Source organism: Selaginella moellendorffii, unplaced genomic scaffold (assembly GCF_000143415.4).
Source record: "Selaginella moellendorffii unplaced genomic scaffold, v1.0 SELMOscaffold_28, whole genome shotgun sequence".
Taxonomy (NCBI): Eukaryota; Viridiplantae; Streptophyta; class Lycopodiopsida; order Selaginellales; family Selaginellaceae; genus Selaginella; species Selaginella moellendorffii.
In genome coordinates, this window is record NW_003314289.1 from 1,556,240 (window position 1) to 1,618,711 (window position 62,472).

A 62,472-nucleotide genomic window follows, 5' to 3' on the forward strand; every position below is an offset into this window, starting at 1 on the left:
GTCCAATATAGCCTTTAGCTTCTCTCTCTATATCCCTGCGGGCAGAGGCGTATCACACTTTTGTAAGCTGGGTGACACCCAGAGCAGCAAGGGTGGCTGACTCCGTTGGTCATTCCCTTGTCGGTGACGGCCGAAAGGTGTCTGAGCTGGTAGCGCATTCGCGTTAGACAAAAAGGTTGCCTCCTAACTCATTTAAGTTGGTGCATTTCTCATATAGTGTGAGTACCGTGAACTTTTTTTGGAGTTGTTTCTTTGGCGGTATTCTAAACTCGCTCGAGTATGCATCGACAAGGAAGTCGATCTTCCCTAGGGGGGGAGAGTGTTGCGAATGTGACTTTGGGTATCAAAAGTTACCTGTCTACCAATCCTTACGGACACTTTTTTCTTACTGCCACGATAGTAGGAAATTAGTATTGCTGAACCCTTTATTAGCTGTTCTTGGTCAAGTGTTAATAAACTGGACTTTGCATCTGTACTTGGCCGGATGAGCATAAGGACGGAATTCCTAAGTGTTTATTTAGCCAAGCATACTTGGCCTGGCTTTTTAGCTCTCTTTTACTCTGTCTTGCACTAGTTTGACAAGAACTCTTGCGTATTGAGACTAGTCCCTCAATAATGCTGGATGATAGCTTACTGTGCCTGCCAAACACCCTCACTATCATGCCCTTTGTGTTAGTCTCATTTCAGTCCCAAATACTATTTATAGAAAGTGTCTAGAATTGCTCATTTGGCATATCTACAAAATGTAGAGATTGACCTGAATACAATGGTTTGGTGTCCGGCTTGAGTCTAAGCCCAAGTTCCATTCCATGCTAGCTAGTGGAGTACCTATGTCTTGGCATTAAGCCACCGGTATGCCGAAATAGAGCCAAACTTCGTTTGGCTCTATTTTGCGTGCTAGCCCTGGCATTGAGATGTTGGTTGCTCCAGGACTGTTGCAAGTCGCTCCAGGCTCCTGTCCCTTCGCTCCTTGGTTGTATGCTCGGGAGTTGCTCCGTGGTCCAGTTCCATCACTCGGCTCTATGTTTGGGAGTTTGGCATTGTTCCTTCGTTCAGTGGCCCAAGGCCCTGAACCTCGGGTTCCGCACCACTGTCCTATGGACACGTGGCATATGTCACGTGGCATAAAGAGGGTTTAGGTTCTGCTTCGTGGTGTTATCCTATGGTAAATCAACATAGGATAAAGGGTCAAAACCACATGCACTACACTTACATCTTGAGTTTTTATGTAATTATTACACATCTAGGTAATGTAGTTCATACAAGTTCTTCTTTTAGCCTTTCAAAATAAAGTAAAAATAAAAATAAAGTATATATACACTTACTTACTACTCAATAAGAAGTTATAACATAAGTTTTTTTATGTTTATATTCATATCTTAATAATATAAGATTTCTTTTGTTGATTACATTTCTCTCTCAATATATGGGACTTTTAAATTCCTTGTATTATTATTTTGTTTAGAGGAGTAAAGAAAAATTTAAATTTATATCTTATATAATATCACATGCTTGTTAATAAATTTATTCAAAAATATTTAATAAAAATTTTTAATTCTATACTGTATAAGCTTTATCTTTGATCATATATAAAATCTAGAAAACTATAAAATATTAATTATTGACTAGATTTGTTACTATATATTTGAAAAACTCTTAATCATAGAAAAATAACAAAAAATATTTTTATTATTTAACAAGAACTTTACCTTTAAATATCAAAATTAAAATAGAAAGAAAGGAGTAGATGAAATCATGTTAGATAAAACACTTTAATATTTAAATATATTGGGTGAGATCCAAGTGTACATCTATAATGCTATATACTAATATTAGTGGAAAGAGAATACAGAAAATGTGCATATCAATTAGCCCAAAAACCCTAAATTAGATATAGGAGCGAGTGGTCTAGATTGAAATCAATTTATACACTCACATTGGTGGAGGTGAGGGACAACTTTGATTGTCCCTAAAGAGTGCTGGGATTTGGGATTTTTTGTTTAAATCTAGCTTTTACATTATTTAAATTTCCCTTTTCTTTTAATTTTTCTCAACTTCTTCTCTTTTACTTGTTTCTTTTCATTCATCTTTAGGGCAGAGCAATAGCCTCCTCCTCCTCCTTTGACTTTGGAGCAATTGTTCACTGCTATGGGTTGCAGTTGAATAATTAAATGCAGTTGATGGTAAGATTTGGTATAGCTCCTCTTGCTTTTGCTACCAATCCTCGCGTTCGGCTAGAGTTCTTCCATGGGAATCCTGGTTGATCACTTCATAATGATTGCCACATATCATTCTTGGGATGATGCTTGATATTTGCATGAGTTTCCCATGTGTCTCTAAAAGACAATGTTATAATGGTACAATAGTTTGAGCACAGTCACTCATGAGGATTGGAGTATTCTTCGAAATGTCTTCAAACACACATTTGAACATGTTGACAATTGTGATGATGCCTTCCAATTATTATACCATCTTTATCAAGGCCATTTGAGTTAGTGATGCAATTTGGCATTTGTTTTCGAAGCCTCTTGCTTCATGCAAAGCCAAATATGTCAAAGTGGATCAAGCTGGGAATGTTATGGCCAGCACTGTGTTAAGATCTTGTAAAACTTGTGTATGCACTTGCTCTAACCACCCTTGACAATGCCCTTTGTTTGGCACAACATTATGAGACGTCATCTCTTCCACTTCTTGTTGTAGATCTTTTAGCTCCACTTCCTGTAGGAGATGGTTTTGTTCTAATGGAGGTTGATGCTGTTACTACCTAAGTTCAAGGACAAAGGCGAGGACATGGTTGTAACCATGATATCCACTATTAAGCATATGATGAATTTAGTCACCCTTATCGGTGTTATCAGCATTTTCCAAATTAGCGACTTTCATTTCCTAGGTGGAGACCTTGGCATCAATAACATCTTGTTGGTGTTGCTGCAGTGGAAGGTTTGGACACCAAGATTCATGAAGAGTTGTATGAGTAGTAAAGGAATTTTGCATAAATAAGTCAGTGACCCCTCCATTTTTCTTTTAGAAGTATCATCAAGGGGTTCATTTGGCACCAATTTATCCAGTGTTTACTTTCCAAGCTTGTTTTTATAATAAAACCTCTCCTATTATTTTCTCCTTATTGGTTGATACAAGTTTGAGTTTATCTTATATTACTTAACCTATTGCCACATATTGCTATCTACATTTGCATTGTGTGGCAAAGCCAGTTCTTTATGGCAATTGCCATACACATGCATGTGCATGGGATGAGGTGGATTAAGTTGTGCATATGGGCAATCTCAAGTTTGAGTTGTAATCATTGTAGGTGATGCTGAGTTGAAAATTTTACCTCATCCTTGGTATAAATTAATTGCAGCATAATCATGCCAAGTGTGACTTTAAAGTTTCTCCCCCTTGTCTCATACTTATATTTCTTTCATTCCTCTCACTTCTATACCTCTTTGGCCCTCTACTTCTCCCTCTACTTTCATCACTTTTGTTTTACTTCCTTTTACATTTCCGTCTTGTTCCTCTCTTTCCTTTTCCGATCCCTTTGACAATTTTTATATTATAGTAGTTGATTGGCTCATAAAGGAATATGCCAGTTTCTTTGAATTTGACTTATAGTCTATCACCAAAATTCCAAGAGTATTCCAACAAGGGATACTCATCCAATCAAGATTCTAATTCGTTATTGGTCACCCAAAAATATCAAAATTTTACATGAAAATGTCAAGGAGATGTTAAAAAAGGGTATTATTTGAAAGTTGTGAAGTCTTTAGGCATATGAACCTCATCTTGTGACAAAGCCTGATAAGAATATTTGTTTTAAATGATGATCAAACCCAAAGTGGTTGATAGTGAAGCTCGTTTATTTGCAAATAATAATATTGAAGTAACTTTGACTTGGTTCTTAATGGTGGTCTTTGGATATCCACATTGCAAACTAGATCTACCAAATGTCAATCAACATATAGTGTGATTCCCCTAAGTCAACCAATAGAGTCGGACTTGAGACCGCTCTGATACCAAATGTAAGTTTTTGAATTTGGACTTTCTAGGAAGTTATCCAACCCAATACTATTCAAACCCAAGGACGTTTAACCTCAACTATCCCAAAACCTTTAACCAATTGAAAAAGGGGGTGCACTCTTGTTCATGGGCCCTTTCCCTTTATATTTAAACCCTATAGATCGTCTTTCAAGTCATTCTCATTAGTTGCTTACAGGAAATTGGTTGAGTCTTGAAAGTTTATATTCCTAAACTAAGAGTTATTCTTTCTCTAAGATGAAAGTTTTTCCATAAACTTTCTTAAGCATTTCCAATAGTTGATCTATTAATCTTTTTCCAGAAAACCATTCTATTTTAGTAAGCTAGTACAAGCTAGTGAAAAGGTTAGAATCAACTTCGGTAGCTTAGACTTTAATAAATAGTTTATATGATGCAACTCGAAAAGGATATTGATTTATGGGACTAAAGCAATTGAGTTGGATAAAGTCTTGGAGATTGCATAGAAAAGTGACTATTGCACTTTTCTAGAAAGGTGACCCTTATACCTTTTTTCTATAGCATTATGCTTGGTGGCATGTTGTACCTTGCATTTTATTAAACTTTATGAGAGAAGTGAATTCTCACTGATCTTGACTTGATTTTAATAGCCTTGTAACTTGGTTGAGGATGGTGATGTTTAATAGTTGTTTGAGATTGAGGTGTTAATACCCATACTATAGCTTTGTCCATTAGAAAGTTCTGTACTAATATGAGTCCATCTCATAGTCTTTACTTTAGTTATGACTGAGTGTTGATCATGTATAACTAGCTTCTTCAAGGCATGCTTAGAGTTGTTGGATAGACATGTTGGTGAGTTTATTGCAATCCAATTAATTGGATTTGAGTGGTCATTTAGTCTGTGCTTCTCCATGTTCCTATATCTTGTACCTGGGGTATTACCTTCTTGTTAGATAAGTATATGACTCGATAATATGACTTTAATATTTGGGTCTTGTGAAGGCAAGTTGAAAAATGATTATTAGTTATTCTACAACTAATGATTTCTTGTAGACTTTATTAAGGACTATTGACACTTGCTTTACTTGATAATGATTTAGTAATGATGGGCTTGCTTTACTGGATGGTTTTGTAGAGGATTGTGTCATTAACTTACATACTTTTTCTATGTTGGCAAATTAATATTTTCCTCTATTGATATCATTTGGTTGTGTTTAGTCTATAGTGTTGGAGTACATTGAGTCTTGGATGTAGTGATTCACTCTTTGATGATGTGTTATTTGTAACTGAGTATTATTGAATGATCAGTCTCAAATATTGACTAACATATCTTCAATTTTGGTTAGCTTAGTTGCTAAAGAGCTTTGAGTGATGATTTATTCTTACTTTCTTTTAGCTTTGTTATGGTGTTAATGGCATTAAAATGATGCTTTGTCATTGACAATGTTGATGTTAAGATTTGAGTGAAATAAGATATCTCTCAATAGGATTAATATTGAGTTTCATTAGTCTCAATGCAGATAGTATTGATGATTTAGTTATAACTTTGTGTTCTTTGACATTCATGCATTTGCTAGTTAGCAATTATATTGGCATTTGAATAAGTTGAGTGGCATTGAATTAGTTATATTCTAGATAAGATTATTTAATAGAGGTTGAGCTTTGGCTTTTCTTTAAAAAGTGATTTAATCATAGACTATACTAGCTTTACAAGAGGAAGAATTAATGATCAATATTGAAAATATTTGTTTCTTATTGGATTTGAATTAAGGATATATTAATCATTCATGATTCTTCTTATGCTTGTTATAAAGTGAGTTAGGGGTGTTGAATGATTTTCTGTTCTTCAGTATTGTAGATTATTTCTTCGACGATGATTATGCATTTTTTATTGATGGGAAGATTGATGATCTTTCATGATAGTTAATTGTTCTCTTTGACGATTTATGGCTTTTCACATTACTACATGTTCTTGTGGTTTACTCTGGATTGGTCTCTTGGGTTTAAAATATTAGTAGGATGTTACTGACACTTGCTTGAGCAACTTAAATTCCTTCATATTATTAACTGAGATCTATTCAGATTGGTTAGTGCAATAGTTGGCATGAACAAGTATTTATTAGTCTTATAGTATTCATTTTGTTCTGTTAATTATTGTTACAATTGGTTCTGATAAATTAGATGTTATTTCATTTAGGTGATACATTTGCAAGCATTTTACTTACTAATCAATGATACTTTGTTTTCTTTGAGTTATCTTTCATAAATTATTTGGCATTCTATCTATAATATTTAATAGTTAAGTTTTATCATTGAGTGTTTTAGATGATACACTTGCTATTGCATATTGTTGGATGGTTAATCCTATAACTTTAATCTTTCCTAATCTTGGTGGTTCCTATACTCTAATACTACTTTATTAGATGATAATTTACTTGGAATAATTTTATGTTCCAATATAAGATTTATTCACTGATAATTTGGTCTATTAGATATCATTGTCTTTAACTTTGATATTATCCATCTATTAATCTGTGTCGCAAATATGATTTCGAGTATCAAAAGTTATTTATGGGTTAGTCCTTTTGGATATTCTTTCCTTACTGCCATGATGGCAGGAGGTCAGTATTGCTAAACCCTTTATCAATCCTTCTTGTGTTACTGGAGTTAACTGGGCATTTCGAGTGTACTTAGACTAGAAAAGCATAAGGGCGGAATTCCTACATGTTATTAGCTAAGCATACTTAGCCTGGTAAAGATTTCTTGTCTTGTTGTGTTTTGCATTGACCCCTAAACTCCCACGTATTGAGATTACTCCCTCAATATTGCTAAATGATAATTTACTGTGTCTACCAAACACCCTTGTTATCATGCCCTTTATATTAGTTCCATTCGGTCTTATTGAATATTTATGGAAAGTGTCTAGATTTGCTAATTTGGCATATCTATAGAATATAGAGATTGTCTTGAACACAATGGTGTTAGTTTCATATTTAAATTTACAATCTAACACCATTCTATATTTAGTAAGTTTTAAATTTGTCGTAGAGCCTAACTCCTGGTACTAAAGGTGACAAATGTATAATAGGGACAATGGGTAGGTCAAGCATGGCTGACCAATCTAAAGCATAGTCTAACTTCTACTTGCGTGTCTATCCTTATTTTGCATCTGGCTTGAGTTTAAGCCCAAGTTCCATACCATGCTAGCTGGTGGAGTACTTATATCCTTGTATTATACCACTAGTATGCTGAAATAGTGCTAAACGTCATTTGGCTCAATTTTGTGTGCTAGTCCTTGCATTGGGATACTAGATGCTTTAGGACTATTCTTACATTGCTTCATGCTTTTGTCCCTTTACTCTTTGGGCTAAACACTCAGAAGTTGCTTCATGCTCCAGTTCCTTCGCTCATTAGTTGCAAATTTCAAAATTTGGCTTTGTATCTTCTTCATAAAAGGGCCCTAAAATTTAGGTTTTGCTCTACTGTCCTTGGACATGTGGCATATAACACATGGCATGTGATACATGGCACATAGAAGGTTTAGGTTCTGCTTCATGGGTATCCTATGGTAAATCATCATAGGATAAAGGATGAAAACCATATCAACTACATTTTGTATCAGAGGAGTGGTGAATTAGTTGTTTGGCATGGCACTAGTGGATCCTTCTTAAGCATGATTATAAATGGATCAATTAAGACTGTAGGAATTAGTTTATTGGTTCAAGTAGTCATTGCCATGCTCTCTCATAAAACTTTTCTTGGATTGGACTGAAGGCAATGCAAATGCAAGCTTGGTTTAGTCAAAGTTGAGTTCAAAAGAACAATTATTAGGGACGAAGGATCAAACATGTAAATCATGTCCAAATTCACAATTTAGCGTCATTCTATATTTATTAAGTTTCAAGCTTGTCAAAGACTAAGTTCTGGTACTAAAGGCGTGTCTATCTTTGTTTTGTGTCTAACTTGGGTTTAAATCTAAATTCCATACCATACTACTTGGTGGAATACTTATATCCTCATGTTATGCCACTAGTATGCTGAAATAGTGCCAAACTCCATTTAGCTTTGTTTTACATGCTTGTTTTGGCATTGGGATGCTGGATGTTCTAGAACTATTCTTATGTCTCTCCGTGCTCTTGTCCCTTTACTCCTTGGGTTGAACACTTAGGAGTCGCTTTATGCTCTCCTTCGCTCCTTGGCTGCAAACTTAAGATTTTGGAGCTATATCTTCTTAAGTGGCCTATGGCCCTAAAACTGGAGCTTTACTCCACTATGCTTGGGCACATGGTATATGATATATAGCACATGGAGGTTTAAGTTCTACTTTGTGGTTATCTTATGGTAAACTATCATAGGATAAAGGGTGAAAACCACATGTGCTACAGTCTTGTAAAGCATCTATAGATCAAGGTATCTACCATGGGATTATGGTATAGGTGGATGACTAGTGCCTCATATGGAATAGTTAATTTACACAATGAAAGAATTTGTAGATTTAGTGCGGAAATGAAAGTGTTGGTCCACTTGGTTTAGGGTTGCTACTCAATAGTCAATGAAAACATTGATATTTCTGAGAGTGTAGTGCATGTGATTATGAGATGAAATTAAAATATACCATCACCATGGATCTTTGGAAGTTTGAGGGATAAATGAAAATAAAATAATTATTAAGGGCTCTCTCTTCAAGTAATTGCCCCTTTTCCAATTAGCTTAAGGGGAAAGAGATAGAGTGTGCTACAAAATTGTTTAAATGAGTTTTTGAGATTGTTCTAGAGTGGGACTAAAGTGAAAAGCCAAAGTGTGTTTACATAATTAATAATTAGGGGGGTAGGGGGGAGCTTTTATGTGTAACTATCCTTATTCTCCATTTGGCTTGTACCTAAGCCTAAACCTCATACCATGCTAATTGATAGAGTACCCATCTCTTCATGTGTGGCCACTCGTATGTTGAAATAGTGTCAAAATTTATTTAGCTTTTTTTATGTGCCAATCTTGGTGTTGGGATGTTAAATGCTCTAAGATTGTTCCAATGTCCCTTATGTTCTTGTCCTTTGCTCCTTAGCTGTACATTTAGAAATTATTCTGTGCTCATGTTTCTTCAATCCATATATATATACTTAAGTGTTTGGCTTTGTCCATTCGTTTAGGGGCCCTGAGCTTTGCTCCATAGTTATTCTATGGTAAATCACTTTAGGGTAAAAGATGAAAATCATATGTGCTACATGCTCTAAGTAAGGCTTCTTTGGTGGATCAACTCAAGAATTCAACATTTTGGGTGATGGTGGCGTGTTTGACTTTGCTAACTAATGTGTTATAAATGTAACTGTGGGCATTGAATGTTATTTATCAATGAGTCCTTTCATCCTTACTGCCACCACAATAAGCTATTGGTACTACTGGTTCCCTTTATTAGTCCCTCTACTTCAAGTGTAGTAAATTGGTTTTAGCAGATGTACTCAGTCAGATAAACATACTAAGCATACTCAGCCTAACTTTTAGTTCTATTTTACTCTGTCTTACACTAACTTAAGCACTAATCCCTCAATATTACTATATGATAGTTTACTATTTTTATTACTATCATGCTCCAATGTGTTGGTTTCATATCAATTATATTAGTCATTTATGAAAAGTGTTTAGATATGTCAATTTAAGCATATCTATAGCATGTAAAGATTGCATTGAATATAATAGTGTTGTACCTATACCAAAATACATAATATAATATCATTTCATATTTAATAAGTTTTTAAGCTTGTTCCATAGACTAACTCTTGGGCCTAAGATGAAAGCCCAAAGTAAACTTTTATATAGGGTGGTGGCTATAAATATATAGGAGAGATAATTAGTAAGTTAGGCATGGTTGACCAACTTGAAATATTATTTGGCTCCTTGTTAGATATGTTTCTTTTTTACTTGATTTTAACTCTAGGAATATCTATATCCTCGCAATCAATATATTGAAATAGCATTAAACACCATTTAGCTCTATTTTGATTTTGGTGTTTGGATATATGCTAGTCTTGTCTCCCAAGGGCTTGAAATTCAAGTCTCACTCTATTGCTTTTAGCACACATGCTCAAGGGTTAGGTTCTACTTTATAGCTCCTATAATAATTTATTATAGGGTATAGAGTGAAAACCACATGTAGCACACGATATAAGAAAAATTCTTGGTTGTTAGAGGAATTGTAAATGCAAAGACTTTAGTGGCTATTCCAATAGTAGTGAAATTTTCTTAAGAAGTCTTCTACTGTAAACAAGAAACCACTAGTTGTCTATTATGGATGACTTTGAAGTTGTTTTCAATTTATATTTTTTCCCTCACTATGACATGGAGAATGCTTGTATGGAATTTTGATATTTTCAGTAATAAAAAATAACACTTAGGACTACATTGAAAGCTTATTTTCTTGATTAATTGTATTTCAATTAAAGATTCAAAGAATAAATTATACTTTATTGATGGCTTTTAAAGTGAGAGCATGAGGCAATACTTATATCATTTTCCTATGAAGCATTTGGAGGAGTTCTTTGATGTGGGTTGTTGATTTGAAAATGGTAAGCACAAATCTCATAAATATTTAAGGAGCCTTTCAATAAAGAATTATTATGATAATTGTTATAAACACAAGGATGGAAATAGATATCACAAATTGAAGCCTATAGTGGTTACTTTAGATACAAAATCATTGAAGAAGTATAAGTTCATTATTAAGAATTATAAGCAAGATTGTCATCATTGTAGTAAATTTAGACACTACAAGGTTGATTGTTCACAATTGAAGAACAAGTAACAAAGTAAGAAAAATAATTAATCTTTTAATAATGGTAAAGTTGTAAAATTTGCAGTGTGAGGATGATGAGAAGGACTATTCTAGTTTTTAAAAGCGGCTCTCGATTGTTTCTCATTAACTAAAAAGGTAGAGGATGAGGATATTTGTGAATCATTTTTAATGTTAAAGGGTATATTCTATGGTTTAGTGTAAGTTTTACTAAACAGTAGAAGTAATGATAACTTTGTTTTACAAAGTTTATTGAGGAGTATAACTTTGTGACATAAGGAATTCTTCTATACACAATGAAAGGTGCAATTACTTTTACACAATATTCAATGCTTGAGTAAAGAGGGTTAGTTGGCAATATCACACTTGTAGAGACTTTTTATCTAATAGAAATCCATTATGTGAAACTTATTTTAAGAATATTATAGTTGATAAAGGTGGATCCAGAGATAAAGTGGACCATTAAATATGTCTTACTATAGTTTAGTGGCATTAAGTATATATGGGGAGTTTAACCTCAAGTTATTATGTTCTCTACTACATCTTTGAAGCAGGTTTGTTATTGCGTGAAATGTCTTTTCAAGAGTTTCTCAGAGAGGGAGAGGGGGAGAGAGAGAGAGAGAGATCTTGTCAAGTCATATAAAGTTAGAATTATAAGTCATAATTATGGAATATATAATATAGTGATCACTTTCATATAGAGTGACTATACTAATTATTAGTTGTGTTAAATAGGGGTTAAACCACTAAATTTCTACTTAAGAAATAAATATTCTATCCATTGAGCTACATATGCATTAACAAATTATGCTAATCCATTCTAATCAATATAGTGTTGAAGAACAACATTTTCATTTATGTTCACTAGCAAAATCAATTCTTGGTAAGAAAGTAGCATAACTTGAGGTAAGTCAGAGTTATACTACTCAATTAACCATAAACACTTTGTATTCTCTATCTCTTGTATAGGTAATGATGGGAACTTTGGCTTGCAAATTTTTTATTATCAACAAAACTAACAAGATTTTGTTTCTCCTGTTTTCCACAATAAGGTGTGGTTTTGGGGGCAAATTTGCTGGGATCAAAACCATCCAACCATTTTTGAGGCTTCTGTGAGTTGGGGTTAAAGTCCTATAGAATTACATATGATAATTGAACAAGATATAGAGAGAGTGATGAGCTCTTTCTCATAGAAGAGGGCTAGTTATGGAAGAACAAAATTTGTAAATATTGTAATTTCAAGCAGCAAGTTCCTTCTTAACTTACTTTCAAGCTACTCAATTGCTTTGTAAATATACCAAGGAAGCAAGAATACAAAGACAACCTCAGTCAACACCTAAGATTTATGGGAACCTAACTGTGATGCAATTCATTTTAAGGTCACATAAATAGAGAGGTGCATTGTACTTAAGATTTGGAATATGTTAGGATCACTATATTTAAATATTATAGTCACATATAAAACATCTACAAAATTATATAATATTCATTATTGACTAGAGGTTTTTACTATATGAAAATATCTTATATTGAGGAGAAAAATAATAATCATTTTTCTGAAGTTTTTTATTTATCTAAGGATGCAAATATCATGAGTTGGATGACAAATAAAAAATGAAGAAAGATAAATACTCTAAGTATAAAATGTTAAAAACTCTACTTTTATAGGGTTTATTAAATAGTGTTTGATGCACAAAAATCTTAAATTTAAATATCTGAAACTCAGAAAAATATAAAAATAAATTTGAAATTACTTTATTATTTTTCATACAATGTTAAATTAAAACAATTTGTTGAATATTTTAAAATAACTGTATTTAAAAATATCAAAAAATTATTTTTTAATTTTAGTTTTAATCTGTTACGGAGAAATAAGTTATTAAGTCATGAATATAATAATTTAAGTAAGTATAGTTTTATTTTTATTTCTAACCTTTTCTAATAAAAACTTATGCAAGACTACTTAGGTGTGTAAATGTTATTATGGAATCATCCATTGTTTGACTTCTATATACATGTGGCTTTTCCAACCGGCAAAATGTGAATTTTAGTGGCAGTCATATTTTTAGTGAGAGATAGAGTTTTCTGATAGAATTTTCGGCATTTTGATTGCATGCAAGGTTGTGAGTTTCCCTTACAACAGCACCATTCACCACTTCTCACTGCCAAGAGCATAGAGTATCAGGCTTTGCAATTCAAGTGTTGGCTGTTTAATTTGTAGCTGGGTAGGGCTCCATTCTTGCTGAGCTCACGGTTATGGGGTTGGGGCGAGTGCTCTCCCTGTCCTTAATGCCATGCAATTTTCCACCACTTATCAACGCTAGAAAAAGTTTTTACAAACTCCCAGCTGAAAAAACACAGGAATCCACCAGTTTTGGCAAGAGCTCTTTGATGAGAGTTGTGCCCAAACTGCCATCCTTGCACACCAAAGTGATGTTATTGTCACAGGAACCTAAAAAGAAGATTTAATTGCCATTGCCAGGGATCATAAACCCGAGACCCGTGTTGTTTGTTACTCGCGCCAGACAGGGGTCGAACCTGTGACTTTCTGCTTAGGAAACAGACGCTCTATCCACTGAGCTACAGGCGCATTGACAAAGTTGTGAGGGGCTGGTAAACTCTAAGTCCACTATAGTCAATGTAGTGTTGAATGGCAACATTCTCATTTTAGTGTTAACGTGTCCAGCGAGAACTTCGCAAATCAATTATTCCTGGCAAGAAAACAACTTAATTTTGGACCTTTCTCCTCAAGCCAAAATAAATATGAATTCCATATCGATGGCTCTCTTATTACAGTGTTGGGGGCTACTACAACTCTCATCGTTTGGGGCATTTTCTTCCATGGATTTGTGAGTGGCGGCTCCTTCGGTGTTTTCCTCGACCCGGGATGCAACATCTCGGGGCCTCGGTTCGATCAAAAGGAGTGTGGCGAGTGTCACTCGTATCCAAGCTTGTTTGGCTACAGGTTTGATTGGGATGGCAAGCACGCCTTGCTCTTGTGGCCTGCTCCCACTTGCAACGCCTCTGACAAGCTCCACAAGACACGGTGGCCCCCCTCCTCTTGGTCGCCCTCTATACCTATCGTACAAAATCTTGTAGAGCAAGCACGTAATTATAGGGCTAAAGCTGTGTAGTTAAAGCAAAATATAAAATATGAGAAATAAAACTACTTTATAAAATAGAATTTAAAAGGTTAAGGATTTAAAATATGTAATAATACATCATGTTTATTTCATGTCAATATTTTAATTACCAACCTTTGAAAAGTGGGGAAGCTAACAACAAATGTGTGTGAAGTGGAAGATGCCTCCCATTTGTCTACAATACGTAAACACTGCATAACAAAGGACACATCGCAAGGCCATCTTCTGGAGCCACGCACTGCGCAGCCTCCACTCCCATGGCCAGGTTGCTGTGCGTTCTCGACGCACCAAGCAGCATCATCCAGCCCATGCTCTCCCTCTCCAGCCCCACAAACTGGATCACTTCTCTCGCCTCTGCCAGTCGCCCAGCCCGCGCCAGAAGATCAACCATGCACAGGTAGTGATCTTTGCTCGGCTCCACGGCGTAGTCCACAGCCATGGACACAAAGCTCGCCCAGCCTCTCTCCAGCGATCCCTCGTGACTGCACGCGTGTAGAACGCTCTGGAAGGTGACGGCGTCGGGAGAGACCCCGCACAGCTCCATCTCTCGGACGAGCTCGAGGGCTCTGGCGCTGTGGCCGTGGTGAGCAAACGCTGCCACCATCCCCGTCCACGAGAAAACGTCCCTGTTGTGGATCTTGGCGAAGCAGCTCCAAGCGTCTCGCAGGCTTCCACACCGGGCGTACAAGCTGAGTAGCGAGTTTTGCACGGCCACGTCCAGCTCCTCGGCCTTTCCCTCCAGGCTCGAGTGAATCTTCCTGCCTTCCAGTATGTTTCCGAGGCTCGAGCACGCACTCAGAACGCTCGTGTATGTGACGCTGTTGGGTTTGATCTCCTCGGAGAGCATCGTCTTGTAGAGCGCGAGAGCTTCTTCGCCACGGCCTGCTTGAGCGTATGACGCGATCATCGCGGTCCAGAAAACTACGTCTCGGCGTTCGTCCCTGCGGCTGCCAAACACCCTCTTCGCGGCTTCCAAGTTTCCACATGCGGCATACATGTTGAGCAGTGCTGTGTCCGTGACGACGTCCGTCTCAAATCCTTTCGTTGTGATCATAGCCTCGACTTTGCTGCCTGTTTCGATGTCCTTGATCTTCGAGCATGCCTTGAGAGCGTTGGCAAAGGTGACGTTGTTGGCCTCGACACCGGCTTCATGCATTCTCGCGTACAGCCTGAGAGCCTCGGTATCGCAGTCGTGATCGATATAGCCCACCATCATGAAGTTCCAAGGTATCACATCCTTCTTCCCCATCGCCTCGAAGACCTGGCAGGCGCTCTTCAAGCTTCGGCACTTGATATACAAGCTGAGAAGGGAGGTTTCCATTGTCATGTCGGTCTCAAGTCCACTGCTCACGATTCGAGAGTGAACCTTCTGCCCCTGGGCCAGGTCCTCCATAGCCGAGCAAGCGATGAGGACGTTGGTGTATGTCACAGCATTAGGCTCCACGTCCATAGCGTCGTATGCTTCGATAACTTGCTGGGGAGAACCACGCTCGGAGTAGGCCGAGAGCATAAAGTTCCAGCACAAAACGTCCCTCTTCTCGACACGATCGAACGCCTTCTTTGCATCTTCCAGGTTTCCGCACTTGACATACAATTGCACCAGAGCACTTCCCACCGCAACGTCGGTCTCAAGCCCCAAAGAAACTAGTCTTCCATGAACTTGTCTGCCCCGAATCACATCTCCACAGCCTGTGCATGCCCCTATAACTCCAACAAAAGTGACTGCGTTTGGCTCCACGGAGGTCTCTGACTCCATCAGCCTGTAGATCTCGATTGCCTCGCTGTGACGGCCGGACTGGTTGTACGCCGAAATCATAGTACTCCAGGAGATCACGTCCTTCCTCTCCAGCCGGTTGAAAACCTTTCTGGCTCCTTCTAAATCTCCACACTTCGCGTACACGTTGACGAGAGCGTTCTGGACTGGAACGTGTGACATATAACCGGATGCGAGGAGCCGCTGCTCCATAGCCCTGCAACCTGTAAGCGTCGAAGAACCCCTGGTGATGCTGGCATAAGTAGTGGCATTCGGCTTCACACCCTGTAAGTCCATCTCTCGGAGAAGCTTGTGTGACTGCCCGTTGTGAACAGATGCACCAGCCATTGCATTCCAAGTCACTATATCCTTCCGAGCCATGCTGTCGAAGACCGCTTTCGCATCTGCTGGACTACCACACTTGGCGTACATGTTGACAAGAGATGTCTGGAGAGATATGTCCCATTTGAACTCGCTGGCGGAGATGTAGGCGTGAACCTTCTTCCCGAATGGAAGCTCGTTCTGACAAGAGCACGCTCCCAGAACATGTAGACAGGTCACTGCGTTTGGACGGATTCCCTCACTTTCCATTCGTTCGAACAGCAAAAATGCCTCGTTGCGACGCCCATTCTGGGCATAGGCTCCAATCATCATACTCCACGAGTAAACGTTCTTCTGCTGCATGCCATCGAACACCTCGCGAGATTTCTGTGTGTTTCCAAACTTGCCATGTAGCTGAATGAGCCAGTTTCTGAAGTAAACGTTGTCTAAGTACCCGGTACCGGTAAACCTTGCATAAAGCACATCTAGCTCCCCTGAATCTTGGCACTGCTGCAAGAGTGTGAGACATTTTTGCTGTTGCTCTAACTTTCCACGATCAAACGGTGCCCCTGCTTTCGATTCGCGGAGAGTCCTCAACTTCCTGCAATGCATGAGATGCATTAGGTTAATGGAACTCAGACTGACAGACAATCAATAAAAACCTTGAAAGAAAACTCTTGCTCCCGTGAAAGTGAATTCAATGAGCTCTACCTCCATAAGAATTGCTGTAATCTTCTTCATCATCTGGAAACAGAGAAAGCAGAATAAGTTTCTCGTCACTGGCATTTCAAAGCAAACAAACCATTTCCATGTTCTGAGCTTCTTCCTTTGAGAGAGATGCCAGCTTCTGGCTCCAAGCTTGCAGCCCGTTCATGCCGCTGCCAGTGCTGTCCATGTCTAGGCTCTCCTCGAGGCGTGCTCTCTCAGCTACGAAATGCTGTCTGGCAGACTGAAACCAGTGCAGAGAATCGAATTGTTTGTCTTGGTCCAGAACCTGAAATCCAGTTTGATATTTGTAACTGTGTCAAAGATTACTAACCTTCAGAATATAGGCAATCCCAAGAGCAAATCCATCGTCGGTAAACGTTGCATTTACAGCATCTCTTCCGCGTTTATGAAGCTTCTCTTTTGACTGGAGTATTGCATCCGCCGCATTGATAGTCAGAGCAGGAACCAACAAGAAAAAATCTCGCAGATGTATGTTGTCATTGCCCTTAAGTTCCTGCTAGAGAACGTATGTATCATTCCACATAAACAAATATAGTGTTACCGAGAATATATTTGTAAGGATCGCGAAGTAATCAGTCTCGTTGACTGATAGGTTTTGGCTCTCTAAAGCCTTATCCAGTATCAGACCGGCATCAATGCCAGCTTTGGGCAAGAAAAATGTCTTGGCTGCTTCCTCAAATCCTTTAGTCATCGGCAGAGACCTGCCAAAAACAAAGGAAGTTATATTTCCATTGGACTACATTCTCTTACCCGCAAGCAGTAGTGCAATAATTCAATCCCCCTAGGCGAACCATCCTGACAAAGCCGAGCGCGTTTCCCATCTCCGCAATGAGACGTCGAAACTGGTCTAGAAAGCTGAATCCATCATCAGTAACTCCAAGTTTTCTGATATCTTTGTTCAGTTTCTCAGCTCTTTCCACTGGGTAGCCGCTGTCGGCTTGCAGTTTCTTTTCCTGAAATAAATAACATCTAGTTATTGAGCTTTGGAAAGCATCTTACCTTATAGAATCGTTGTTCCTTCACCATTCGAGACTTGATGTGATCATCAAATAAGAATTGTGAGAAAACCAGGAACTTCTGAGCGAGAAACTGATACGCGAAGTTCACAGTGGTGCTCATAATTCCAATGCCATGAGTCCGGATTGAATTTGCAGCGTGCTTCACGTTGACCGTGTTCAGATTTTTCCTGTTTCGTGCATTTGAAGGTCTCTCAACAAATACCTGTAGGAAGTTGTGAAATGCTAGGCTCGTTTTGAATCAAGGTCTACCTGAGTGTTGAGGTTGTAGGTATAACACGCTACGAATATATGTATGTTGCGCATTATTTCCAATACGTCCACCCCTTGCTCTAAAGTTTGACCAGGAAGATGAATTGCATCCAACGAAAGCCCATATTTAAGCTCCGCGATATTTTTCATTTCATTGTATGTCTGAAAAAACCAGGGCTGTAAATCAACCACTGAAAGTTGTAACAATACCTTCCAGTTGTGCAGCGCAACGGCCGCATGGTCATAAAATGCTGCATTCAGGTAGACTTCAACCCGAGACTTAATGTGAATGAACGAAGAGAGGAGGCGTAAAGGTTTGATTTTTAGAAACCAGGAGGGATCCCGAACTCCTGTCTGAAAGACATATAAGGAAGAGACAATTTTGTGCAGGAAACACACCTTTGTAGGATTTACATTCACTGCTCCTTTTAAATGAGCCGAGTGTACATGTAGCCTCAAATCCGTCTCTATATCGTGACAGATGGGTTCTACCACCTCCTGTTAAGCAAAACAGTGAGTTAGTATAAAAAGAGCATTCTCTCAATTACTGTAAGTAGGCAATCCCGTATCGACTTCTCGTACAATGAGGCATCAGCACATCCACACTGGAGTAGCTTGGCTCCGTCCAAAAATGCAGACACCAAGTACCTAATATGAAAAGCATGCCAAGTGAAGAAATGAATTCAAAAGTTGAAATCTTACTGCAAATGTCTGGCTTCGCCGGCTTGTGAATAAACCATAGCAAAGCAGGTTGCCATCATCTCTTTGTTCCAAAATAAGAAGCTACAGTCTGTGGCCATTTGAATTAAGCTTCCTCGATTCAAAGTCAGCTCTATGAGAGCAATATAGTCTTCAATTTCCTTGATACGCTCCTCCTGTAACTTGGTTTGCTGTTTAAAAGAACGAAAAGAAAAAGAAAAGAAGAGGAAGGGGGTCATCACAATGCATAATTTCAAATAACCTTCTGGAATTACCAAGCAAGTCACTACATCGAAGGCAAGGCGAAATGTAAACAATCCTTGAACTGTTGGTAAAAAATCCAGTGCTTTCATTGTAATATTCAGCTGTTTAAAATGATGCAGATTAGTCACGAGTTAGAATTGCAAAGCACTTACTGCACATAATGCATCCATGAGCTTAAGTTCTGGTTCCCTTGTTTCTTCATGCCAAAAAACACATTAGATTGGCCAGAAAACCACAGGTTAAGGTAACTTACTGCTCGGCGAACGGTTAAACATGTTTCCATTAGAAGTTTTTAGTTTTGAATTTAGATCCTCTGCCAGCCAAGACTGCAGCAAATTATCACGAGGAACAGAATTTATTTTGTTTATGTACCTTAAACTGCAATAGACGTTCCCTGACGACAGACATAAGATGGCCCACTATCTGGCCAACACTCAGCGCAACCTCCTGCCTCAGTTTGTTGAACATGTACTCAATTGCCTGAGAAATAAAACGCATTAAGTTTGAAGACATCCCCAAATGCTTACTTTGAGTAGTTCCATTCCGTAACGCAATTGTCTCACTTGCTCCTTGCTTATCGGCACCTTGAATACAATATCTAAGAACTTTGTAACCACAGCCTTTAAACGTACCTCGAGAAGAACATGCAGATCGATTGCAGATCTTAGAAACTTTTGAAGCTTGTTTGCAAGCAGAATCCCCTGTAAAACCTTCAGGCATCAGAGGAAACCTCTTGGTAACGTACCAGGGTTGCTTGTTGCAAATGCCTATCCAGTAGAGACTGACTAGAAAGATTCTGCGCCTACCTTAAAAGTAAAACGTCAGATCGGAGACGACGACGAGAGGTCACTTACAGGTGATGAAGCTGCCAACGTGCTAAATGAAACCAGCCAATCACAGATTGAACGATGTGTTTCATGAGAATCTCTAGAACGAATGTGCATATTAGAAATTCAAATATCAGTAGAACGAAAGCCTTACTTGATCAGAGCTTCGTCCAAACGGGTAAGGTAGCTACGCTTCAAGATCGCAGCATCCCTTCGCACGTCCCTGAACAAGGTTGAGGCGCGAAACCAAGACGGAGAGTGTGCACTTAAAAACTCGATCGAGAGAAACCTCACGTTTGAGACCGGATGCAGTACGGGAAAATTTGCAGCTAGTTTCGAGATCATTTTCAGCGTCTTCTTGTCACTAGCTTCTCCTGGTAGAGACAAATACTATCAAGGAGATGAAAAAGGAGTTCCTACAGCATACCACTGATCCATGAATAGAGCACAAAAACTCCCAAAAGCCCCACGAGCTTCTCACGGTCGTCAGGTTGCTCCTTGGAGGTTTCTAAAACAAAAGTTCCATTAGGACCATCTACACTCGTAGAAAAGCTCGTACCGATGGCATTTAAGACTTTGACAATGGCCGTCCTTAAGCCGAAGGATACCTCTTCAAGAAACAAAGCATTGTCTTTGAGTTCTTCCTTTTCTAATTGCAGAGAAAAATCCTCGTGTATGCATCTCTGGGCCACAAACATATTAGTTCTACTCATCATCACTGCCAAAACGCAAAAACAAAAACCTGAAAGAGGCCGGTCACGAGCAGATCGTCCATCTCACTCACAGCACGATGGAGAGACTCGATCTGATTAGCTTCCACGTCGAAAGAATCTGGTTCAGCTCTCACAGACTGCAACATTCTAAGAAAGTTATTAGATAGAAATCTCACATTGCGAGCAAAGAACACACATACATACCTTGTAAACAGGGACAGGGAATGGCCAATAGCTCCATTATGCGAAACAATCTCGTCCAGTATCATCAAAATTCCAAGACCTTCGCCGAGGGAGCTGATCGCTGTGTGGAAGTGCACACTCGAGAGAGTCGAGAACGTTTGCTTCTTTCTCGAGAGTGGAGAGTAGAGTGCTTGCAACTGGCGAAAGAGATTCCCCAGCAACCCTCTCAATCCCACGATCGAAGTTTTAAGCTCGTGGAAGAATCCATACCACCTTGCGAATGCCAGTTGGACGCTTCCCTCGAGAGAAGCCTTGTCAGAATCGCCAAATACGAGCAGCCGGGGATAGATCTTTTCCAGCGCCTGCAAAATTTCGATCAATATCGGAGCTCTGGGACCAGATTTTGCCTACCTCTCGCCTAAATCGCGAGATTTCCACGCAATCGAAGGCCAGCGGCATGAGAACCTTGTTGACAGTGGCATTGTCGCTGACGATCATCTTTGGAAGCGAAACCCCAGATTCGCAAAGAGTGAGCGCCAAACCAATAGGATCCGCATTGCAAGGAGAGGCGGCTCCTCCCAGCTTCCAGACCTGATCCCTCCACTCATCCACAAAGCGCCGCAATCGCTCCTGCTGCTCGTAGGCAATGGCGCCATCCTCCATAGCCGAAACTTAAAACCCTAGCCAACGAATATCCGTGTGATTTAAAACTTTTCATCCTTGCAAGAAAGAATATTCACGAGAATCATTTGCCACCTTGCATGGAAAGAGAGTAGAAGTTATTGTCTCGACATCCAACGAATATTTGTCCTCCAAGAACCATGGGTGTTGAAAATACGTCCCCGGGCAGCTTAAATTTTCCTATCACAGCAACACAGCCAGGAACTTGTGATTTGGGCTCGCCCAAGGAATGGTCGCATGAAACCATCGCTGGAGCTTTGAGAACGTAGAGATTTCCAGAGGTAGTACACACGCACAAAAGCCTGGACGAAGAGAACCAAGAGCGTGTTATTAGACAGCATTTCTTTGTTTCACCTGTAAGCGTTGTCTTCCTCGACTAGTTGAATGGCTTCATCGATCCACGGTCCGGCTACTATTGGTTCTTCCAGGCAGATTTTCCATAGAAGCTTGCCAGAAATCTGTCACACAAATCCGTGAGAAACAATGCAATGGACTATCCCTTCGTTTTACCTGGCAGTATGAGTAAACATGCCCGTCCCGAGAACATACGAGAACCTGACAGCAAGAAACTTAGGAGTGGCCAAAAACAGTCCAATTTACTTGGTGAAAGATTGCCGAGGAGGTGTATACACCAGAGAACACTGGACCAAGTGTGTTCACCTGGAAGTTGGAACGGGAGGCTTGAAAGGTGAAACAAAATTATGAGCAAACCTTCCAAGCAATGTCACCAGTAGAAGAAAACGCGGTTACAGAACCATCAACAGCAGCAACGAGAACTGCAAAAGTGTGTAAGTGAGGAACAGGAGCACAAGCGAGTCAATACCGTTTCCGGTGGAAGAATCTACGTTGGGGGACGCAAAAATAGGTGCCCCTACATCGCGTTCCCAGGATAAACCATAGTTTGGCTGAAACATCGTAGAGATAGGCCAGTCAGCCTACAAAGCTATTAGAATACCTGCGTGCAAATGAGATACAGCCGACCACCAGTTGTAGCAATGTAGACATTCTTCCGCAACTACAAGGAAAAACATTAATCTCTGGCTGAACAATAGGAAACGCCAATCGACTTACTGCATCAGTTGCTGGAGATCCAAAAATGCTCCCATGACACAAATACCTCCATATGCACGTACGAGAAATAGGATCCAGAACATACACAATATGGTCATGCGAACCACACCTGCAGGAAACTCTCAGAGTCTCATACGCTGCTTAATGGCAGCTTACCAGATGTATCCTTCCCAAGTATCAACAACTGGTTGGCATTTTACCTGCGACGTAAATTTGATGCGAAACTAAAGTTCCCAGAATAAACATTACCTCGCCATCTGTTTGAAATCTCCACATGACCCTTCCGTCGTCTGGATCCAGAAAATACACAAAGCCATCGTAACAGCCAACAACAACCTGGAATGTTCACGTTAATTAAGAGATGGAAAGTAAAAGAAGGAAAACTAGTCTGAACCTGTGAAAAGTCGCCTGTCACAGCAGCTGTAGACTCGACCCGACCTCCCAGACTTGTCTCCCATATTTGTTCCCCACTGCATTAGTTCGACGTTAGATGAAAACCACGTAAAAGGTCCTAAAGGTACCTGATAGCATCGATACAGAAAAACTTCCAAGCATGAGAGCCAATGTAGAGCCGATAGCCTGAAGTTGTAGTCAACAATAAAGGCGACGCATCAACACAAGCGTGCAAGCATTTCCCCCATGTAACTTGAATTTCCCGAGAGCCTGAAGTACCAAGGTTGCATTTTGTTGTTACTACCTGGTTATACTGGTTGTGTCGAACGAAAACGGAGGGCGTAGGTACCGAAATATGACGAGGCCAAGATGGACGAGGCGAAACATAAGTATGAACAGTCTTGAGTCTCTTTGGGCCGTAGCAAGAGCAGGTTACTTCTTCACGGCTACCGCCTCTTCTTACCTCAACCTTGTCATCATCCACACGTTGAGCACTCTGCATGGCGTCATAAAGTTCGAGAGCCGTCCGGAACTTGAAGAGCAGACGCATGTCAATACCGAGTAAGTGAGCGGCATGGGCTGCAGAAACCGACGTTCCTCCGGACAAGAAAAAATCGTCTGAAGGAGAAATGCTGTCAGAAAGTAACACTTCTGAAAAACTCTGCAGGTCCACGAAAAACAGTTGGAACATGGAAAATAAGAATTCTATTTACCTGTATGACCCTTTGAACAGATTCCGAAGCAAATGATTGTAATTTTCCATGAGAAGCAACGGTGTTACTCAGCTTCTGAATGGCGGAATAGTCAACCTTTCCAGAGCTCGTCAGTGGGAAGGCATCGACGAAAATATAACGCTCGGGAACCATATACGACGGGAGTCTTTTCGTCAGCCATTCCCTGAGGTTATCCTCTTTATGATTGTCGTCGTTTGCCTTCAAGATGACACAAGCTGCTAGTTGGATGTCATCGCTTGCAAGACGAAGAGGGTACACGGCTGATTTCTTTACCTGCTGATTTTCCTCTAGACACCTTTCGACTTCTTCAGGTTCCACTCGTTGGCCGTGGACTTGAAAAAGCCTGTCCGTCCGCCCGACCAAAATGATGTCTCCGTTTTCTAATCTCCTTGCCAAATCTCCGGTTCTGAAAGCCTTTTTCTTTTCGGACTCGAAAAATCGGAGAGAAGTGCCGCTTTCATCGTTCCAGTATCCGTGCGAAACACCTGCACCACTGATACACAATTCTCCGAAGTTGACATCGGCTCCATCGACTGGTTGGATATGAATGAAGCAACCTGTAATAGGCGTCCCAATAGGAACATTCGTTTCGCTAAACATATCGCTCAACTCGTTGCAGTCGAAACAAGAGCAGTCACCAGACACCTGAAAAAGTAAATTTGCTTAGCATCCCAAGAGTGTAGAAGTGTTTTACCTCTGTGCTGCCATACAGGTTTAAAACCCGTATCCATGGTAGACTCTTGCGAAGTTCAAGCACCAGCCTGTATGACAGTGCCTCTCCGCTTGATACGAGAAGACACAGCCTCATACTTCCAGAGCTAGAAGCTTGAAAAGCAGGCAAAAGTGCGCGTAGCAACGATGGAACGGCAACCAGTCTTGTCACGCTGAAAGCCTGCAAGCTTTAAAACAACAATTAAAAGGATAAGAAACGAAAACTCACACGCACTTGCAAATAGTTTAGCAGTCCAAGAGGATTTCGCTTGATATCCCGCTCGCAAGGAATGACGAGTGACGCCCCGGCAAAGAGCGGACCAAGAGACTCCGTCAAGTGATCGATGAAACCAATCGCAGTCTTAAACAAGCCAACGTCCGATGAAGAATGCGGATATGAGTCCTCCATCCACTGAAGACGATTGAGCAATCCTAGTTAGAACAGAAACTTTAAAAATCCGGACTACTGCGCAAACAAGCTTACCAGTATCAGTGCCGCACACGCCTTTGGGCTTTCCCGTGGATCCAGACGTGTACATGATGTAAGAAAATGGTGGTCTAGAGCACGGCCAAGTAGTGCTCTTCGTCCTCTCCTCCACCTCCAGTTTTCCCAGATCACCAATGCGAAGCTCACGACAAGGTAGACTCTGTGAAACTTCACTGAAATGGTTCTGGTAGTCATCCGGCAACCATGGCGACTGATCGCATCCTACTATCAACGAAGCCTTCGAATCTACCATGACCTCGGTAATCCTCGAAAGTGGCCACGAAGAATCGAGAGGTACAAACACCGCTGCTGCCTTGTTCACGGCCAGAATCGCCACCAGATACTCGGCCGATCGAGGAATCATCACTCCAACAGTGCTCACGCCTGAATCAGGGTCCTTGGAGCCAGCGGCATCGAGAGCGCTTGCAATCTGGCGACTATAACACTTGACAGAGCTCCAAATCTCCCAGAATGTGTAGCGCCGATCAATACCACCATCACCCCCGGCGTGGATTACACAAACCTGGCCTGGAAATCTCGCCGCCACGGCGCGGAAGGAATGCGCCAAAGAAGAGCCCTCCTCCATGACTGCTAAACCCTAAAGAATGACTCGATAGATAGAAGATATATATTTACTTGAAATGCTAGAACAAGAGTTAAGATCTTATCATCGACCACATCACGCCCTCTCGCCTCTGATCCGGCGAGCAAGCTGGATGTCCTTGGGCATAATCGTCACCCTCTTGGCGTGGATCGCGCAAAGATTGGTGTCCTCAAACAGACCAACGAGATACGCCTCGGCCGCCTCTTGGAGCGCCATCACCGCCGAGCTCTGGAACCGAAGATCCGTCTTGAAATCCTGCGCGATCTCCCTCACCAGCCGCTGGAATGGCAGCTTCCGGATGAGCAGCTCCGTGCTCTTCTGGTACTTCCGGATCTCGCGAAGCGCGACGGTGCCCGGACGATACCTGTGGGGCTTCTTCACGCCTCCGGTCGCTGGCGCCGACTTCCTGGCGGCCTTGGTGGCAAGCTGCTTGCGCGGAGCCTTGCCACCGGTAGATTTGCGAGCAGTCTGCTTGGTGCGCGCCATCCCACTTCCTGATCTATCTGCTAACACTCTCCAATCGATTCCAAATAGCAAGGAGCGAGCGAAGAACCCTAGCTGGAAGCGGCTGAGCGCGGCAAATTTAAATGCGGAGCTTGGGCGGGAGGATCGTCGTCCAACGGCCCAGATTGTCGATCCGCGTCCTTGCATTTGATTGGTTTTCTTAAAATATGCTATCCATAAATGATGGGAACTATAGTAGGCTTCGACATTGTTATAAGAGATCTCGGGCTACTACAATTCTCATCGTTATGGTTATGGAATTTATATGTTGGCTGGAGGAGGAAGGTCCAAATTTAGCTTTGTTGTTTTGAATCGTCCAGGAATTGATTCGCTAGGAGAGGTTCCAGTCAACAGTACATTGACTAGAGTGGACTAAGAGTTGACCGGGCCAGTACGACTTCGTGAAATGCGCCTGTAGCTCAGTGGATAGAGCGTCTGTTTCCTAAGCAGAAAGTCACAGGTTCGACCCCTGTCTGGCGCGAGTAACAGACAACTCCTTATGGTTCACAGCAATCTAAATTTCTCTGTTTCGTTACAAAATGAAAAAGAAGATATAGATATATGCCAAAGACCATGTGTTTGTTTTTGTTTTCTTTCATTTATAAGAAAGAAAGAAGAGTTAATAGTTACACATTATGCCATACCGGATTTCTGGACATGGTAGTAGAGCAGGTAAGTAACTAGACCCAGCATCCACTCCGTAGATATTTACAAAAATTGCTTTGTTTCTGTTACATTTCTAGGAGATTATATCACAGTTCCATCCTTTACTATCGAGTTCTTCACGACAACAGTGATTCCAGAACGTATGTAGATTCCTTCGGATGGTCTCTCAGCCTCTTGCACACCCTGGTTGACCCACAGTGGTTGATGAGAGCTCATGAAAAAGGAATCGAGAAAAACAAACTTACATCTGTGTTTGTGATAATGACATGGCTGCCGATCCTTGCGTTCTTATCAACCAAGCAGTTCCTGAGATCGAGAAAAAGGCATTATTTAGCTTCAGTGACTATAATAACTTGTCATCCATGATTTACCTCATTGTTGTGTGCTCGCCCACACCAAGTGGAACTTTGCCCTGTGCTCTCAGTGCAGCAATCTCGGCCTCAGTTTCATAGGAATCAGCTCCCATTATGATGGTATCCTGTTTCAAAAAATTTAAGCAGTTCTACCTTTACCACTGTCTTGGGTATGATGGAAAGGACAAACCTTAAGCTCTACACCAGACTCTAGCCTGGAACGGACGCCAATGAGTGAATGCTCCACACTGCAGGACTTTAGAAAGCAGCCGTGCGATACGATAGAATCTATAATCTGCACCGGCGACAAATCATGGTCAAGAATTTTTCTTCATGAGGCAGCCCGACTCTTACCCTGCATTTCTCCATCTTTGTTGGAGGCAAAAACCGCGGAGATGTGAAAATGGGATTGGAAGCATCGTAAAAGCTGAACTTTGGTGGCTGCAAAGAGATTTTTTTTTTGTATGAGTAAGTGTTTAACTGCGAAGTTCCAACTCCAAAGGCATTACCTGAGCAGTGAGAGCGAGATTAGCGTCAAAAAACGACTTAATAGTTCCAATGTCTTCCCAGTAGTCATTGAAGAGATACGCCTGCAATATCAAGTTTTAGGCGTAGAATGCAAGACAAAGCACACAAACTTCCCACCTGAACATTGTACTCGCTCGCTGCAGCGGGAATGATCTCCGAGCCAAAGTCATTAGAGGTAGGATACCGCCATCTAACAATGATTTAACAAACCGGAAAAAAATAGGTAAAATAAACCAATAAATTTGGAAGACTGATATCACCTGAGGAGTTTGAGGAGTACGTCTTTGCGAAACACGTAAATTCCCATGGATGCAATGTATGGCATCTTTTTCGCCTCCTCCCGTGAAAGACCCAACGCAGTTGTGTCAACTTGCTGTTGAACACGAAAAGAAAAAAAGTAAAAAGCACTTTCATGAGAAAGTGAAACAACTGAACCTCTTTCTGAAAAGCTTACCATTGCTTTCAGATCCATGCCTTTGGGCTTCTCGCTAAACGAGATGATCCGGCCCCTCGCGTCAGTCTTAACGAGCCCGAAATCCGATGCCCGGCTAAACAAAAAAATGAAAAAAAGAAAACAAGAAACGAATCGTCAAGTGCTCAGCAGAATGCCAGAAACAATTGAATAAAGTACGACAAAGATACTGTGAGAAACGACACCAAGTGTTCGCCGGAGCGGGCCACAGCTGTCCCCGCTAGCATTTTAACCTCTAGTGGTTCACTTGCATGGGAATTCTAAAAGGTGCTCACCTCTCGTCCACAGGAACACATGAGATGGTGATGTCTGCACCAGAGTCCTTGTGCTTCTGCGGGAGCAACGCCAGCCACCATACGACTGACATAAGTCACACGCCACACAAACTGCGCGCAAGAAAACATACCTGGACAAAGTCCATGTAGTCCATGCGGTAGAGGTGATCACCGGAGAGAACAAGCACGTAGTCGACGTCCTTGTTTCTCACATCCTTGTCATACAAAACGAAACCTCAGCATACGAGCCCAACACCTTGGAAATGGTAAAGAGTACCTCGAAAAGCCAAGTGAACTGCCTTACGGCGTCTGCGGTCCCTTGAAACCAATTCATACCAGACTCCCCTGGGGTTTGCGTTGCTGCCAGTACCTACATCAATCACACGCACAAAGATCTGAGACCAAACACTCCGTATAACAGATATTTCTAGCTCTTTCATTTCCTCCACCTCAACAAAGCCATCCCCAGCATTGATGAAGTTGTAGGTGCGAGCGAGGTGGCGGTTGAGCGACGCCGAGTTGAACTGCGTGAGTACGAAAACTCGGTTGATCCCGCTGTTGATGCAGTTGCTCATTGGAACATCGATCAAGCGGTAGCCACCGCCAATTGGCACCTTGAGGAACAAAGTGTGTGACGAGGAGTTAATACACACACGAGAAAGGAGAGGAAGAAAAGGTGTAGCTCTCGATCATACCGCAGGCTTTGCCCTTTGCTTTGTGAGGGGAAACAATCGCGTTCCAACGCCGCCTCCCAGGATGATGGAGACGACCGACTTGGGATCCACGCGCGGGGTCTCAAACACCGAGAATGGTAGCTCGACTTGCTGGAAATCAATCAAACAAGAGGAATCGATGCTTCCATAGGAGAAGAGGCTATACAAACTCACCTTTGCTTCGCGCGGGGGATAATCCACTAGAACAGCGGACGACAGAGCGGCATTCCCTCCTTTCTGGGCCGCCTGGCATTTGGCGATCCTCGGCTTGGATTTCTCGGGGATCTTCTTGAGATGGAGAGCTGCCCCGAATAAATCGCGCTTGGCGAGCGACGAGCTGGCTGATTTGCAGGCATGCAGGTAGTCTTTCCTGCCCCCCGCACTGACCGATCCCATTGGACTGGAAGAAATCGCGGCGTTGGCCATGGATGATCTCCTCGAGCGAAATATCGATCAAGAACCCCCTGGCACGTTCCTCTGTTCCTCGCGAAGATCGAGACAAATAGCGCTCGCGTTGTCACCTCCTCACGGGCTGGGATGTCTGTAACACGAGGAAGGAAAAAAGAAAGCCGGGAGCCGCTCGCTGCTTGACACACAAGGCGCTACAGGACGAGATCACCGACACACCCTGCGCCTGGCACGCCGATCAATCCCTAAGCGAGAAAATATTTCGCTTTCGATCAGCAGCGGCATTGATCCATCGCTGGATCGCAAAGGATTTCTAGCGAATCGAGGAGGGGGGGAGAGAAGCCGGCTCTCGATCGATCGAGGAGTCGAAAATGGGGAGAGCGTTTGCTAGAAATCGTATAAGTAACACTGGCGCTCACCGCCAAAACGCAAGAAAAACAAAAAACCTAGCGCTCGTTCGTGATACGTCGCGGGTTCACATCCCACGCACATTTCTTCCACTTGCGAGAACATTCGGTGGCATATGCTGTCCCCGTTGTACGCGATTGGACGTACTTTCACTAGTTGGTAGGGGTTTTTCAGTCACATTTCCTTGATATTTTCCATGGAATCTCACAATGTGTGGTCTCTAAGCCCTAACCAATTGTGGCGCAACACTGTCACCCTCATCCCGTGCGTGTGGGCCTCTCTTTTTTGCCCTAGAACACTGCTAAATGAAAAAGAGAGCTACCTTTCAAACAAATTACATTTTCAACCCCGTTTTACTTCCCGGTGGACGATGCCTATTGGTCGCGATTTGCCATCTTGTTGGTTGTTGTCATGCTTGGATTTGATCACGAGGACCTATAGATAATAATATTGTTTACTCAAACAACCTTAATACGTGATCTCATCTCGCAATCACACAATGAGAATAGTTTATATTATGGCCTTTAGCGCAGGGATCGCTTTCAGGATCATATGAATTCACGTCGGATCCACGCCAGGTGTCGCAATACGATTGAATAGCATACTTTTCGTGCCTGCAATACAGTATTATACGTAAGATCTTTCCTGAAGAAGCATCGGGCCTCGCAGCACGTTCTGCATGGAGTTTCTTTTCTTGCCACCTTTTTCCCTCTAGCTCACGGGCGTGCACGGGCGACGTGGCAACACCTTCGCCGACCACGTGTCTGGGCAATCCATTGACGTGGACGCTGCCAACTGTCAGACGGTTTGCTAGATTGCTGGTCCCACCCGAAAGAGACATACAGGCCTATGATTCGCCCCCCTGAGATCCACATTCTCTAGCCGCGAAGATTCGAGCATTGGAAAGAATATACACCACAATATCTGGGTATATTCGAATGATTATTGAATCTTCTAATATTCCCCAACGGGATCGCGCCAAGTGGCGTAGCCCTAGCCGTCCGTTTTGGTATAAAAGGGCGGCGACCCATGCGTACGACTGTACGTCATTGCTAAAACGAGTTGCTATGAAGCTCCCCTGGAATTTTGAGTGGCCCGGCTAGGTTTTCCAGGAGAGCGCGCAGGCATTTCGATCGATCGATCGATCGATCTCACCGGCGATTGGCGCACACGCGTTGGATCGAATTGATCGTCGTGGCGTGATTAGGTGATCTCGCGTGAATTTTCTAGCCTAGTTTTTGCTTTGAGATGCATGTGAAACTGGAGGTCTTGTTTTGTCCTGTTCGTAGAGGTCCCAGGGAACAGCTGTGTGATGTGAGCTCCTCTACCAAAAATTTCTCCCAGGATCCATTGTGTTCCTCCTTGCGCATTAATTGCCTAAAGCGCTAGATCTTCTCTTCTCGGCCAATTCATTCCCAAGACATAGCTGGCAGTCCCTCATTGCGTACGCATTTGGGGCTTGATCTTCGGCGTGGCCAAGTCATTGAGCTTTTTGGTTGCTTTTCTTTTCTTCCAGTGGATAGTGGATTGCAACTATAGCAGGAGTTAAGGTATCATGGTCCACTTTGGACATTATATCTTGGCGAACAGAATTCCAGAATGGGAAAGGTAAGATCACAGGAATGTCGAGGGAATGTCAACTCTAAAAATTTATGATCTTCTTGATGTTCCAGTCACTACATTGGCTACAAGGCTCTGAAGAAGAGGATAAACGAGTATGCATCTCGCGCGTCTCATGCTTCCTCGGAGGAAAGAGAGCAAATAATAAGCTCTTTTGCGCAACTTCTCGACTCACAGGTACCAAGTTGAGCTAGTTCTTTGCAAAGCTTGTGATTTTGGCACTCCTGTTTGGAAAGGTGGAGCGAATTGTGCTGTTTCTCATGGAGAAGCAAGGACTTCTCGCAGAAAAGCTGCTGAAGCTGGCCGAGAAGCAGGAAAAATCCCTTGCCGCCATGGAAATTGACGTGGAGGCTGCGACAAGCTATCACCTAATTGAGGAATACAGGCAAGAACATCTGTCACTTGAATTCACTGTGTAAACTCCGTGTAAACAACGCAGAGCTATTGGACAAGAGCTTCTCAAGCTTTTGAACTTTGTGGAGATGAACACCACTGGCCTCAGGAAGATACTTAAAAAATTTGACAAGCGCGTTGGCTTTCGTTTCAGAGAACAATATCTGGCTTCCCGAATAAACCACCCTTATTCTCAACTACAACAAGTCTTCAAACAAGTGGTAAGTGTTCTACATTTTCTTCTGTTTCGTTGTTTTTCCTTCTCTCTCTGGTATTTATTCTTTACAAGCTTGCAGGGTATTGGAGCTCTAATGGGAACTATAGCTCAAAATCTTGCTCAGCTGAGCTCCGGGCACAGTCACAGACAGAGTTACTTCTCTCTCTTTAGAAAGTCATCTCTTCCTATCGAGCATGAGCCTATAATCAAGGTCTGTATTGTCTCATCCCAAAACATGGAAATATAACACTACGTATTGAACAGGCTCTCGAAGGAGCACTACACAGGCTTACAAAAGAAGTGACTTTTATGTCCTTCGTTGCAAACGACCTGCTCTTACCTGAACCGTCTGACCATGCTTTAGAAACTGCCGATGAGCGAGAGTTCCATTTTATGTCCGTCCAGCTCAACCTATGGAATACTTTCCTCTACATGGTACTGAGATTGCCACATCCATGCTCTAAAAGTTCTAATCGTGGATCTTGTACCAGGCAAACTACTACATTGTAGTTCCCACTTCAGATGATTATGCCGAAACTTTACACGTTCCTGGAACCATGAACGGGGTGATTATTGGAGCCATGCCACTGGCAGCACTTGTGTCTGCACTGGTTTATAGCTGGTGGTCGAACTTCTCTTACAGAGCTCCACTGTTTATAAGTACGCTGCTCTTGATGGCGGGCAATCTCATGTACGCGCTGGCGTTGCCCTTCCACTCGTTCTGGTTTTTGGTCATAGGACGTGCCTTGAGCGGGTAAACTTGCTTGCGACATTTTAATGTTTTCATATTTTTTTACGTGCTCGAGCCTTGTGTAACAGGCTGGGAGGTGCAAGGGCGATCAACCGGCGATATCTTATGGATCATGTTCCTGTTAAGCACCTTACAAACGTATCAGCGTCGTTTGTTATCGCTAGCTCGCTAGGAATGGCGGCTGGCCCTGCACTTGCAAGCCTCCTCATCAAGCTAGACTTCCAGGTAAGCTGAAAGCATATCGATAGTTTATGAATGACTTCAACCTTTGAAACAGATGCTAGGCTTTCCAGTGAACCAATTCACAGCTCCTGGATGGGTGATGTTACTTCTTTGGGGAATATATCTGATTGTTTCACTCTTTGCATTCAAAGAACCAAAGCGGCTGAGCGTCAACCATGACACAGAAAACCAGGTTCACAGTGCTTTTGTAGATGATGGTTCGGATTCTGGCTCTGGTATCACTGACCCTTTATTGGGAGAAGAAACGGTTCCGGCCAAAGGCAGGAAACCTGCTGGAACTATTTCAGAACTCTTCAGGGCGATAAATACACCAGTGCAGATCTTGCTCTTGGTGTATTTTATGCTCAAGTTTGCCGTGGAAATGTTGGTATCCGAATCTGGGATTATCTCCGAGTTTTACTTCCAGTGGAGCTCTTCACAGGTATGCAAACATTTGCAGATTTTTTAATATGCACATATATTTTGATCAGGTGGGATACTTCTTAGGAGCACTTGGATTGGCTGTGCTTCCAATTTGTGCAGTGGTTGCTAACTATATCAGCAACACATTCGCGGATAGGTAGTAACACCTCTTTTTTTTTCTCACTTTTCTACGTTTTTTTCTTGTAGGGTCGTAATTTTTTGGACAGAGATTCTAATTGCATTAGGAGTCATTGCAAACATCTGCTATTATCCATTATTCAGATATACCACAGTGCAATATGTTGCTTCGGCTATTGTAATTTTCCTTTCAACAAATGTGCTTGAAGGTTAGTCTTGGATTTCCTGGAGCTTTTATCTCACTTGGAAAAAGTTTCAGGGGTTAACATGTCACTTCTTTCCAAAGTAATGCCGTCGCGTCTATCTAGAGGAGTTTTCAATTGTGGATTTCTTTCCACTGAAGCTGGGACACTAGCTAGAGCATTATCTGATGGATTAATATCTTTGGCTGGTAAAGCAGGAATGGAGTACCTTCTTATTGTTACTATGATTCCAACTCTAGTGCTTGTCTTGGCAACAATTGCCTGCACCTGGATTGGGTATTATACACTCTATTAACCCATAAATATTTGCACTCTATTTTGAGTTTAAGAAATTGCATTTTGCTGTATAAAATACTGTATTAAACAATTTGAGCAATTAGGCCTTTAATTTGTATTTCTAGTTATAACATATGCTCTATGTTCAGATTTTCAGGTTTGCCTCGGTCACCTATACAAGGATTAAAATCTGCATAAATATATTTGTGGAAATTTTCTTCGGGCAATTTTCCCCAGTCTTGCATATATTTCATGTTTTTCTATTGCTAACTAAATATATAGCTTTTTTCGTCGGCAATGTATTTTACAAAACTATGAATTCATTTGTAACTAATAAATACTTTTTTCAGCTTTTTCCCTTAATATTTTATCTTGAGCGTTCTATCAGCAAACATATTGCTAATACCATCTCCATACCTGCGAGTCTCAAAGGCTCTAATCAGGTCAAAACTTCGCAGATGCTGTGTGGGCGAGAGGCTGGGATCTGGCTGCTAAGTCCAAGTCGCTTATGAGGTATGCTGGGAAATTGGTCATGCCCAAGCTCCCTTTGACAAGGATTTTGTAGCGAGGAGGTGATCAAGACGCTGGTGGAGACACTGAAGAGGGATGTCGTCTCGATCTCACGCCGAGACCATCTTTGAAAAACTTGGCCATAGACTTGTGGGGACTGGGGACCGTAAGAAAAAAGGAACATCACATGAACAGCAGTTTGGAACTTTCAGGTCGCTTGTTTGTCCTTCCTTTCTCATCTGGACTTTGAAAAACTTTTGGTGTCCCAGAAAATGACATGGATATAAAAGCATTCAAATATGAAACTTGTGCCCACACATTGGGCAGTCTAGTCTTCATCTCAACGTCACCTTTGAGGAGACAAGTTTTCTGCTTCCAAAGGCAACATCCCTTTAAGCTATTAAAAATGTCATTTAAATAAGTGCTGAAAATTACCAGTTAATATGAGATCGCAATCACTCATTGTTTACAATTGCGACCGACGAATTATAGCACCCAATCTCTCACGTGGAGGCCACATGTGCTCCTTGGCCTTATGTGCACAAGATAACCCACGAGACACACGCCTTTTCATTTGTGTAGACATTGCAATATGTAAAATAAAAGTAATTTGTCTTAAAATTAATCAGAAATATACTTTATATAGGCCTTTGGTGTTGCAATCTCTCGTCATATCTCCTTGGACTTTAGTCTTATTGTTGAGCATCCAGGGAGTATAAATTGCCAAACCCCACAAAGCCCGAGAGGTTGTTGCAAAGAGCTGCTCGCTCATGTCCAAAACGTCCACCGGGCCAAGGCTCGCTTGCAAGTCTGCAAGAGAGGCACCAATGTCTTGTATCAGCATGTTGACACCTTCCACTAGTACCGGCTCGAGCTTCGATCGAAAAGCCACCACGTCATGCAGGAGGTCATGGCGCAGGATGTCCCTCTCCGCCTTACCAGAGTTCTCTGTTCCATTCCAGAAACATTAGGGCAGGGTGCCATTCCTCCCGCTCCTTTTCAAGGTGGAATCCAAAGTTTCCCCCGGTCTGTCCCGTTATGGTAAATTAGAATGCTCATGCTCAATTATCTCAAGGAGCTCCTAAAGTTTTCTTCATGCTCCAGGTATTGCTGCCATTGGGATGAGGAATGTAACCGCTTGAGTGAGCGTGACAACTATCAGTTCTCTGATCTTTCAATTTTGAAGTTCGTTAATATTGCAAGAATCATGAAAATCTGGTAAGTTTTTCTTTAAAATGAGAGCTTGTGAGATTCGTTTTTCTGGTTCTTGGATGCAAGGTGCTTGAGGGCGAGCAGGAGTTCATGTTGCTACTTTTGCAAAAACAAAAGATGCCGAATGCACTGCCCGGGAATCGAACCCGGGTCTGTACCGTGGCAGGGTACTATTCTACCACTAGACCAGCAGTGCTTAATTGATATTAACACTAAATTGTTTCCGAGCCTTGAGGGATATTATTTCCATCGTTGGTCGAGCCAAAGGCAAGGGGGCGGAGCACGCTCGGAAGCAGTCCTCCAGGTCAGTGAGATCGCTTGCGCATCGCATCGAGCTCATTCCCCATCGCAATGAGCGAGCGCATTGTGAGATCTTTGATGCAGGCCGTGGTGACCGTTGACCTTGGCAAGCTCGTCGAGACGCTGCTGGATCTCGCTTACAGCGCCCAGCATTGCAGGGAAAAATCCAAGACGCTGGCACTCAAGGTGGAGCTCCTCAGCGAGTCCATTGCGGAGCTCATCGAGAAGAGGGAGCACTTTACTCGAGAAAACTTTGGAACACACGTTAGAAGGCTCGAGGTAAGATCCTGTTGTTCTTCCAAGATTTAAATGTTTTCTCTTCCCAGGTGGTGTTTAACGATGCTATCTATCTTCTCCGGAAGTATAGAAACGGTAGCATCTTCGTCAAGATCTTCAAGGCACCACACTCCGAGGATGGATTCGACTCTATCAATCAGAGACTGGAGATTTGCATCCAGTACTTTGGATTCAGCCTGCAAGTCAGGAACGAATCCAAAGTCTCGAATCTCGCGGAAGAGAATCGGCAGCTGCGCTCCATGATCCAGTCCATTATCCAGCAGCAGCAGGTTGATATGAGAAGATTGCTCAGTGGGGAGCTAATGTCCGAGGAGAGAGATGCGGTGAACGCGATGCTGGAAGGACTAACTTTCGACGACGATGACGAGGTTTATGACGAACACACGCTGTGTGCCACTCTCGAACAGCCTGGTTCTTCTTCCGCAACGCGAGTTCTACTCTTATACTCGGAGGATCTTGGAGAGAAAGAGCTGGCCATTCTCAAGCGGCTCTCAGAGTCTCACGTCAACATTCTCCAGTTCTTTGGGACTTATGTGGATGGCAAAACGAAGTATGCTGTCATGGAGAGGCCGGGGAAAGAAATCTCGACGCTAGACGAGTTTATACACAACAAGCCAGAGCTCAAGGATGGCCACTGGAGTCTCAAGAAGAACTTTGCTCTGGAGATCGCCATGGGGCTGCAATACGCTCACGCTGTGGGTGTCGTCCACAAGAACCTCCGGAGTCCAAACATCTTCATCGACGATAGCCAGGATCTCCGTCCCAAAATATTTGGATTCAACCAAGGAAGGATTGAAGCGTTGAAAAGTGACAAGCGGCCGCAGAGCAAGGAGCAGGTCCGGTGGAAGGCTCCCGAGATGTTGCCGCAGGCAAACCGAGCGATCAGGCGCCCCGAGTATAGTTACGCGTGTGACATCTTCTCGCTGGGAGTCGTCATGTGGGAGATCGTCACTTGGTCGTTTCCATTTGAGCAGATCAAAGGGGTGCGAGGCGTGCTCGAGGCAAGGGCAAGGAGGGGAATGACGCTCGATTTCTCGGCTCTTCCGCCGGGGGATCGCTCCCCAGCGCTCCAGTCCTTCGTCCAGATTAGCATGGATTGCATGGAAGAAGATAGCGGCAAGAGGCCCAACGTTGACGAAGTCGTGGAGAGGCTGTCACAGCTTGTTCCAGAGGACATGACGTTTTCTTCTTTGTAATCAATCGGCACGTAAAATATAAAATATAAAAATAAAATGGAGAAATGTGCTAAATTATTGTAGCATCGAAGATGGGGCCAACCATTTTTTGTCTTTAAAGAAGTCAGAAATCCTGTTTGATGATTTCGAGCATATAGGAGGCTAGTTGGAATAGCCAGAAAATCATAGCAGCAAGAAGGAGCTTGCGACCTTCTTGGGCAAGTTGGGCAGAATCTTTCAAGGCAATTGTGAACAGCTCTGACTAATTGTCAATGGTGTGGACCCCTTTCGAATGGCCAAAACAACTTTAATTTATTGCATTGTAATCCGAATTGAAGTTTTCTTGTGAAAAAATCAACTGTGAAAACGTGCTTTCTAGAAACGGGGACTTCTTCTTAAGTAGAAAGAATTGTGGATCTTAAGTTTTGAGATGTCGAACGGCAAGAAGTCTATTTTGCAGCCTTCAACTAGTGGTAGTATGAGCCAGCCACCATTTTCTGTTCAAGCCTTTCATGCAAACAATTGGTCAAGATTGCCAAGTTATGACACACATGCCCAAAACTTGAGATCACGGAGGACAAGTGGTGATAACAGAAGTTTGAGTTTGCAGCCTTCAATTAGTGTTTACAGCAGACGAAGCAGTGCTTCCAGTGGCAACCAGTTCTATACTAAAAGTGATGGGTGGGCTGGATCATGGTTAAATTCGTCCAGATCTTCAAGCTTTTCAACTACCAGCAGCACTAAAAGTGGATCTTCTGGAATCAGCCAAATTTCCGTCCAGGCTGTTGCTTCTACCGGACCAGTTCTGGAAAGGAGTGGTCACATCTTACCAAGATGCGGATTTAGCTCAAGGCCTCCATCTTCTGTTTCCGTCCAGGCTGTTTCTTCTGTTCCGGAAAGGAGTGGTCACGATCTTGTACCAAGATGCGGATTTAGCTCAAGGCCTCCATCTTCTGTTCAAGCTTTCAAAGATGGTCACAACAACTGGTGGAGCCTAACCAGTGATGGATCTTCAGCTTCCAGCTTGCAGTCGGCTCAGAAGTCCTCAGCACCTGACTCAGCTTCAAGAATTAAATCTGCAGCGTCTGTCCAGAACTCGGGCAGAGCATTTAGACGTGATTTGGATCAGCTCACACACACAAGCAGCACCAAGTCTCAATTTAGCTCAAGGCCTCCATCTTCTGTTCAGGCTTTTAAAGATGGTCGCAACAACTGGTGGAGCCTAACCAGTGATGGATCTTCAGCTTCCAGCTTGCGGTCGGTTCAGAAGTCCTCAGCACCTGACTCAGCTTCAAGAATTAAATCTGCAGCGTCTGTCCAGAACTCGGGCAGATCATTTAGACGTGATTTGGATCAGCCCACATACACGAGCAGCACCCAGTCTCAGTTTAGCTCAAGGCCTCCATCTTCTGTTCAGGCATTCGAGAGTGGTCGCAATAACTGGCCCAGTTCATCGGCTTCAAGTATTAGACCTGTCCAGAACTCACATGGTTCGGGTATGAGAAGGTGGAGAAGGTTTTTTGTGTCCTGTTATTGTTAAAAAACTTAAACAAGACTATCAAAGTCCATTGTAAATATTATTTCTGCAAGATTTTTACCCCATTTGTGCAGCTCTCCAAAGCAACAAGACAATGCTGCCACGCATCAACTGATGGATAGTTCATGTCGAGCAGAAACTGGACCAGAGAATGGAGCTCATCACAAGAATCGCCATTTTCGTATCTCTCCACAAGCTCACACCTTGTTTCAAGCGCTGCCACTGCTGCAATCCTCTCATCTTCTGCCTTGAGATGGCCCGTTGCTGCTAACGAAACTCCACAGTGAATTTGAGCAGACACAAGAAGCACTGTTAGTAGCAGCAACAAGAGCGCCTTGCTCCCCATAAAGGAAGAATGAAGAAATAGAACTCCTAACAGCTTTTTGGCTTTTTTCCTGGGCAGAAGTGCACATTTCAACCAACATTTAAGTCACCACTAAAGTTCAAGTTGTGTTTGTAAATTCAATTAGCTCAGGTTTACAGAGTATACATGTTAGAGAGAAGAACATACGTAGCTGAAAATCTGGACAAGTTCCGATCGAGGATAGCCTCATTTGCAGCACATCTGGCACTAGTAACTTTCACATCTGGTTGTCTTCCACACGAACCCAGGAATGCCGCCACCGCCACCTTGCCCGGATCGTAAGGCATGCTATCAAACAGGTCCTTGGCCTCGTTCACAAGTCCAGCTCTACCAAGAACATCAATCATACAACAGATGTGCTCTTCCTTGGAAACCACAAAGTAATCAAACTCCATCGAGCCAAAGCATTGACAAGCCTCTTTCAAATGACCTGAGTGGCTCAATGCCGTAAGAATGCTCATAAACGTTACTTCGTCCCGACTAACACCCTCTAAATTGAGAATGTAGAGGAGAGTCTTGGGGCTCTGTGGATGCCGCGAATGGGCATATGCTGCCACCATGGCTGTCCAGGACAGTGTGTCTCTCGCGGGCATCTGGCTAAAAAGGTGCCACGCCTGAAACACGTCACCGTGGTGAGCATACGTGGCAAGCATGGCATTCCACGTCACCCCGTCCCGCTCCGGAATCCAGTCAAAGCTGGCCCTGGCCTCGTCAACGCAATGACTCTGACCGTACGCCGCGATCAGCGCATTCCACGTCACCACGCTACGGTACGGCATCGAGTCAAACAGCTTCCTGGCCTCGTCAACCAGGCGAGCCTCGCCGTACGCACCAACCATCACGTTCCACGTCACCACACTCCTCAGCGGCATTGTATCAAACATGACACGCGCCTCCTCCAAATGCCCGCCCCGGGAATATGCCGAAACCATGCTGGTCCAAGATACCAGGTCGTGCAGTGGCATCCGATCAAATACCTTCTTTGCTTCATGGAGATTCCCAGCCTGGGCATATGCTGTGAGCAGAATCGTCCACGAGACCAAGTCCGCTTGTGGCATCTTTGTAAGTGTGCTATCCAAAGATTCTAAATTCTGGGCATGGGCATATGCTCTAAGCATCGCATTCCAAGAGACTACGTTCCTCTCAGGCATTGCATCAAAGATTCCCTTCGCCTCTCCCAAATGCCCGTCCTGGGAATATCCCTGAAGCAGCGAAGTCCACGACACAATGCTTTTGACCAGCGCAGAGTCAAAGAGATTCTTAGCATCCTTTAGATGCCCATTTTGGGCATATGCCTGTATCATAGTGCTCCAAGTTACCACATTCCTCTCAGGCATGGAATCAAACACCCTCTTCGATTCTAGCAAATGACCCTTCTCGGCATAAGCTTTCACCATCATCGTCCACGAGACAATCGTCCTCTGTGGCATCCCATCAAACGTTTCTTTCGCATCTTTCATATGCCCAACGAGGGCATACGTCTGTGCCATGACCGTCCAAGTCATTACGTTTGGCTCCGGCATCTCTTTCAAGAGCTCGAGAGCTTTCCTGGGCTCCCCATTTTGCCTATACATAGTCACCACCGTGTTCCACGACACAACGTTTAGCCTCGGCATTCGCAAGAACAGCTTCTCGGCCTCTTCGACATCGCCCTCTTGCGCATAGGCCCCGATCATCGCGTTCCAGGAAGCTATGCTTCGATCCTCCATCTTGTCAAACAATCTCCTGGCTTCCTGGAGCTGCCCGTTCTGAGCATACCCAGTGATCAAAGTGTTCCACGAGACTGCGTCCCTGTCTCGCATTCCATCGAAAAGCTCCCTGGCTTCTCGTGTCCGACCGTCTTGAACGTACGCTGCGATGAGCGTGTTGCACGAGACGATGTTCTTCTCCGGCATTCTCTGGAACACCAACCTTGCCTCGTTGGTATGCCCGCTCTGGGCATACGCCGAGACGATGATGCTCCACGAGTAGACATTCGGTTGGGCGATGCCGTCAAACACCGCCCTCGCTTCCTGCAAGCTCCCAAGTTTGCCATACATCTCCACCAAAAGGTTCAAGAGGTACCTGTCCTGCAAATGGTGCTCGCTCTTCCGGATCCGACCGTGTAGCTCTCGGCCCTGGAGGAGATTGTCACACGACTTGACGAGTGTTGCGAGCTGGAAGGCTCCCTCGGCTCCGCTGCGCTGGTCTAAAACTTCTCTGGCCAGCCGACCCCATTTGAGACCAGGAACCGAGCTTGCGAGACTTGTCAAGTAGTGATCCGGGAGTGTTCCCAGCGCCAGACCTTGGTGAGGACCAAATGGTATCCTGAGATCACTGGCACTCAGCGCCATGCATGGTCTCTGAAGATCACTGAAAACTACGTTGATCTCTAGCCTGGAACTTGGAACCAAAAAAACGTTTCACGATTTATTAACATACCACTTTACGCACAAAGCTCTCGTCGTCCTAGTCCTTGATACTCTTCTGCAAAGACAATGAGCAAACAAAATGGTAAGAAATGGATCAAACGATTTGAGGGAGTACCTTGTCTTCGTCCTTGTGTTTCTCCTTGTCTTTCTTCTTGTCATCGCCCTCCAGCTTTGCTTCCTTCTTCTTGTCTTTCTTTTTCTCCTCCTCGTCTCCATGCTTCTCCTTCTTCTCCTTTTTCTCGCCATCGCCCTCGCCCTTGTCCTTTTTCTCCTTCTTCTCTTTTTTCTTCTCTTTCACTTCGTCTCCCTCGTCCTTGCCTTTCTCTTTCTTCTCCTTGTCTTTCTTCTCTTTCTTTTTTTCCTTCGATTCATCACCCTCTTCTCCATCCTTCTTCTCCTTGTCCTTCTTTTCCTTCTTCTTCTCCTTCCTTTCATCGCCCTCGCCTGATCCTTCCTTCTCTTTCTTCTTCTCCTTCGTGTCATCGCCATGCTTGTCCTTCTTCTTCTCTTTCTTCTCATCTCCCTTGTCATGCTCAGCCTCTAACGTTTTCTCTTTCTTTTCCTTCTTTTTTTCCTTCTCATCATCAACTTCCAAGCTTTTCTCTGTTTTCTCCTTCTTCTTCTCCTTGTCGCCGTCCACTTCCACGCATTTTTCCTTCTTCTACTTCTTCTCCTTCTTCTTCTCCTTGTGATCTTCGTCCACCTCCACGCACTTCTCCTTCTTCTCCTTCTTCTCCTTCTTCTTCTCCTTGTGATCCTCGTCCACCTCCGCGCTCTTCTCCTTCTTCTCCTTCTTCTCTTTCTTCTTCTCCATGCCACTGTCCTCCAGATGCATCTTCTTCTCCACGTCCACCTCCAAATGCTTCACTTGCTGCGCCATGTCCAAGGCCTGGAAAAAATCACAAACAAAACTCTCAGCAAAGCATGGACGATCGAGCTCTCTTATCAATTTCGCATTTGGATCGCCATTCCTATATAGATCTAACTTCTAACTGAGATCGATCATCGCTTACCAAGAGATCCAAGGCCTAGAAAATCACAAAAAAAATAAAATAATGGCTCTCTATCAATTCCGCAACGATCGCTTTTGATCGCGATTCCTACATAGATGTAGATATTCTAGCTGAGATCGATCATCGCTTACCCGGAAGTAAGAGATCCACGCGCCGCGATCCAAAAACCCTAGCCAAATGTAGGCAACGCGCTTCCTTCCGCGTGGAGATTCCATCGCATCTTTGTGGATACGTGGCAGCCAGCTGTGGACTATGGTTTGACTAGGGTAACCGTATTTGACTATCATTGACCGGAGGGGTGATTCTTTCGCCATCAAATAACAATAAAGACACACACGCTCCCATTTTATGGCCTTTGACACCGATGTTCCGTCACCTTGTCATCTTTTAGGGCAGTGCATGCATGGCACGCACTGCCATTGTCGTTTTGCCCTTAACTTTCTCTTCTATCACCCTGCATGGATGGCGAGAGAAAGAGAGAGCAATCAGACCAGCGAGGAGAAGGAGGCTTCTTTTTAAATGCACACCGGAGACAGCAACTGCAAAGAAGATAAAGGACTAAGAAGTCTCGATCGATCATCAAGCTGAAGCAAGGATTCTCATTTTTGTTTCCTGGCTCTCCATGTTGTTCTCGCTCAAGAGCTCTGTTTGTTGGGCATTTTGAGAGTGACAAGGCCATGGCATTTTAAAGGCGTGACCCACACCTTTGTCCTTCGGTCTAGCTCTTTGTCCTCTGAAAACTCGAGGAAAAGATTTGGTCGGTACGTTGCTCCTCTCGGACGATCTAAGCATCATAAGATACAAATCGTAGGACTTTGTGTCTTCTTTTCTGGGCTGGCTGTGGTGGCTGCAATGGTGAGCCACAAGTGCCTTTATCTCGTTTCTTCGACTGATGAACTCGACCTTATATCTTTGTTTCGCGTGTGTGCCAGGACCCAGAAACTCCCGGGATGACCAACGAGGGATTCTCCTCGCAAGGCTGCGATGATTTCCTGGAGCTCCTGCCGATTCTGCTCAACACCCACAACCAAAAGGACGTGATGCACAGCATGGGGATGCTGTCCGCGGCGGCATCGTGCTCTCCCCAGGATCACCACGGCAATGCGGCTAGAAACGCTGCAGCACTCGCGGTGGCTACTCCGGACCATCAATCCGGCGATAGAAAAGAGCATGGCTCTTTGGACACTGTTGTTCATCCCGGGGACGAGCTCTATGGCAACCCAGTGTACAGTAGCGCGAGTTGTAACAGCTCCAAGACTCCAAAGGCTGGGAGACTTAAGGCAATGGTTCCTCCGGCCTTGGGCGGAGTTCTCTCCGCCCAAGAGGACCTCGGACCCAAGAGTGGCGATGGCAAGAAAGCCACCGTGAAGCGCGATGTTTGCGGCGACGAGGTGAAGAAGCAGCAGCAGCAAGGTCAAGCGAGCAAAGTTTGCTCCAAGGCCGCCGGGAGCGCGTCCAAGAACCTGGTGTCAGAGAGGAAACGACGCAAGAAGCTCAACGAGAGGCTCTACTCACTGCGAGCAATCGTCCCCAAGATTAGCAAGGTTTATCATTCTCTCTTCTTGCTCCCCTAGAACACCTCTCGAGCCAGAGCTAGAACTTTCACTCTCTTGCAACGTAGAAACCTTTCAAGATGAAACCTTTGATTGGATTGGATTGCATCGCAGATGGACAAGGCGTCAATCGTGGCCGACGCTATTGATTACGTGCAAGAGCTGCAGGGAAAGGTGCAAGAGCTTCAGGAGGATGTGTCGAGCCTCGAGGCGGCGGAGAGGCGAGAAGTGGAGCTCGGGAGCGTCGTCGACGCCTGGAACGAGATGATCGTCAGTGACCACCGGGGTTGCAGCTATTCCACCGACATCGACCAGCACTACGCCAAGTTGCGCAACCAAGACTCCCGCAAAGCAGTCGAGGTAGTTCTCTTTCTTTCGTATCCATTTACAAGTTTGTTCTTCTCCAGCTCGAAGTTTCCAAGCTCGAGGAGCAAGTGTTCTACTTGAGAATCAACTGTGGGAACTCGGACGGAGTTCTCATCCAGCTCGCGAAGGCCTTTGAATCCATCGGGCTGGAGTTTAGCAGCGCAAGTCTCTCGTCCTTCCAAGGCAAGATCATCAACAGCTTCATCGCGAAAGTAAGCTCCTTTCCATCTTATAGTTCCAAGATCTCCTCATGGAAACGAGAAAACTTTGTCCAGATGGAAGAATGGAAGTCCTTGCACACCGACGAAGTAAAGAAGATCCTCCTTGAGCTCGCCTCCAAGTATGGAATCTATGGCTAAACAAGATATGGCCGTTGTGCACGACCAATGGCTAGACAATCTGGTAATTTTTACTCTGTAAAAAGGTATATCGCATCGTACAAAATAAAGTTGTGACTAGCAACGGTTAAAATGCACACAAGCCCCTAGCGAGGATCGAACTCGCGACCTTTCGCTTACGAAGCGAACGCACTACCACTATGCTATAGAGGCCATCCTTGCTAGGAACCCCTCCGTGGCCGGAAATTAGTCGCGAGCTTCCAATGTAATGGTCATGGTCACCGTCTCTTCTCCACGAAGAACTTCGAGATTTACCTGAAAAGGTAAAAACAAGAGTTTATGAGGACCTCGACCGCTTTCCAAAAGCTCTCTCTCTCTCTTCCTGTGCGAAGAAAATGTGAAAGTTACTTACAGTCTGCCCGACTTTGCAGGCGTCAAGAATTTTGTAAAGGTCGCTGCCTTTGCTAATCTTCTGCCCGTTCATGGACACGATAATGTCGCCCATGACAAGCCGGCCATAGGCGTCCCTCGTTGTCGATCGCAATCCCTGCGCGGCGCCAGTCAGCTTTAAAGTTCTGATAGAAGGAGTAGAAGTTTCGTTTTAAGATGCTTACGGCTTTGCCAGCAGGGCCATCAGGAGAGGCGCCGAGTACGAGGACTCCACTCACGCCAAGTTGCTCCACTGATTGGTCCGGCGCAAACGAAATCCCCAGAACCGGTCTCGTCACTTTGCCATACTTGATGATCTGGTCGACGATGCCAGCCACCTCCAGACAAGAACCGAAGTTTTAGTTCTTTCACGCTTATGCAGCCGAAAGCAGCGCGAAAAACGTACCGTGTCAACGGGGATGGAGAAGCCAACGCCGGATGACGCACCTGATGGCGAGTAAATTGCCGTGTTGATGCCGATGAGGTTACCAGAGCTGTCGAGCAGCGGACCGCCGCTGTTACCGGGATTTATTGCTGCATCGGTCTGAATTACGTCTTGTATTGGACGACCGTTTGCAGCAGATGTGATCTCTCGTCGCAGGCCACTGGAAAAGGAAAGCATATAAAACTTTGCATCCGTACTGAAAAGAGGACATTTAATCTCACCTGATGACTCCCGTGGTTAGCGTGTGATCCAGTCCAAACTGTGCATATACGTAAGGACGTCAGGAAAAGATCGCCGAAAAAGCTGCAATCGAAGCTGCTTACCGGATTTCCTATAGCGAATACTTTCTGCCCAACGAGAAGCTCTGAAGAATTCCCTAGTGGCAGCGGTCGTAATGTTTTGTTGCTGCTGGCATCGATTTTTAAAACCGCAACGTCCTTGTCTTGGTCATAGCCGACTATGGAGGCTTCGTGCGTAGATTGGTCTCCCATTGTGATTCTATTTATCAAGAAAACGTGAGGAGTTATTTCTTCTTCGTTGTTTGCAAACGTAAAACACAACTTACTTCAAGTCAGAGGCTCCTCGAATAACATGATAGTTTGTAACAATGTGCCCGTCTTTGTCCCAGACAAATCCCGATCCCGATCCTTGAGGGACTTCCATTATGTCCGAGGTGAAGGCGTCTCGCCTGTAGCAGCACAAAATGAAAAACGATTGTTAAAACTCTTTGCGAACGAAAGCAAAGAAAGAAAAGCGCAAAGTTTGCAAACCTGACTGCTAGATTTGTGATGTACACGACCGATGGAGTCGAATTCCGGAATAAGTTGATAGTCACAAGCTCATCCGACAGGAATCTTTGCGTTGACGTATTCACAAAAGCTTGCGCGTCCGCCGGTGTGATCATCACGGAGATCATAACCGCGAGCGACATGCACCACGTAGCATACGAATCCAGTTTGCCATCGCTCTTTTGCTGTGTCGATAGCCATCTGAAAATCTCGTCGCCCAAATTATTTTGCCGGGCTTGAAGATGTCTGATCTTGAGGAAAAAATTCGAAGAAGAAGAAAAATCTCGCCTGTCTTTGAGAATTCCGAAGCTCTTGCTAGATCCAGCAGCTGGAATGCCCTGCTCCAATTTGCTCACCACGACAATTCTAGAGCTGGAGCAACTAGAATCCCTATGTCGCCTCTCGCGCCGGGAAGAATCTAGGCCCTGGATGTTCGATGCGCTGGAAGAACAAGCTGCGGCGACTAGAGCCATGCGATGCGATCGCGGCAGCTAGATCCAGAGGATGCTGCCCCGGCCGATCGATTCGATGGATCGCGAAATTTCTACTTACAAGAGAGCGCTGCCAGAGAGGATCTTCTCCTAGGGCAAAGAACTCCGTGGCACACAGAAATACGACACATAGCGCTCCCATTGACACGCTACACCCTTGAGTGACGGCTGGGATACCTTTGAAAAGACGTTGCGTGGGCATCTTACCGTTGGATTATGTGTTCCAGATGCCCGGGAAAAGAAATTCTTTTTCTAATTTTATTATTGCTTGAGAAGCTTAGGAAGTTTTGCCTGGAAAAGGGTTACATCACTTCCGTTGTAGTCTAGTCGGTTAGGATACTCGGCTCTCACCCGAGCGACCCGGGTTCAAGTCCCGGCAACGGAATGTATCCTTTTCAGGGCCTTTTTTCATTGAGAGCTTTTTATGGCCGTCCAGCTGGACGGCTGGATTCAGCCACATTTGAAATTTTCCTAATGCACGGAATATGCCGGAATAGTCTTATGGCCATGGGCTGATCGCCATGTATGCCCATGAAACACACACCACTAGGTTATTTTCTCTCGCCGGAGCCCCTGTTCTTCGTAGTCCCTGCTTCTCTCCCCGCTCTCCGTGTCTAGGGCGCCGATCTGATGCCGCGGCGGCGCTCCCGGTGATCTCCGTTTCAATTTGAGCACTCTTTCTCTCACATTTGCTCGCCGCGCCGCGATTTTCCTTGCTTCCGGGATGCAGATCGGGCGGCGCAGCTTGTGCTTGACCGCTGGGTGCCGAAAAACGCAAGATTTGGGGTTGGAATCTTGGTAGGAGGCATTGCCGATCCAGGGTTTGCTGCCGCGAGCCAACAGGGTTTCCAGGGAAGGAAGCTTTTCTCCGCGGGCGAGGTATTCTGGAGATGGAAGGAGGCGCCGTGGCCAATCCCCGCACAGTAGAAGAAGTCTTCAAGGATTTCAAGGGGCGGCGAGCCGGGATGCTTAAGGCGCTCTCTGGAGGTAAGCTAAGCTCTCTCTATTTTTTTTTCTTTCTTTGCGCCTCTTGCTAATCTTACCACTTGCGATTGTATGTAGATGTGGAAGAGTTCTACCGACAATGTGATCCAGGTTTGTACTCTTTCTTATCCTTTAGTCTAGTGTGGTGCTACTACATGTATATATAATGGTCGGGTCTTTTGTTTAAGTGTGATATTGACTTTGGTGTATGGTGTCACTTTTTCTCTTATTGACTCCAGAGAAGGAAAATTTGTGCCTTTATGGTCTCCCCGACGAGACTTGGGAGGTGAATCTTCCAGCCGAGGAAGTGCCGCCGGAGCTCCCTGAGCCAGCGCTCGGTATCAATTTCGCGAGAGATGGCATGCTCCGAAAGGACTGGCTTTCGCTTGTGGCGGTACACAGCGATGCTTGGCTCTACGCAGTCGCGTTTTATCACGGTGCCCGCCTCGACAAGAGTGAAAGGTTAGTGCTTTTGTTTATCTTCCAAGTTTTGTCCGACAGTTTGATTAGTATTCTTCTTGTTGGTACTCGCTGTTCCTTTTTTCTTGTCAACGATTGTGGTAGATCTGAGATTTTGTCTTTTTTCCATTTGATGCAGGAAACGACTGTTTGGGATGATGAATGAGCTACCAACGGTTTTCGATACTGTCACTGGAAGGAAACCTGTGAAAGAGAAATCCAGCGTGAACAACAGCGGAAGCAAGAGCAAGACCTCTGTTGTCAAGGTGGGTCTTCGATCTTTCTCCTTTCTCTGTTTTTACTAACAGCTACTACCAGAACGAAGGCGGTGTAAAGTCGTCCAAGGCACCCCCCAAGGAGGAGGACGAAGCCTTTGACGACGAAGACGAAGAGCACGGTGACACACAGTGTGGAACTTGCGGGGGGAATTACACGTCCGACGAGTTTTGGATAGGCTGCGATGTCTGCGAGAAGTGGTTTCACGGCAAGTGCGTCAAGATCACACCGGCCAGGGCGGAGCACATCAAAAAGTACAAATGTCCATCGTGTAGCAACAATAAGAGAGCTCGGGGATAGCCGCCAAAGGGAGAAGCTCGACGTAGCGTTATCCTTGGGAGCTCGTTTAGTTGGTCGGGGTGGGCATCAGTCATCACTTTGAAGGGCCGGTTCTGGACATCGTCTGTACTATTTATTTTCCTTCCTCCTCTTCCTTCATCGTAGTACCTTTTGCTTTCTTCCTTAGTTGAGCGCCCTGTAGTCGAGCTAGAATTTTCTCTAGCAGTGGTTCTGACCGATTTTCGTTTGTGTTCAGCTAGTGACAATCATGCATAGCGAAAAGGCCTTCACTATGCAAACCGGGCAATCTGGGTTGTCACCAATTGACATGAGCATGTTGTATACTACAAAGTGCTCAATACCAGGTTCATTTTATATTTATTTTCTTTCTCGTTCGTCCTCTTCTTCAGTATAATGTCGTGCGTGATGTCTTCCTTGTTTCAGCTGGTTTTAGTGGAATGGAAGTTTTCTCACTTGAGTTTTGCTCTCCGGTTTGGGTTCGCCTTTAAGAATGGTTTGTAGTGTGGGTCATTAATCCTCTCCGTGCTCTCTTTTAGGACTTCCCTGTAGCTCTGCTGCTGCTGTGTTTGCCTTCCAAGACGAGGGGGAGAGAAAAAAAAAAGTGTGAGGAAAGACTGCGTCTTGCGTTGTTTGCGTAACTTTGTTCTGCAGTTAAGCTAAGGACGAAGAAAATACAGTGGTTCGGTTAAAGAACGTTGGGAATAAGAGCCTTCCGAGTCTTTGGAAAGCCTTCCAACTTCTGAACATACCAGTCCCGGGTGGAGAAGCTCCTTGCAGTGAGGTAGAGCATGACGAACACCGCACAGGCAAGAGACATTGTTGTTTGGCTGATCATTGAAATCCCAATGAAGGTGCCTATTTCGAACAGGTACTGCGGGCATGCCACCTTGTCGAACAATCCTCCGTGTGGAACAATGTACTTCTTGGTGGTGATGCTGTCCCGTCGGGCCGTCGCAGCAAGCCCCTCGGCCGAGTTTCGTATCCGGGCAAGTATGCAGTGGTGGTAGAAGTTTCCAACTATTCCCACCATGAACACTACAACTCCTAACCACATTGTGTTGTACGTAGGCTGGTAGCACATCGCCTCGGCAATCTCTTGGGCGTAAAAGAGATTGAGTGACAGTAGCGCGAAAGTCAGCGACACTAACATGCTCGTCACTCCGCATATTGTTCCGGTATACTCATGAAGAAAATTCACCTAGCAGTTGCAAGTAAGTTAGCTTTGCTTCAATGGAGTTTGTTTTTCTCTCTTTACTATGTGAGCTGCAATGCAAATAGGTACCTCGAGGACTCGTTTGACGAAATGCAAAGTCATGGCTGCCGAGACGAGTACTATGCGCAAACTGGCACTGTTGTGGAGGCGGAGATCGTATGCCCAAGTGGAGAGTCGCATCGCCTCCATGAACGTCGGTGCGTCAAAGTACTCGAGTTTGTGGAGCAAGAAAGCCGAGCAGAGCAACGCCGCAGGGAGGTAGAACATGAGCATTCCAATCTTGCTGGGCAACTGGAGGATCTTCTGCTGGCGACCGGCAAACTTGGAGTAAGGCAGTGCCGCGCCACGAAACTCCTGGAGCGAGAGGAGGACGCCGCCGACGAAGAGCAGCATCTCCGATCCCCATACGTACCTGGAACCCGAGCCCGTGAAGAAGAGGTACGAGGAATCCGGGCGGCTATCGCCGAAGAACATCTCAATCTCTCACTGGGCTTCAGTTTCTTCCAGGAAATCGAGCATCACGGTCTCGTCGTCCAGTTCTTCGCGTCTTTCATCTCTTCTCGGGGCGGTGGTGGTAGAATTGCTCTTCCTCTTCGCTGGACAGAAGTTGCTAAACCGGATAATTCGGTGTCAAAGGGACACACGGTGCATCGCTTGATCCGACGGTGGAGGTTGAGTCCCTCAAAACGGTAACTTGAAGGGCTGGAGATCTGTTTGTGAATATACTGGAATAATAATATTTAGGGTTCTTGCAAGGTCTTAGGGTTCTTTTTTGTTTGGCTCTGTTGGTCGAATCGATCGATCGATCGATCGATTTCCATGGCAACCACGGCCACGCAAGACGGCGCCGCGGCGACGGAGGAGGTGAAGCTCGATCTCTTTGAGGACGACGACGAATTCGAGGAGTTTGAGAACGGAGGTAAGCACGATCGCAATGCTAGGGCTACAGTCGCTGGAGCTGGATTCTTCCCCTTCTTTGATCTCCAGAATGGGACGACAAGGAGGAGGAGGACGCGCTCCAGCCGTGGGAGGACGATTGGGACGACGACGACGTCAATGACGATTTCTCGCAGCAGCTTAGAGCGGAGCTAGAGAAGAACGAGTCCCAGGCACCGAGCGACGATATTTCGCAGCAGAAGAACACCAATACTTCGAGCTCCTAGGTAGTGGTAATCATTCTTTCGTCCTCTATTCTTTTTTGTCTAAGAAGTCCTTGTCTTGGTGACAGATTGACTAGCCGATCTTAAAGCTCTTTGTCCTTTCCTGGTGGAATCAACCGAGCTCGATTTTTTTTTTCTTCGTGTTCTTACTGGCATCACATGTCAATGCTCCTTTCCTGCCATTGGGATTGCTGACTCTTTCCTCTATTTTTTTTGGTTTTCGCGTCATAACGGGTGTGTTTCCACTGTTGTAGTTCTAAGTGTGCACACAGGGACGCCAAGTAAGTTTGCGTTGTTTATTTGGATTTGAATGGTCATAACGAGTGTGTTTTCACTGTTGTAGTTTTTCCAAGTGTGGACACAGCCAAGTAAGTTTGCTTTGTTCTGTAGTAGTTCTTCTAAGTTTGGACACAAGGAGGCTCTCCATCACAACCAAGTAAGTTCGCTTTGTTTATTTTGGATTTGAATTGTCATGGTTGCGTGGCTCTCGGGCACAGTAGCGTGCGTTCTTGTGTACAGTGATTGTTTTTCTCTTAGAGCTTTTAGCTTTAGATTGTCTTCCCCCGAGTACTTGGTTCTGATTCCTTTGTTCAAATGCTTGCAGGTTCTTGGTGGAGGAGCTGGGGAACCATCTATGTCTAGCCAGGTAATATGTTCGTATTCTATTACGTAGAGAAGAGGTCTTATTACTTAGCAAAGTCTTCCTGTTCTGTCCTCTTCTCCGCTTCTCCGTCAACTCTTGCTCTCTTTCGCCCGCTATCCTACGTGCACATTGATGTGAGCTACGGACTGGTTCCAGGAAATCTATTCCCGTTTTGTTAGATATTTCAAACTTTGTCACAGGATTGGCATTAGTAAGCCCCTGAAATTGAGCCTGCGAGCCCCTTCAAATTTCTGAATGGCTTTGTTTGTCCGCTTGTGGTGCGGTAGTACTCCTGTGATATTTCAGACAGCGAATTGATGGCTTACCATCAGCATAGCTTCAAGTAGTAAAGCTTTCCCTTGTTGAAACTTCCGTGCCGTATGACCGGGTGTGGGCTTTAAATTGATCTTCTGAAGCGCTGTCACTGACTCTTCTGATCGAAAATCCTTGCAGCGTATCTCTCCGATGTAATCTGGAAGGCATCAAGAGACGATAAGCTCAACGCAGGCTGACGAGATGGATGAACGAACGAGCGACGAACGAACAATAGCCCGCGGCCATCCTGTACTACCGAGAATGCAAAGGTCCGGACTTTCTCGAGAGACTAAACGTGTTCGTGATGGACAGACAGACCAGACGGGGAACAAAGAAGAAGAGATAGATGCAAGGAAAGAAAGCAAAAGGCCCGGCCACAGACCAACATAAGTATGCTACTACTTATGTATTCACCTGGGATCGCTGTAATGGGCCGCAGCCTCGGGAAGAGTTCTCGTGATGTCGGAAGGAAGAAATCAAATCAGAGGAGATGGGGGTCACCTAGTCCGGAAGGTGATGAAGACGTGGTTGCCCCGGACAGAGCTGAGCCTGAGCCTCCAGAGCCTTCACTAGTGGTAGCAGCAGCGGCAGCAGCAGCAGCGGAGGCAGCAGTGGAAGCAGCGGCAGCGGCAGCAACAGCTGAAGTTGCAGAGCCTGGCCTCTTACGCTTCTTCTTCTCGTAGGCAATGCCACGAGCCTTGGCTTGCATCTCCCTCACTTCCCGAAGATAGAGACGGACAGCTCGAGCTCCAAAAGGATTCGACTCGGGTTTTCCACCGTGCTCCTCGAATGCAGCTCGGAGCCTTCCAATGAGTGCGTCGAGGCTCCCCCAGGCTTGTCGCAGCGGGCAGGCACAAGGTGCTGGTGGGTGTGCGAGGCCGAAGAAGGGGCAGGCTGGTGCGTGGATTTTCGTCTTACCGAACTGATCGAGGTAGCGCAGGAATTCCAGGACGTGAGCTCCGCTGCACCGGGAGAGCGCTAGAGGGGGCCGGTGGTTCTTGAGGTACTGGCCGAAGGTGTTCCAGTCGCGACGCTTCTGGGCCTCGTAGCGACTTGGAGGAGCTTGCTGGGACGAGGAAGCGTTTGCGTCGGCCCTGCTGGTAGAAGCTCCACCACCAGCAACTTCTCCGTTCGATTCATCTGGTAACAAACCACTCATCTTCCTGTGAAGTTTTTCTTCTTTTCTTCTTGTCGATTGAGCTGACTGACTCTTGGATCTTCGTTTTACTTGCAGGAATTTAGGTCAATAGTCGTCTCCACGAGGAGGAGGAGAAATGAAAACCAGTGAGGAGTCGGCTTCAACTTACAGGGCCCCAAGTTGTGATTTTTACCACCATCTGCCACTGCCAATGTGAAAGGCTGCTGCTGCTCGTGAAAGGGGGTCCTTGGGAATGGATCCAGAATCGCAGGACAGCGTACCATGCATCGAGGAAATCGGTACGCGAAAGAATGGTGTATAATGTTTTCCTTGATGATGATGAACCTGTGTGCTCCAGGAATCTCGAGAGAGAGGCGAGAGAGAGGGGTAGAAGTGAGAGACGCTCTACGAGATGGAGAAAGAGACCGAGAAGCTTTGTTGAGGTATGTCCAGTCCAAGTCGCTGTTTGCCTTCCACAGTGATGCCTGTGATGAAAGAGAAAGGCAGATGAAGCACAAGATCTTGTCAGAGACCGACCTGCTGTTGTCCAAGGCGAGATCTTTGCGCGCACTTGCCTCCCCGAGAAGGAGATCCTTCTCCAGAAGCTGCAGGCCAGATGGAAAGAGAGGGGGGAGGGGGGGAGAGAGCTCTCGGAGAAAAAAGAAACGAGAAAGAGAAAAGAGAAGGCAGACAGGAGGACGAGGAAAGGAAAAAAAAAAATGGAAAGAAAGAAGGGAATCAAAGCAGCCAGATGGGGGAGGAGTGGGATGGGGTAGTGCAAATGCAGATAAGTGATATGGGCAAAGACGAACAGTTCCAAGTTGAAGGAAAGGGGGAGGAAGCGATAAACCTGTAAGTACTATGCCTGTTGTTTGGACAAGTAGATATCTAAACGAGGTTGAACGCTGCAGGGGCAGGGAGGAGGGAGTAAACGAGAGGGCGAAGCTGGAGAGCACACGGATGATCGTGGCAGTGGCAGTAGCGGAGCATTGATGGTGCCCTCCTCGAGGAGAATCGCCCCTGCAGAGTAACAAAGAGGTACAGCCATAGCTATATCTCTACCGCCTTAAGTTGGAGCTTTGGATCTCTTCTCTTCGCTCCTCTTCTCTCAGCTTCTACCATTGCGGCTGTTTGCGATTACTACATAGGTAAACGGGGAGCGATGGAGGGGATAAGATGGAAGACGCTGCTCTACTAGGAACTTGGGAGGAAAAAAAGCACACAAAAACAAAACAAAGGTAAGTTTTTGCGATATTTTTTTCGTTTTTTTTTTCTTTTCTTTCTTATGTGTGTTGCTTTGTAGGGTCAAGGCGTGGGGGCCCTCATGCAAATGCATAACGTGCCATAAGGCTCACGCCAGCCAAGGAAGAAAAAGAATTTCTATATGCTCCGGCTTGGCACGGGGATCGAACCCGGGAGCTACTGGAGCTTGATTAGTGGGAGATTAATTGCTAGGTGGACGTCGTTATCGTGGGACAAAGCACGATTATTTGATTTTTTTTGGCACTATAGATGTAGAGTGGGGCGGATTCTTTTAAGATTAAGTTGGGCCCCTTAGAGCATACCACTATGTAGCTTCCCTTTGGGAAATAAGAGATTCTTTTAAGCATTGGTACTATCTATGCGGAAATAATTGTTTATAATGGCCTTATATACAAAATTCAAAGGGCATCAATGCAGCAAGTTGCAGTACAATGCCCCACCATATGGAACACATCAATCAATCAATCACAACACACCAAGGTACGAGTAGCAAGCTTCAATTTTCATCATCCATTCCATTGGGTTCCATTCCATGTCAAAATTCTCCAGCACATACAAAAGACACATACACATATTTCTTGTAAAGATTTCGTGGATCTTTTCAAGAAGTCATTTTTATTTTCCTTTTTCACCTATGTAGGTTGTGACTTTTTCAGAAGAGATCAAGTTCTCAACTCCAATGGGTCCCTGTTTGGATTTTGTAGGGTGCAATACGCATCCTCTAAAATGACGGAGGGTATCTTACATGCATAAGTGGTTGTGGTGAGTGCTGCTTCAAAGAGAAAAAGAATGAAAAAGAAAACATGATTAAATCTAATATATTCTTGTTTAGTTTGCATGTCAACATTCCCTTGCTTGTCCACATGGGCTAAACTATTGATCTGGACAAGAAAATCAAGTGTCAAAACTTTAAAAAACTAGAAATAAAATACAAAAGAGAAAGTTCTTTAAAAACCTTTTTTGGTTTGCTTAAGCAAACCTATAGATGGTAGTGAATATACCTAGAGTATGCTTGGATATTCTAGGATATTCTACCATCTAACGGTTGGTATTCATTTAGATTAATCTGGTATTTATAATTTATAAACTTTCCTAAACCCTTTCTAGTATATTCTTTTTTATTCTATCATCTAATAGTTGATATGCAATAAGATTAATCTTGTGTCTATAAATTACAAACATGCTTATAATTATAAACTTTATTTGATCAATTAGATTAATAAGTAATAATAAAACTACCATTAAGCAAACCAAGCGTTGCTACATGCAATGTGTAGCAATTTATTTAAACAGTGTGTAATTGTTGTAACTAAAAAAAATATAACTATTTTATAAGTAGCTACTTATGTTTAGTTTTTGTAATAAATATGTAATATTCTAATTTTAAACTGAAATTTGCTAAATTTATTAAAATTTAAAATGATTAAATATTAAATAAATAAAGTATTGTGAGGTCCAAATGTATGGCTATGATGCCATATACTAATATTAGCATATATTGGGTTTTTGATAGTCATTAAATTGATTTCAATTCGGATCACTCACTCTTATCTATAATCTAAGGTTTTTAGGTTAGTTAATATGCACATTTCTATATTATTTTTCTATATTCTATACACTCACATTGGTGGAGGTAAGGAGAAATTTTGATATTCTCTGAGGAGTGCTTGGATTTGGAATTTTGGTTTAAATTTAATTTTTAAATTGTTTAGATTTCACTTTCTTTATAGCTTTTTAAATTTTTTCTCTTTTGTTTTTTTTCATTTTCATAGGAGAGTAGCATCCTCCACCTCCTTTAACTTTGGAGTAATAATTGGTGCAATTGCTCGATGTTATATAGTTGTAGTTGAACAATCAAACTTTGTGGCATTCACGGCACGTGGTATAACTCCTTACTTTTACTACCAATCCTCACATCCAATCAAAATTCTTCCATGAGAATCGTAGGAATTGATTTGATCACTTTACAGTGATTGCTAACTATCATTTTTGGGATGATGTTTAGCGTTTGCATGAATTTCCCACATATCTCTAAGGAATGGTGTTATAATGGTACAATGGTTTGTACACAATTACTCATGTGGATTAAAGCATTCTCCTATATGTCTTCAAGCACACATTTGGATAATGATAATATCTTCTAACAATTGCATTGTCTTCATTAAGGGTTATTTAAGGTAGTGATGTAATTGTAAGTAATTAAAAGAAATGATCTATAAGGGTTTAAATATAGAGGGAAAGGGCCTATAAATAAGAGTGCATCCCATTTTTCAATCGATTAAGGGTCTTGGGATATTTAGGGTTAAATATCTTTAAGTTTGAATAGTATTGGGATGGGTGACCTCTCGAGAAGTCTAAATTCTAGAGCTTATAGTAATTTGGTATTCACTTCCAAAACCTTTTGCTTTGTACGGAGCCAAATATGTCAAATGTTATGGCTAGCACTTTATTAAAATCTTATGGGATTTATGCATACACTTGCTCTAACCACCCTTAACAATACTCTTCAACTAACAAAACATTATGAGACATTGGCTTTTTCACTTCTCACTATATGTTTTTCAACTCTACTTCTTATGGGAGATGGTTTTGTTTCAATGGAGGTTGATCTTGCTGCTCATATTCAAGGACAAGGGGGAGGATATAGTTATGGTTATGATGTTCGCTACTGGGTGTGTGATGAGATTGGTCATACATATTGGCATTATCAGCATTTTCCGGATTAGTATTTCTTGGGTGGATGTCGCGAATGTGACTTCGGGTATTGAAAGTTACCTATCAGCTAGTCCTTACGGACACTCTTACCTTATTGCCACGATGGCAGGAGGTCGGTATTGTTGGACCCATTATCAGTTTCCCACTTGGGCTAGTTGAGAAACTGGTCAATGACCATGTACTTAAATCGGATAAACATAAGGTAGGAACCTTATGTGTTTCTTGCTGAGCATACTCGGCCTGGTTTGAGAAACTCCTGTCATTGTCTTGCACTTGCTAGTATCAACAACCCCCGCGATATTGAGATTGGTCCCTCAACATCGCTAGATGATAGCTTACCGTGTCTGCCAAACACCCTTGCTATCATGCCCTTTATGTTAGTCTCATTTCGGTCCTAAATGCTATTTATGCAAAGTGTCCAGATTTGTTCATTTGGCATATCTACGGAATGTAGAGATCGGCCTGAACACAATGGTGTTCATCCCACATCCAAATTTGCAATCTAAGGACATTCCATATTTAGTAAGTTTCAAGTTTGTCCAAGAGATTAACTCCTAATACTAAAGGAGGCTTGGGGTGAAAGCCCAAAGCGTGTGTTCCTTAAGGGGGGGGGGGGGGGGGGGGGGCTATGGGGGTTCCAAATGTATAGTAGGGATAGTGGGTAGGTCGGGCATGGCTGACTAACCTGAGGCATAGTCTAGCTCCCGCTTGTGTGCCTGTCCTTGTTCTGCGTCCGGCTTAGGTCTAAGCCCAAGTTCCATTCCATGCTAGCTGGTGGAGTACCCATATCCTCACGCTAGGTCACCAGTATGCCGAAATATCGCCAGATTCCATTTGGCTCCGTTTTGCGTGTTGGTTCTGGCATTAGGATGCTGGTTACTCCAGGACTGTTCTAAGTCACTCCGGGCCCCTGTCCCTTCGCTCCTTGGGCTGTATGCTCAGGAGTTGCTCCATGGTCTGGTTCCATCACTCCTTGGCTCCACACTTGGGAGTTTGGCACCATTCCTTCGTTCAGTGGCCCAAGGCTTTAAACCTCGGGTTCCTATGGACACGTGGCATGACCATGTGGTATGTGACACGTGGCATTTGTCACGTGGCACAAAGAGGGTTTAAGTCCTGCTTCGTGGTGTTATCCTATAGTAAATCACCATAGGATAAAGGGTCAAAACCACATACGCTACAATGGAGGCTTTAGCATCAACAATGTTCTATTGGTACTACTATGGTGAAAGGTTGGATACCAAGATTCTTCTGGAAAATAAGGAATCTTACGAGTACTGGAGAGTCCTTGCGCAAATAAAGATGTTGGTACTGCTATGGTGGAAGGTTTGGATACTGAGATTCTTCCAAGAAATAAGGAGTTTTACAAGTAGTGGAGAGTCCTTATGCAAATAAGATTATTTCTTTTGAGAGTATCATCAAGGGGTTCACTTGACATTAATTCACTTGGCACCAATTCATCCAATAATTACTTTCCAAACTTATTTTTATAACAATGTAAGCTTTTAAATTTAAACTTCCTGAGAGGTCATCTAGCCTAATACTATTCAAACCCAAGGATGGTTAACCCCAAATATCCTAAGACCTTTAACCGATTGAAAAATGGAGTGCACTCTTGTTCATAGGCCCTTTCCTTTTATATTTGAACATTTATAGATCATCTTTCAAGTTGTTTTCTTTGGTTTTTTATAATCCATTATGCTTCCCTACAAGTTCACGCCCTTGTGAATAAAAGCTAAAAGCCATAACTCTCCCAAAAACCCCACTCTCTTGACACCTTACCTCTCAAGTCGAGCCCAACTAAAGCACATTAGACCTGCCAAATATCAATCAACATATGGTGTAATTCCTTTAATTAACCAATAGAGTTAGACCCAAGACTGTTTTAATACCAAATGTAACCTTTTGAATTTAAACTTCCCGAAATGTCACCTAACCCAATACTATTTAAACCCAATAATGCTTAACCCCAAATATCTTAAGACCCTTAACCAATTGAAAAAAAGGGTGCACTTTTGTTCATGGGCCTTTTCTTTTTATATTTGAACCCCAATGGATCATCTCTCAAGTCATTCTCTTTGGTTGCTTACAAATAAAAAGACTTCTATTATTCTCTCCGTGTTAGTTTATATAGGCTCAAGTTAATTTTCTATTACTCAGCCTATTACCATATATTGCCATCTATATTCACCTTATGTAATAAAGCCAATTTTCATTCTTTATGGCAATAGCCATACACATGTATATACATGGGATGAGACAGACTTATTTGTGTGTGTAAGCAATCTTGAGCTTGAGCTTGAGTCATTGTAGGTGGTGTTGAGTTAAGCTTTTGATATCATTTTTGGTATGGATTGGTTACTATACAATTATTCCAAGTGTGACTTTGAAGTTTTTCCCCCTTGTTTCATATTTTTTTATATTTCTTTTATTCTTTTTACTTCTGTTCTTTTTTGTCCTTATTCTTCTACCTTTGCTTCCATCACTCTTATTTTTCAATTACTTCCTCTTATGTTTCCATCTTGCTTTTTTATTCCCTCTTTATATCCATCCAATAGTCTTTATGTTGTAATAGTTGACTGGCTTATGAAAGAGTATGTTAATCTCTTTGAATTTGACTTGTTGTCTATTGCCAAGATTGCAACAGATCATCCTATTCCAATTAGGGGTGTTCATCCAATCAAGATTTCTGTTCATCATCAGTTGCTAAAGTAGATCAAAATTTTACTCGCAAATGTCAAAGAGATGTTGGAGAAGGGTGTTATCTAATAGTTATAGAATCCTTAGGTGTGTAAACCTCATTTTGTTATGAAGCTTGATAGGAGTATTCAGTTTTATATTGACTATTGGTTGTTAAACGAAGTGACAATTTTTCCTCACATTGTTAATCTCCTAGATCATCTAAGGAGAAGTTATTGATTCACCACGTTAGATCTTGCTTTGAATACTAGCAAATGTCGATAGCTGATAGTTATTTGCCATCTCTTTGGTATACATATGTCACAGAGATACATAATTCTATTACTACTTCACTATATAAAACTCTTATATGGTCATGATTCAATACTGCTAACAAAGTTGAGGTTACTTTCATAATTACCATGAGTTCTACTAAGTCTTAGGATTAGTATTTAATGAGCATTCTTCCACTTGTTTGAATAGAGTCCATTGTAGTCAACCAAAGAGAACAACTCAAGAAACGATCCATGGGTTTTAAATATAAAAGGAAAGGGCCCATGAATAAGAGTGCACTCTCTTTTCCAATTGGTTAAGGGTTTTGGGATACTTGGGGTTAAGTATTATTGGGTTTGAATAGTACTAAGTTGAGTAACTTCCTAGAAAGTCTAAACTTATGAGTTTATATTTAATATCAGAGCAATTTCGAGTTCGACTCTATTGGTTGGCTAAGGGAATGTTAAGATTAACATTTGGTAAGTCTAGTTTGCTCCGGTTGAGTTCAACCCAAGGGTAAGATGTCCCAAGAGCCCCGCTCTCGAGGGAGTTGCGGCTCTTAGCTTCTGTTCACAAGGACGTGAATTTGTAGGGAAGCATAGTGGCTTGTAAACAACCAAAGAGAACGACTTGAGAAATGATCCATGAGATTCAAATATAAAGGGAAAGGGCCTATGAATAAAAGTGCATCTCCTTTTTTAAATAGTTAAGAGTCTTAGGATATTTGGGGTTAAGTATCCTTGGGTTTGAATAATACTGGGTTGGGTGACCTCCCAAGAAGTCTAAACTCAAGAGCTTACATCTATTGAACACTTGAATCACATACAAGTGGGTGCTATAACTTTTATCATCGTCCACAATAACTTAGTGTTAGTTCCTAGCTTGTCCACTTGAGAACCCTAACTGCCTTCCAAGTGAGGTCCAAGTGTATGGTTATGATATCGTATACTAATATTAGTGTAGCAGTTATTAAATTAGTTTTAATCCGGACTGTATATAATCTAGGGTTTTTGGGCTAATTAATATGCATATTCCCTTTCTATATTCTATACACTCATAGTATAAAATAAAATAAAATAAAGTATAAGAATTTTATTCATAGATATCATAAGATGAATATACTAAATTAGAATATACATATATGCATAAGATAAATAGTAACTAAATAAGGGATTAAAAATATAATTCTTTCTAAATATAACTAGTTTATATATCTGTTTTTTTCTTTTTATATATAGTTTTCTATAATAATAAAATTTTAGAACTGTGATTACAATAATAACTTCATCCAAATCCAAACTTGATAACCAAGGTATGAATATGGTTGGTGTAAAGCATATATCTAAGGATATTCTAGGATATTCTTCAATGTGATATATAATCTATGTTTAAAATTTTTCAATAAAAACTAAACAAATCTTGATCAAATGCATAGTTTCCACCAATCCCTGTAAAGCATAAGTTCTACACTCTCTAGATTTGTTGCACATATAATGGATTTATCTAGAAGCTTGTCTATGAAAGATCTTGGACCTAATGAGCTCCATTAGCATCTCCCCATGGAAATCTCCTCAATGCTTTAGTGTCTCCTCAAGAACAAGTATTTAGGCCAATCTATCTCTAATGAGCTATGGAACATTCTGTAGTAAGAGGATCTTGAGGAGATCCTTAGGTTCTTTGCATGAGTTTCAGTGCAACAAGAAGATAATAGCATTACTTTGTTTAATTAACCTAAGATTCACATCCTTTTAACTAAGCATCCAAACAAGACATCAGAAGTGTCCTCTCAAGTCTCTTGTTCCTTGGGGAATCGAAGTTCAAATACCCAACTTTAAAAATTATATCAATTATCGAGAGTGCCCACCAAGCCAGTTATGCCTGGAGCTTAGAGGCAAGC

General features: G+C 43.4%; 16 protein-coding genes and 5 non-coding genes across 33 annotated transcripts; 8 read left to right on the plus strand and 13 right to left on the minus strand.

Annotated features, from left to right (window-relative positions):
- Window positions 1-12,987: 12,987 nt before the first annotated feature.
- On the minus strand, window positions 12,988-16,523 carry LOC112348269 (pentatricopeptide repeat-containing protein At2g33680-like). Its single transcript, XM_024680455.1, has 5 exons — window positions 16,464-16,523; window positions 14,130-16,381; window positions 13,572-13,855; window positions 13,316-13,387; window positions 12,988-13,097 (listed from the first exon to the last, which is right to left on the minus strand). Exons 1-5 carry the CDS (start codon window positions 16,521-16,523, stop codon window positions 12,988-12,990), a joined length of 2,778 nt encoding a protein of 925 aa, XP_024536223.1.
- On the minus strand, window positions 13,295-13,367 carry TRNAR-CCU. The gene has a single exon. It is a non-coding gene; the product is annotated as a tRNA-Arg (tRNA).
- Window positions 16,483-21,367, minus strand: LOC9645459 (WASH complex subunit 4). 3 transcript variants are annotated; one of them, XM_024680472.1, is made up of 26 exons: window positions 21,089-21,367; window positions 20,699-21,039; window positions 20,524-20,641; window positions 20,341-20,464; window positions 20,209-20,289; window positions 19,936-20,155; window positions 19,809-19,881; window positions 19,700-19,750; window positions 19,587-19,655; window positions 19,482-19,538; window positions 19,327-19,434; window positions 19,208-19,280; window positions 19,107-19,150; window positions 18,966-19,055; window positions 18,694-18,881; window positions 18,540-18,639; window positions 18,391-18,489; window positions 18,202-18,345; window positions 17,992-18,153; window positions 17,723-17,944; window positions 17,474-17,676; window positions 17,265-17,424; window positions 17,034-17,216; window positions 16,797-16,988; window positions 16,657-16,738; window positions 16,483-16,595 (listed from the first exon to the last, which is right to left on the minus strand). In XM_024680472.1, exons 1-26 carry the CDS (start codon window positions 21,338-21,340, stop codon window positions 16,588-16,590), a joined length of 3,444 nt encoding a protein of 1,147 aa, XP_024536240.1. In that variant the 5' UTR covers window positions 21,341-21,367; the 3' UTR covers window positions 16,483-16,587. The 3 variants fall into 3 exon arrangements, with proteins under 3 accessions (XP_024536240.1, XP_024536239.1, XP_024536241.1); XM_024680471.1 differs by having other exon boundaries at window positions 19,700-19,756; XM_024680473.1 differs by lacking the exon at window positions 21,089-21,367 and having other exon boundaries at window positions 19,700-19,756; window positions 20,524-20,631; window positions 20,699-20,786.
- A 10-nt stretch (window positions 21,368-21,377) lies between these two features.
- LOC9645460 (putative acyl-activating enzyme 19) lies at window positions 21,378-25,350 on the minus strand. 3 transcript variants are annotated; one of them, XM_024680474.1, is made up of 16 exons: window positions 24,752-25,350; window positions 24,503-24,699; window positions 24,251-24,448; window positions 23,536-24,201; window positions 22,951-23,483; window positions 22,824-22,899; window positions 22,679-22,765; window positions 22,586-22,629; window positions 22,430-22,538; window positions 22,314-22,373; window positions 22,182-22,263; window positions 22,070-22,134; window positions 21,959-22,018; window positions 21,869-21,913; window positions 21,713-21,816; window positions 21,378-21,660 (listed from the first exon to the last, which is right to left on the minus strand). In XM_024680474.1, exons 1-16 carry the CDS (start codon window positions 25,338-25,340, stop codon window positions 21,423-21,425), a joined length of 3,153 nt encoding a protein of 1,050 aa, XP_024536242.1. In that variant the 5' UTR covers window positions 25,341-25,350; the 3' UTR covers window positions 21,378-21,422. The 3 variants fall into 3 exon arrangements, with proteins under 3 accessions (XP_024536242.1, XP_024536243.1, XP_024536244.1); XM_024680475.1 differs by having other exon boundaries at window positions 24,503-24,679; window positions 24,752-25,068; XM_024680476.1 differs by lacking the exons at window positions 21,378-21,660; window positions 21,713-21,816; window positions 21,869-21,913; window positions 21,959-22,018 and having other exon boundaries at window positions 22,586-22,613.
- A 20-nt stretch (window positions 25,351-25,370) lies between these two features.
- On the minus strand, window positions 25,371-25,907 carry LOC9645461 (histone H3). The gene has a single exon (XM_002975741.2). It carries the CDS (start codon window positions 25,842-25,844, stop codon window positions 25,434-25,436), a length of 411 nt encoding a protein of 136 aa, XP_002975787.1. The 5' UTR covers window positions 25,845-25,907; the 3' UTR covers window positions 25,371-25,433.
- Window positions 25,908-26,270: 363 nt separating this feature from the next.
- TRNAR-CCU lies at window positions 26,271-26,343 on the plus strand. The gene has a single exon. It is a non-coding gene; the product is annotated as a tRNA-Arg (tRNA).
- A 216-nt stretch (window positions 26,344-26,559) lies between these two features.
- LOC9645462 (glucose-1-phosphate adenylyltransferase large subunit 1) lies at window positions 26,560-29,714 on the minus strand. Its single transcript, XM_024680482.1, has 15 exons — window positions 29,044-29,714; window positions 28,852-28,980; window positions 28,606-28,770; window positions 28,434-28,526; window positions 28,288-28,371; window positions 28,157-28,212; window positions 27,864-27,957; window positions 27,670-27,782; window positions 27,527-27,599; window positions 27,391-27,471; window positions 27,236-27,322; window positions 27,072-27,176; window positions 26,900-27,006; window positions 26,774-26,834; window positions 26,560-26,711 (listed from the first exon to the last, which is right to left on the minus strand). The coding sequence occupies exons 1-15, from the start codon at window positions 29,293-29,295 to the stop codon at window positions 26,610-26,612; spliced, it is 1,602 nt and encodes a 533-aa protein (XP_024536250.1). The 5' UTR covers window positions 29,296-29,714; the 3' UTR covers window positions 26,560-26,609.
- A 1,197-nt stretch (window positions 29,715-30,911) lies between these two features.
- On the plus strand, window positions 30,912-34,046 carry LOC9645463 (SPX domain-containing membrane protein At4g22990). The gene is made up of 12 exons (XM_024680481.1): window positions 30,912-31,293; window positions 31,359-31,482; window positions 31,542-31,690; window positions 31,745-31,919; window positions 31,995-32,126; window positions 32,180-32,350; window positions 32,407-32,669; window positions 32,735-32,891; window positions 32,944-33,330; window positions 33,380-33,468; window positions 33,519-33,658; window positions 33,709-34,046. Exons 1-12 carry the CDS (start codon window positions 31,241-31,243, stop codon window positions 33,945-33,947), a joined length of 2,079 nt encoding a protein of 692 aa, XP_024536249.1. The 5' UTR covers window positions 30,912-31,240; the 3' UTR covers window positions 33,948-34,046.
- Window positions 34,047-35,348: 1,302 nt separating this feature from the next.
- On the plus strand, window positions 35,349-37,566 carry LOC112348270 (eIF-2-alpha kinase GCN2-like). The gene is made up of 5 exons (XM_024680456.1): window positions 35,349-35,479; window positions 35,543-35,656; window positions 35,717-35,954; window positions 36,035-36,229; window positions 36,277-37,566. Exons 1-5 carry the CDS (start codon window positions 35,349-35,351, stop codon window positions 37,441-37,443), a joined length of 1,845 nt encoding a protein of 614 aa, XP_024536224.1. The 3' UTR covers window positions 37,444-37,566.
- TRNAG-GCC lies at window positions 35,776-35,846 on the minus strand. The gene has a single exon. It is a non-coding gene; the product is annotated as a tRNA-Gly (tRNA).
- A 1,830-nt stretch (window positions 37,567-39,396) lies between the features above and the next one.
- On the minus strand, window positions 39,397-42,074 carry LOC112348338 (pentatricopeptide repeat-containing protein At4g02750-like). 3 transcript variants are annotated; one of them, XM_024680673.1, is made up of 3 exons: window positions 41,850-42,074; window positions 41,745-41,789; window positions 39,397-41,665 (listed from the first exon to the last, which is right to left on the minus strand). In XM_024680673.1, exon 3 carries the CDS (start codon window positions 41,654-41,656, stop codon window positions 39,437-39,439), a length of 2,220 nt encoding a protein of 739 aa, XP_024536441.1. In that variant the 5' UTR covers window positions 41,657-41,665; window positions 41,745-41,789; window positions 41,850-42,074; the 3' UTR covers window positions 39,397-39,436. The 3 variants fall into 3 exon arrangements, with proteins under 3 accessions (XP_024536441.1, XP_024536439.1, XP_024536440.1); XM_024680671.1 differs by having other exon boundaries at window positions 39,397-41,675; XM_024680672.1 differs by having other exon boundaries at window positions 39,397-41,694.
- Window positions 42,075-42,157: 83 nt separating this feature from the next.
- Window positions 42,158-42,964, minus strand: LOC9645464 (protein PXR1). Its single transcript, XM_024680598.1, has 2 exons — window positions 42,879-42,964; window positions 42,158-42,623 (listed from the first exon to the last, which is right to left on the minus strand). The coding sequence occupies exons 1-2, from the start codon at window positions 42,960-42,962 to the stop codon at window positions 42,396-42,398; spliced, it is 312 nt and encodes a 103-aa protein (XP_024536366.1). The 5' UTR covers window positions 42,963-42,964; the 3' UTR covers window positions 42,158-42,395.
- A 602-nt stretch (window positions 42,965-43,566) lies between these two features.
- LOC9645465 (transcription factor ABORTED MICROSPORES) lies at window positions 43,567-45,137 on the plus strand. Its single transcript, XM_024680705.1, has 5 exons — window positions 43,567-43,602; window positions 43,680-44,291; window positions 44,415-44,660; window positions 44,708-44,878; window positions 44,942-45,137. The coding sequence occupies exons 1-5, from the start codon at window positions 43,600-43,602 to the stop codon at window positions 45,023-45,025; spliced, it is 1,116 nt and encodes a 371-aa protein (XP_024536473.1). The 5' UTR covers window positions 43,567-43,599; the 3' UTR covers window positions 45,026-45,137.
- LOC9630432 (protease Do-like 1, chloroplastic) lies at window positions 45,094-47,278 on the minus strand. Its single transcript, XM_002975745.2, has 8 exons — window positions 46,649-47,278; window positions 46,444-46,566; window positions 46,202-46,376; window positions 46,100-46,137; window positions 45,840-46,038; window positions 45,619-45,771; window positions 45,417-45,551; window positions 45,094-45,319 (listed from the first exon to the last, which is right to left on the minus strand). The coding sequence occupies exons 1-8, from the start codon at window positions 47,137-47,139 to the stop codon at window positions 45,251-45,253; spliced, it is 1,383 nt and encodes a 460-aa protein (XP_002975791.2). The 5' UTR covers window positions 47,140-47,278; the 3' UTR covers window positions 45,094-45,250.
- On the minus strand, window positions 45,146-45,217 carry TRNAT-CGU. The gene has a single exon. It is a non-coding gene; the product is annotated as a tRNA-Thr (tRNA).
- Window positions 47,279-47,469: 191 nt separating the features above from the next.
- TRNAE-CUC lies at window positions 47,470-47,542 on the plus strand. Its single transcript has one exon. It is a non-coding gene; the product is annotated as a tRNA-Glu (tRNA).
- A 64-nt stretch (window positions 47,543-47,606) lies between these two features.
- On the plus strand, window positions 47,607-49,541 carry LOC9645466 (PHD finger protein ALFIN-LIKE 1). Its single transcript, XM_024680706.1, has 5 exons — window positions 47,607-48,144; window positions 48,220-48,252; window positions 48,381-48,603; window positions 48,740-48,866; window positions 48,919-49,541. Exons 1-5 carry the CDS (start codon window positions 48,048-48,050, stop codon window positions 49,174-49,176), a joined length of 738 nt encoding a protein of 245 aa, XP_024536474.1. The 5' UTR covers window positions 47,607-48,047; the 3' UTR covers window positions 49,177-49,541.
- A 320-nt stretch (window positions 49,542-49,861) lies between these two features.
- On the minus strand, window positions 49,862-50,326 carry LOC112348271 (polyprenol reductase 1-like). The gene has a single exon (XM_024680457.1). It carries the CDS (start codon window positions 50,324-50,326, stop codon window positions 49,862-49,864), a length of 465 nt encoding a protein of 154 aa, XP_024536225.1.
- LOC112348347 lies at window positions 50,013-51,144 on the plus strand. Of its 6 annotated transcripts, none has more exons than XM_024680715.1 (3): window positions 50,013-50,387; window positions 50,455-50,827; window positions 50,887-51,144. In XM_024680715.1, exons 2-3 carry the CDS (start codon window positions 50,480-50,482, stop codon window positions 50,965-50,967), a joined length of 429 nt encoding a protein of 142 aa, XP_024536483.1. In that variant the 5' UTR covers window positions 50,013-50,387; window positions 50,455-50,479; the 3' UTR covers window positions 50,968-51,144. The 6 variants fall into 6 exon arrangements, with proteins under 6 accessions (XP_024536483.1, XP_024536479.1, XP_024536481.1 ...); XM_024680711.1 differs by having other exon boundaries at window positions 50,018-50,179; window positions 50,245-50,387; window positions 50,455-51,144; XM_024680713.1 differs by having other exon boundaries at window positions 50,018-50,176; window positions 50,245-50,387; window positions 50,455-51,144.
- Window positions 51,145-52,186: 1,042 nt separating this feature from the next.
- LOC9630434 (protein G1-like1) lies at window positions 52,187-53,692 on the minus strand. 2 transcript variants are annotated; one of them, XR_002993019.1, is made up of 2 exons: window positions 52,922-53,692; window positions 52,187-52,664 (listed from the first exon to the last, which is right to left on the minus strand). XR_002993019.1 is itself a non-coding variant. In XM_024680709.1 (1 exon), the coding sequence occupies exon 1, from the start codon at window positions 53,664-53,666 to the stop codon at window positions 52,989-52,991; it is 678 nt and encodes a 225-aa protein (XP_024536477.1). In that variant the 5' UTR covers window positions 53,667-53,692; the 3' UTR covers window positions 52,343-52,988. The 2 variants fall into 2 exon arrangements, 1 of the variants encoding a protein (XP_024536477.1); XM_024680709.1 differs by having other exon boundaries at window positions 52,343-53,692.
- A 135-nt stretch (window positions 53,693-53,827) lies between these two features.
- LOC112348348 (ATP-dependent RNA helicase DeaD-like) lies at window positions 53,828-55,263 on the plus strand. Its single transcript, XM_024680716.1, has 3 exons — window positions 53,828-53,944; window positions 54,004-54,883; window positions 54,949-55,263. Exons 1-2 carry the CDS (start codon window positions 53,899-53,901, stop codon window positions 54,438-54,440), a joined length of 483 nt encoding a protein of 160 aa, XP_024536484.1. The 5' UTR covers window positions 53,828-53,898; the 3' UTR covers window positions 54,441-54,883; window positions 54,949-55,263.
- Window positions 55,264-62,472: the final 7,209 nt, after the last annotated feature.

Bases quoted from the DNA above. Each gene is read 5' to 3' on its own strand.
- LOC112348269 (XM_024680455.1), bottom strand. From the start codon at position 16,523: ATGTCTCACACTCTTGCAGCAGTGCCAAGATTCAGGGGAGCTAGATGT. The intron at 13,856-14,129 runs GTGTCCTTTGTT...TTTGTACGATAG, and splicing joins CCAGAAGATGGCCTTGCGAT to GTATAGAGGGCGACCAAGAG. The intron at 13,388-13,571 runs GTAATAAGAGAG...AGAGTTTACCAG, and splicing joins TTGTAGTAGCCCCCAACACT to CCCCTCACAACTTTGTCAAT.
- LOC9645459 (XM_024680471.1), bottom strand. From the start codon at position 21,340: ATGGAGGATGGCGCCATTGCCTACGAGCAGCAGGAGCGATTGCGGCGC. The intron at 19,435-19,481 runs GTAAGCATTTGG...TTTATTTCTCAG, and splicing joins ACGGAATGGAACTACTCAAA to GCAATTGAGTACATGTTCAA. The intron at 18,490-18,539 runs GTAATTGAGAGA...TTTGCTTAACAG, and splicing joins TACGGGATTGCCTACTTACA to GAGGTGGTAGAACCCATCTG.
- LOC9645460 (XM_024680474.1), bottom strand. From the start codon at position 25,340: ATGGAGGAGGGCTCTTCTTTGGCGCATTCCTTCCGCGCCGTGGCGGCG. The intron at 22,900-22,950 runs GTACCTTTAGGA...GAACTAATGCAG, and splicing joins TTCTGTATCGATGCTATCAG to TGGGGAACAAATATGGGAGA. The intron at 21,914-21,958 runs GTAAATTGGACT...TCTTGCTGTCAG, and splicing joins CCTCGGCAATCTTTCACCAA to GTTCTCGTATGTTCTCGGGA.
- LOC9645461 (XM_002975741.2), bottom strand. From the start codon at position 25,844: ATGGCGCGCACCAAGCAGACTGCTCGCAAATCTACCGGTGGCAAGGCT.
- LOC9645462 (XM_024680482.1), bottom strand. From the start codon at position 29,295: ATGGCCAACGCCGCGATTTCTTCCAGTCCAATGGGATCGGTCAGTGCG. The intron at 28,213-28,287 runs GTATGTTTTCTT...TTGCTCCCGCAG, and splicing joins ACTACATGGACTTTGTCCAG to AAGCACAAGGACTCTGGTGC. The intron at 27,007-27,071 runs GTTTGTCCTTTC...TTTTTGAAACAG, and splicing joins AGTCTGGTGTAGAGCTTAAG to GATACCATCATAATGGGAGC.
- LOC9645463 (XM_024680481.1), top strand. From the start codon at position 31,241: ATGGTCCACTTTGGACATTATATCTTGGCGAACAGAATTCCAGAATGG. The intron at 31,691-31,744 runs GCAAGAACATCT...TAAACAACGCAG, and splicing joins CACCTAATTGAGGAATACAG to AGCTATTGGACAAGAGCTTC. The intron at 33,331-33,379 runs GTATGCAAACAT...TATTTTGATCAG, and splicing joins TCCAGTGGAGCTCTTCACAG to GTGGGATACTTCTTAGGAGC.
- LOC112348270 (XM_024680456.1), top strand. From the start codon at position 35,349: ATGGCGCAGGATGTCCCTCTCCGCCTTACCAGAGTTCTCTGTTCCATT. The intron at 35,480-35,542 runs GTAAATTAGAAT...TTCATGCTCCAG, and splicing joins CCCCGGTCTGTCCCGTTATG to GTATTGCTGCCATTGGGATG. The intron at 36,230-36,276 runs GTAAGATCCTGT...TTCTCTTCCCAG, and splicing joins CACACGTTAGAAGGCTCGAG to GTGGTGTTTAACGATGCTAT.
- LOC112348338 (XM_024680671.1), bottom strand. From the start codon at position 41,980: ATGGCGAGAAAAAGGAGAAGAAGGAGAAGCATGGAGACGAGGAGGAGA. The intron at 41,790-41,849 runs GTACTCCCTCAA...TTGTCTTTGCAG, and splicing joins AACACAAGGACGAAGACAAG to AAGAGTATCAAGGACTAGGA. The intron at 41,676-41,744 runs GTATGTTAATAA...CGTAGTTTTCAG, and splicing joins AGAGCTTTGTGCGTAAAGTG to TGATCTTCAGAGACCATGCA.
- LOC9645464 (XM_024680598.1), bottom strand. From the start codon at position 42,962: ATGGAATCTCCACGCGGAAGGAAGCGCGTTGCCTACATTTGGCTAGGG. The intron at 42,624-42,878 runs GTAAGCGATGAT...GATTTTTTCCAG, and splicing joins CGTGGATCTCTTACTTCCGG to GCCTTGGACATGGCGCAGCA.
- LOC9645465 (XM_024680705.1), top strand. The intron at 44,292-44,414 runs GTTTATCATTCT...ATTGCATCGCAG, and splicing joins TCGTCCCCAAGATTAGCAAG to ATGGACAAGGCGTCAATCGT. The intron at 44,661-44,707 runs GTAGTTCTCTTT...GTTCTTCTCCAG, and splicing joins ACTCCCGCAAAGCAGTCGAG to CTCGAAGTTTCCAAGCTCGA.
- LOC9630432 (XM_002975745.2), bottom strand. From the start codon at position 47,139: ATGGCTCTAGTCGCCGCAGCTTGTTCTTCCAGCGCATCGAACATCCAG. The intron at 46,138-46,201 runs GTAAGCAGCTTC...GTATATGCACAG, and splicing joins TATTCGCTATAGGAAATCCG to TTTGGACTGGATCACACGCT. The intron at 45,552-45,618 runs GTAAGCATCTTA...GGCGCCGCGCAG, and splicing joins ATGGCCCTGCTGGCAAAGCC to GGATTGCGATCGACAACGAG.
- LOC9645466 (XM_024680706.1), top strand. From the start codon at position 48,048: ATGGAAGGAGGCGCCGTGGCCAATCCCCGCACAGTAGAAGAAGTCTTC. The intron at 48,145-48,219 runs GTAAGCTAAGCT...GATTGTATGTAG, and splicing joins GCTTAAGGCGCTCTCTGGAG to ATGTGGAAGAGTTCTACCGA. The intron at 48,867-48,918 runs GTGGGTCTTCGA...AGCTACTACCAG, and splicing joins GCAAGACCTCTGTTGTCAAG to AACGAAGGCGGTGTAAAGTC.
- LOC112348271 (XM_024680457.1), bottom strand. From the start codon at position 50,326: ATGTTAGTGTCGCTGACTTTCGCGCTACTGTCACTCAATCTCTTTTAC.
- LOC112348347 (XM_024680710.1), top strand. From the start codon at position 50,480: ATGCAAAGTCATGGCTGCCGAGACGAGTACTATGCGCAAACTGGCACT.
- LOC9630434 (XM_024680709.1), bottom strand. From the start codon at position 53,666: ATGAGTGGTTTGTTACCAGATGAATCGAACGGAGAAGTTGCTGGTGGT.
- LOC112348348 (XM_024680716.1), top strand. From the start codon at position 53,899: ATGGATCCAGAATCGCAGGACAGCGTACCATGCATCGAGGAAATCG. The intron at 53,945-54,003 runs GTACGCGAAAGA...TGTGTGCTCCAG, and splicing joins ACCATGCATCGAGGAAATCG to GAATCTCGAGAGAGAGGCGA.